Genomic DNA, 72,089 nt, shown 5'->3' on the forward strand with positions numbered 1-72,089 from the left:
AGGGAGTGCATTAAGCAGGTTTATGACTGGGTCTCCCTGTAATAAATGGAAACATAATGCCGAATGATAGTAAGGTGACAATATGTGCGACAAGATCAAGAAATAAGCAAAACATAAAATTTTGGAAATAAAACATTTTGAACATGCTAATTGCTGTGTATTTTCAAACCAGTCCTTAAGAGGAATCCTCAATAGAATTTGGCCAAAGCAGAAAATATTTTTGTAAAGCAAATGAATGACCCTTACCATTACAGGCTGCTCTCCAAGCTTTGAGTCCAGTGAAGCCATTTAATTCATCATATAGCCAGTCTTAATAAGGCCAACACAGTCTTAAAGGGCATATCTTGGGTATATTTAGGAGCAAGATCAATGTAATTCTCTTATTTTATATTAAACTTTGGTCAAATATCTGTCACATTTTGCATTTTGTGCAATTTTTTTATCTTGCACAATACCAGAAAAATTCAGTTGAAATCAAGCCATTTGAGGTGAATTGGTCCGCCTCTGAAAAAACTTGCCATTTGGATTTCCAGGCAAACATTGATTTTCGTGACGTCACGTATGGGACGCCTCCTTCTGAATCCTACGTCAGCGTTGGTTTGTTTATGAGAAAACGACCTGGTGGTTTTCTGCAAATTTCTTCAATGTTATCATGTAATTATTAAAATGGTTAATAGATGTATCATAGGAGGGTGTAGCAACACCAATCTTGATGGGATTAGTATTCATCGTTTTCCAAAAGACCGGACAATGAGAGAGAAATGGGAATGCTTCGTGCGAGGCACCCCAAAAACTGGCAACATGCAACAGACCACAGCATATGGGGCTCACTTCATAAAGCCCGACAACTTTGAGAACTATTTGCAGTGGGAAATGGGCTTCAAGAAGCAACTTGATCTGAAAAAAGACGCAGTTCCATCTGTTAGAACGCCCAAAGCAACACCGTCTCCGTCTGTGTCAGCATCATCAAAGGAGCCAGCCTTGTTCGTCTCCCCTGACAGAAGACGAAGTGCCGCATCCACTGAGGCCCTCGAAGCTGAGGACCAAGCAGAGTTGAGAAAAAGGCCAAGAAAATTGGCAATTCACAAGTTGATTGTTGCCAGCGTAAGAAATAAGAGAGACTATACTCTAAATTGGGTGTTCCTGTGTTTGTGTGGTATACGGATAATGTTATTTATTGACACATACAAAAGTAAACAACATGAAAGCGCTGGGCGATAATACACTTACTTCACATGTATCAAGGGATATGCGTGTCAGGGCTTGAGATCTTGGGACCTGTCAAACACATTAAATGTATATACAACCCTGATTAGCCGATTCCATCTGTGTAGCTTATGAAATCTTTCTCCTCCAGTAGCCAGTACTCTTCTAAATGAAGAAATATATGAATACATAATAGTAATTAGAAAAAAATATGATTTACAGTGGTGCTTGAAAGTTTGTGAACCCTTTAGAATGTTCTATATTTCTGCATAAATATGACCTAAAACGTCATCAGATTTTCACACAAGTCCTAAAAGTAGATAAAGAGAACCCAGTTAAACAAATGAGACAAAAATATTATACTTGGTCATTTATTTATTGAGGAAAATGATCCAATATTACATATCTGTGAGTGGCAAAAGTATGTGAACCTTTGCTTTCAGTATCTGGTGTGACCCCCTTGTGCAGCAATAACTGCAACTAAACGTTTGCGGTAACTGTTGATCAGTCCTGCACACCGGCTTGGAGGAATTTTAGCCCGTTCCTCCGTACAGAACAGCTTCAACTCTGGGATGTTGGTGGGTTTCCTCACATGAACTGCTCGCTTCAGGTCCTTCCACAACATTTCCATTGGATTAAGGTCAGGACTTTGACTTTGCCATTCCAAAACATTAACTTTATTCTTCTTTAACCATTCTTTGGTAGAAGAACTTGTGTGCTTAGGGTCGTTGTCTTGCTGCATGACCCACCTTCTCTTGAGATTCAGTTCATGGACAGATGTCCTGACAGTTTCCTTTAGAATTCGCTGGTATAATTCAGAATTCATTGTTCTATCAATGATGGCAAGCCGTCCTGGCCCAGATGCAGCAAAACGGGCCCAAACCATGATACTACCACCACCATGTTTCACAGATGGGATGAGGTTCTTATGCTGGAATGCAGTGTTTCCCTTTCTCCAAACATAATGCTTCTCATTTAAACCAAAAAGTTCTATTTTGGTCTCATCCGTCCACAAAACATTTTTCCCATAGCCTTCTGGCTTGTCCATATGATCTTTAGCAAACTGCAGATGAGCAGCAATGTTCTTTTTGGAGAGCAGCGGCTTTCTCCTTGCAACCCTGCCATACACACCATTGTTGTTCAGTGTTCTCCTGATGGTGGACTCATGAACATTAACATTAGCCAATGTGAGAGAGGCCTTCAGTTGCTTAGAAGTTACCCTGGGGTCATTTCTGACCTCGCCGACTATTACACGCCTTGCTCTTGGAGTGATCTTTGTTGGTTGACCACTCCTGGGGAGGGTAACAATGGTCATGAATTTCCTCCATTTGTACACAATCTGTCTGACTGTGGATTGGTGGAGTCCAAACTCTTTAGAGATGGTTTTTGTAACCTTTTCCAGCCTGATGAGCATCAACAATGCTTTTTCTGAGGTCCTCAGAAATCTCCTTTGTTCATGCCATGATACACTTCCACAAACATGTCTTGTGAAGATCAGACTTTGATAGATCCCTGTTCTTTAAATAAAACCAGGTGCCCACTCACACCTGATTGTCATCCCATTGATTGAAAACACCTGACTCTAATTTCACCTTCAAATTAACTGCTAATCCTAGAGGTTCACATACTTTTGCCACTCACAGATATGTAATATTGGATCATTTTCCTCAATAAATAAATGACCAAGTAAAATATTTTTGTCTCATTTGTTTAACTGGGTTCTCTTTATCTACTTTTAGGACTTGTGTGAAAATCTGATGATGTTTTAGGTCACATTTATGCAGAAATATAGAAAATTCTAAAGGGTTCACAAACTTTCAAGCACTACTGTATGTAACAATAGATAGATGAGCATTGATGCATGAATCCATGGGTTTAGAGGCTGAAGCTTTTAACTATCATTTCAATGCAAAATTGCTAGCTGCTAAACTTGGTCTACACAGACTGTGCACTGAACCCATGCAAGGTCTCTCTGCCTGCTGGCGGATCCGCACATGACGTCACAAATCTGGATCAATATGGCTCCAGACTCCCTTGGGATTTTTCCAGATGCATTTTGTTTTTTTTGTTTTTTTGCTGTAGACAGATGGCCTTGTGCAAAATTACCCTTCTGGATGAGTGTGTAAAGGGACACACTTTCATATAAAAAACCCCACTAAATTGGTCCAGGATATGTCCTTTATTCAGTAAAAGGCAGGGAGTGGTAGGAGATGGATGCAAGTGCAGAAGTAATGTTTATTAACAATTGTGAAAACACACAGGCAAACAATCCAAAACAGCAGGCAATCTCGTAAACGTGAAACTTGCAAAAGATTGGGCGAGGCGCAAACAGGCTAAATCAGGCAAAGACAAAAACAGAAACTAAGAACAGGAAACATGATCGAAGACACAGGAGCATAAGGCTCGGTAATGCACGCTGACATGGCGTGATAATTCACAGTGAACGTGTGTTTTCTCAATCTTTATATAGGTATGCTTATGCCTCTTGATCATGTGCAGGTGAGCATCATTAACAGCGCGTGTGCGAGAGTCCACTTGGCACGCGCACAATCCGGAGCACGCCTGAGAGTCCTTCAGGTGTATGCACCAAAGCAAGCAGGACTGACACCCACATAATAGTTGGGGCCCCAATAAAGGATATCTGGCAAGTGTGAGTATAAATTTTCTATGTAATTTGGTCGAATAAAAATTATATCTCCTCACAAGCGGCCTCAGCGGAATGCAACCGAAGTTGACACTTGCTGATTCCCGTCATTTCCGGTTTCATTTTCATTTTGCAATGGCGGCCCCCAACATACATAAGGAAGGAGATTTTGTCGAATATTTCTTGGATTGTACATGAACACTAGGTAGGAACCCATCATTTTGAACACACACACCAAGAAAGGCGAGTCTGGGGCGATCTTTACTCTCCATTAGATTTCACAACTCATGTTTGGCGAGTGGCGGGTGGTTAAACTACACACTGCAAAAATGTGTTTTGCTTCAGTCAAATTCCACTGAGAATTCCTCCTTTTTTTCAAACAAAAAAATACATGAAATATAAAATAACTGATAGTGCATATGAAAAAGGCTTTGGACGAAATGGCATTGGACAAAATGGTCGTTGGACGAAATGACCTGTATCCGAGACATTAGAAAAGTGTTTTAGCATAAATACACAGGTGATTCTTTAAAAAAAAAAATCACTATATAGTTTTTTTTTATTCTATTTTAATATAATCTACTTTATTTGTTAGTGTTCTTATTTATTAACTTAAAATTTTTTTAAAGGCTTCTTGCACTGAATTACCGACTGGTGGATGTGTGAAACACAATTTTGTTTTTATGTGCAGCATAAAAATGACAATAAAGGAAATCTGAATATTTTACTTTTTAATTCTGTTATTGTCCATTATATCAGGGTCTTCAACAAGCTGTCAGTGCTCTCCCTTGTGCTAAAAATTGCCCAGGACTGCACAGTGGTGCAGTCGTTTTGCCTCACACCAAAAAGGATCTGGATTCAAACCTCGTGGCCAACTGGTGCCATTCTGTTTGGAGTTTGCATGTTCTCCTTGTGCCTGCGTGGGTTTCCTCCCACAGTCCAAAGACATGCGGATTAGGTCAACTGGCTACTCTAAGGCTACATCCACATGACAACGGCAACGAGATGTTATTTAAAAATATATCGCGTCCAAATGGGCAACGATCAGTAAAATATCAGGTCCATATGGCAACGCAACGCTTGCTGAAAACGATGCAATACACATGCCACACCTCTAGGGGGCACTGTAAGACGGTCCCTTCGGAGACACCAGAACAATAGAAGAAGTAAGGACGCATGCGCATAAACTATTATGCACGAGACTTCATATTAGCCACAAAGTCAGGAAAATCTGTTCGTAAAATTACATTATAATGACCAAATACAATGAAAAGTATTTTTCCAGTCTCACCTGTGAAAGGTAATCCCATGTGATCTCGTTTGGACGGCAAACCTGTTGGTACAGTTAAACGCAGCTAATCTTTATTATCCGCTTTGACCTATCCAATATGGCGGCGAGGATGACGTATGATTCTATGCGAAAGGCGGCGTCTTTAATGGTCCGGAATAAATTGAATGCTACACGTTGATGGATTAATTTGTTGTTTCTCACCTGTGAAAGGTAATCCCATGTGATCTCGTTTGGACGGTAAACCTGTTGGTACAGTTAAACGCAGCACATGAATCTTTATTCTCCGCTTTGACCTATCCAATATGGCGGCGAGGATGACGTATGATTCTACGCGGAAGGCGGCGTCTTTAATGGTCCAGAATAAATTGAATGCTACACGTTGATGGATTAATTTGCTCTTCTATGCCCTTTTTGAGGAATGTATTGTAGGATTTAAACCAACATCGCTCCTTTTTTTCCCTATTTTTGCTGGCGGGATTGACTCTGCCCTAAGGGCAGAGTCTCTCTCTCTCTCTCTCTCTCTCTCTCACTTTGCACCATTACACAATAAATATTCACAGTGAAAATATTTTGTAAGCGCGTTTCATGAACCAAGTTATAGGATTTGTTGACAACTCGCATCGAGTTCGTTACACTTCTACCCGGCGTGAAGCACTCACAGTCATGTGGTTGTGACGTCATCGTAAACAAATCTGTTCTACTCATCCAGACGACTTCACAACGGCAACGTTGCCAGATCTTTCCACTCTGGAACCTGTTCTCAAAAAGATTGCATTTTGGGCACCCAAAATGCCGGTGCCGTGTGGACGCGAGGCCTAAACAATAAGCAATTGTATCGGAGTCACCTGAATCCGTTGCCGTGTGGACAGGGCCTAAATTGCCCATGAAAGTGAGAGTGAATGGTTGCTTGTTTATGTTAGCCCTGTGGTAGATTGGCAAACGGTCTAGGGTGTACCCTAACTCTTGTCTCAAATAAGCTAGGATTGGCTCCAGCTTCCCCTGACCCTGACAGATAAATAGTTTCAATAACGGATGGATGGATTGATAACTGGGCTCACCAGAGGTCAAAATTTGTGTTCTTCACTGTGCATCTTCATCTTTTTGAACACTCCTCCAACTTCTCACTTTTTTCCTGGTCACTTTCGATAGACTGGATTGTATGTTTCACAAGTGCACTCATCCACTCATATCACCAGGTATATCTTCAACAATTATACTCTCTGTGCTTCCATCAAAAGGTTCATTTTCCACTGTATTCATCAAAAGTGCAATAATCTTATGCAGTAATATCAACATTTACATTCTACATTTACACCACCCTTATCCAGAGTGATTTACAGTTCACTGTTCACACTTCTCAATCCTCTCAAAAAGTGTGTTTTCAACAAAATGTTATTTCCTCACTGGAAATGCAAACATTTACCTTTATCACTCTGTTTGTATTCCAGCATCATGAACACCCATGTTTTGAATAAATTACAAATTCTTGCCTGTTGCATTTTGGTGCACTCAAAAACTCTAAGAGGCGGCACGGTGGTGTAGTGGTTAGCGCTGTCGCCTCACAGCAAGAAGGTCCTGGGTTCGAGCCCCGGGGCCGGCGAGGGCCTTTCTGTGTGGAGTTTGCATGTTCTCCCCGTGTCTGCGTGGGTTTCCTCCGGGTGCTCCGGTTTCCCCCACAGTCCAAAGACATGCAGGTTAGGTTAACTGGTGACTCTAAATTGACCGTAGGTGTGAATGTGAGTGTGAATGGTTGTCTGTGTCTATGTGTCAGCCCTGTGATGACCTGGCGACGTGTCCAGGGTGTACCCCGCCTTTCGCCCGTAGTCAGCTGGGATAGGCTCCAGCTTGCCTGCGACCCTGTAGAAGGATAAAGCGGCTAGAGATGATGAGATGAGATGAAAAACTCTAAGAGCTGACACTGTTCATATACAAATGTCCACACTGAGACATTTGGAGTGTTACAGTCATTTGGTATGTAGTGTTATAAAGGGAGAGGGTGTGGTGTTCACAAACAGTGACATGGAAAATAATGTAAGAAACTAAGCTTCATATTTAAGGTATATTACATAATTCACAAATGCCGGAAACAGACTTAAATCAAACACATTTTCCTTGTGTCTGACATTACCACGCCTTGTGATTGCTGCTCTGCTTCTCTGGTTTGATGTGCTTTGTACTTTGGATTTTATCCTTTCGATATTCCCCCGGTATATTGTTTGTGCTTCACCGGTCCATTGGCTATTTTGTGATCCTGCCTTTTGCCTGACAATTTGGATTTGTCCGCCAGTTTGCCTGAATAAACTCTCTTCCAGCTTTATATCCGTCTGTCGCCTGCATTCTTGACAAGAGGTAAATACAGAGAATGATGAAAATCAATACTTCTGGAAATCAGCAAATGACGTCTCATCTCATCATCTCTAGCCGCTTTATCCTGTTCTACAGGGTCGCAGGCAAGCTGGAGCCTATCCCAGCTGACTACAGGCGAAAGGCAGGGTACACCCTGGACAAGTCACCAGGACATCACAGGGCTGACACATAGACACAGACAACCATTCACACTCACGGTCAATTTAGAGTCACCAGTTAACCTAACCTGCATGTCTTTGGACTGTGGGGGAAACCGGAGCACCCGGAGGAAACCCACGCAGACAACATACAAACTCCACACAGAAAGGCCCTCGCCGGCCCCGGGGCTCGAACCCAGGACCTTCTTGCTGTGAGGCGACAGCGCTAACCACTACACCACCGTGCCGCCCACAAATGATGTATTCTTGTAAACAATCTAATTGTTATGGGTTAAACTGGGAGCCCATCACAAGGAAAAGAGTGAATAAATTTAATCAAATAAACTGTCATGAGTAAGTGAAGTAAAGTGTAATGTCATTACAGAGGCTGTAAATAGCCCGATGTAAATAGGCTGTTACAGCTGAAATACTATGACTATAAAGCCTGACTTGATATTTGGAAAATCAGTGTGTTGTATTTATAACAATTATAATGTTGGGATAGATCTAATGGATGATGTTTATTCACTTCACAGGTTTTTTTCTGTTTGCTGGAATCATCAGAAACTTTCATTTCAATCTTTCACACATTATTATGGCTAGCAGGTGAGTGAACAGCTGCAAAATTATAATATGGTTAAAAATTTTCTTCATAATTATTACCTTTTAAAAATGTTTATTTCTGGGGGAAAGACAAAATAAAAAAAATATTTTATAACAAGATTTTTTATTCCAAATATAGTGGTTAAAATTGTATTAAATTGCCAGTAATCAAAACATAAAGCAGAAACTGTCATTATATTGAAGTGAATTTTCATGAATGTCCATTACATTTAACAGATCTCAAGAGGCATCGGAAGTTGTATGTGATGTAATCAAGAAGAGTCAATTAATAGCTTCATCTCCTGATGGTCCACCTGCACGATATCGTCTCCTCACAACCAGATGTAATCTTGATCAAGACCGCTCAGTGAGAAAATGGACATTTGGACAGCAAAACGTCAATATGCAAAACAAAATTGTACTGATGGTCGGAGAAACTGGAACAGGCAAAACTACTCTGATCAATGCCATGGTAAATTATATACTCGGGGTGAAGTTTACAGATGAAGTATGGTTTGAGATTACAGAAGAGGGAGAAAATAATCAAACCTCAGATCAGTCACAAAGTCAAACAACTCAAATCACTGTGTATGAGGTCTTTGCCCAGGACAACCCAATCTGTCTGACCATTATTGACACTCCAGGTTATGGAGACACCAGGGGAACAGATGTGGATAAACAGATTGCTGAGAATCTGTACAAACTGTTTCACAATGATAATGGAGTGAAAGAACTCGACGCAGTATGTCTGGTAGTGAAAGCAACTGAGAATAGACTCTCTGACAGACAGCATTACATCTCTGATGCAGTTTTGTCCTTATTTGGTAAAGACATAGAGAACAACATTGTCATTTTTGTCACTCATTCAGATGGAATGCCTCCAACAAATGTGATGAATGCAATTAAGAGAGCAGGGGTTCCCTACAGGAAAGATGAAGAAAATGAACCCGAGTGTTTCTTATTCAACAATCGTCAATCTGAGAAAAGGAGCAAAAAGTATAAGAAACCACTCCAGGCTGCTTGGGAAATGACAGAGGACACATTAAATGAGTTCTTTGCCTCCCTGAAAGAAGAGAACAGAAAAAGCTTAGAGCAGACTGATAAGGTTCTGGCTGAGTCCAAACGACTTGAAGCCTGTATTTCTAACCTGCAAAACCGTATTGACTTTGTAGAGTGCAAAAGTAAAGAACTAGCCCAGATTCAGGAAGCCCTTGAGGCAAACCGAGAAAAGATTGAGAGAAATGAAAACTTTACTTTTGAAGTCACCACAAATTACAAAGAAAAAGTACTCATTGAAAATGCTTCATGGTGGGACAGAAAGGCCACCAGTTGCTCTCAGTGTGAAGAGAACTGTCATGAGTATGACTGCTGGGCTGCCTGGAATGCTTCGCAGTGTGAAGTCATGAAAAATAACCACTGCACATCATGTAAAGGTAAATGTCACTACACTAAACATGTCAGAGAGAACAAGAAATATGTTAGACACAGCAGACAGACCACAATGACATATGATGAGCTCAAAAAACAATTTGAAACTAGCAATAATTCAGCATCAAATATCGAGTGTGATTTAAAGTCCTATGAAAATGTCAAAAATGAGTTAGAAAGCGACAAGAAACAGGAAGAGGAGATGACAAGCACAGAGAAGAGACTGAAAGAAGAGATAACCAAGAAAGAAAAGGAAAAAGCTGACCTGGTGGAAGAAGCCCACAACGCCATCATGAAACTGTCTGAGATAGCTTTAAAGCCAGACTCTGCTTTCATTGTTCAGGGTCTTGACTTCTTGATCCCTCGTGCTGAAGAAACTGGAAGAGACAGTCTTGCAAAGAATCTGAGAGATCTGAGAAAAATTAAACCTGAATCAGAGGAAAGAGTTAATGCTGCAGTGGGGTATGCAAGAGCAGGTCTCAATAAACTGAAAAATTTTTTCTGGTCAAAATGAATTAAATGTGGCTGTGTAACAGGTAATACAGAAGGAATTATAAACATATCAGAATCAAGCATGCAAGTTTTGTTCAGTTAATAAAATGTGTTGCATTTATTCATGCTGTCTGCCCAACGAGTTTATTGTCCTGGGAGACCTGAACTGGGACTGGCTATCGACTTCATCATCATTAAGTGACTTATGTGATGAGTTATGCCTGACGCAACTAGTACAGTCACCTACACGCCTCAATCCAAAACAAATGGACAAGTCTACATTAATTGACGTCATTCTGACTAATGCTCCACATAAGTACTCGGCTGATGGAGTTTTTTGTAATGATGTCAGTGATCGCTGTATGATTGCCTGTGTTAGAAATTGTAAATTGAAGAAAACCACGCCACGGTTTATTTTTAAACGAAATTACAAATGTTTTAATGAACAAGCTTTCCTTCTTGAAATCTATCAGAGTGATTTAAACTTAGTTTGTGACATGGATGATGTTGAGCTGGCTTAGAATTATTTTAAAAAGACCTTTTTAGCCATAGTTGACAAACATGCCCCTATTATTAGATATAGAGTGAGTGGCAGAGATAATCCTTGGTTGAATGACTCTATTGCAACTACTATTAGAGAACGGAATGAAGCATGGACTAAAGCAAAAATAAATAATAATGATAAGTGTTGGTTAAATTATAGGGTATTAAGAAACAAATGCACAAGACTAATAAAAAGTACAAAAAGTGATCATTATCTGAATTTAATAAATTAAAATCTTAATGATCCCAAAAAATTTTGGAAAGCAATTAAATCTTCTTCAGGTGATGTGCCATCCACCACTATCCCTGAAGTTATAATAACAAGCCAAGGTGAAGTCAGGGGTAAACAAAATATAGTAGCTATTTTCAATAAGCATTTTATTAATGCAGGAATGGACTAAAGCAAAAAAGAAATAATCAGTCAGTACTTCCAGCCAACCCCATAGATAGTGCAACCTCCATCACAGACTCGTCTAATGTAAGTTTGAATAATTTTAATTTTACTACTATATCTGCCTCTGAAGTACAAAAGGCACTGTTAGGCCTGGACTGTAAAAAGTCTGCTGGCCTAGACCAGATGGAGCCATATTTTTTTTAAAATTGCTGCAAACTTGTTTGCTGGTCCTATCTCTTCCATTTTCAATCTCAGTCTATACAGTGGTTCTATCCCTAAGTCATGGAAATCTGCATTTGTCTTCCCACTATTAAAAAGTGGAGACCCGTCAGTCTTAGATAATTACTGGCCAATCTCCAGACTCTCTGTCTTGGCTAAACTGTTTGAGTCTCTTATAAATGAGCAACTGAAACATTTTTTAGCTGATAATTGTATTTTAAGTCCCACTCAGTCTGGTTTCCGACAAGGACACAGTACAATTATGGTTGTAACCTCTGTTATAAATTATATTGTTAATGCTTTGGATAACAAAGTCTTGTGCTGCTCTATTCATTGACTTATCTAAAGCATTTGACACCATTGACCACCATCTTTTTCTGCAAAGATTGCAAAGCATAGGTTTTAGTAGCACTGTGTTAAATTGGTTTTCTAATTACCTGAGTGGTAGAATTCAGTGAGCGGTATTAGATAACTCTACCTCATCCTTGCTAGAAGTAAAAATGGGTGTCCCCCAAGGATCAGTTTTGGGTCCTATTTTATCTCATCTCATTATCTCTAGCCGCTTTATCCTGTTATACAGGGTCGCAGGCAAGCTGGAGCCTATGCCAGCTGACTATGACCATTAGATCAAAAGGTGCAGGCTATCTGCTGGTACCTCGTATAGTGAAGGCTACATCAGGGGGCAGAGCCTTTTCTTACAAAGCCCCACTGTTATGGAACAGCCTTCCAAGTAATGTTCGGGAATCAGACACAGTCTCAGCATTTAAGTCTAGGCTGAAAACATATCTGTTTAGTCAAGCCTTTTGTTAATGGTGTTTATGAGGTAAAGGAGTAGATCTGGAGGGTCCTCAGACATAGAGTGTTTTGGTAAACTGGGATGTATGGATGCTGTCAGTCCCCACTCACTTGCTCACTCGAGTTTGTTGACGGTGCAGTGGCTGGCTGCTTTATGTCCCGGGGCTCCCTCATGCCTGTGTTACCTTCTGGCTCTCTCCTTTTAGTTATGCTGTCATAGTTAGTTGCCGGAGTCCCTGCTTGTACTCGGTGCAATATGTATACTGTTCCTACTTATTCAGGTGACATTGGGCATACCTAACCACCTGTGTTTTCTTTCCCTCCCCCCCACCCCAAATCTGTCCCTCTGAGTTACATGGAGTCAACAGGAAATCTTTTGGTGGAGAGGGTGGAGACCTCGACTGGCTATCGTAGCCTGCAGGGAATCGGCCGTCAGACATTCTGTCGCATGTCCCAGACCCGGTGAAATGTAACTGAATTGTCTTGGCCAGCCCTAAGGGTCCCATCTGCATCTCATCATTGCTGAGGAGTGTGCTCCCATCACCCAATCAAGCATCCAGCCAGAGCAGGTCATGATATATTTTACCATATTAACATGCCATTGTTGTGTGTTATGCCTGATGTAAAGACTCTCATCTCTGCGAGCCTACCACACAGATTTAATACTAGTCATTTTTAAGGCATACCTAACAATGTGTTTTCTTTCTCTCTCCCCCCCCCCCCCCCCAATCTGTCCCTCTGAGTTACATGTTGATCCTGGGATTGAGATGCTGGCCTCTTCTGCCCCTCGGACCTGCTTGAGCCATCCTGGTGCCCTGTGTCTGGTCGGAGTTTTATCGCACCACTCCTGTGAAGGACAGCCCCATGAGGACAGTTGAGGGTTATACCTGTTAAAACTGTTAATATTATAGTCAGGCTGTCTGTTGTTGCCCAAATGAGGATGGGTTCCCTTTTGAGTCTGGTTCCTCTCGAGGTTTCTTCCTCATGTCGTCTGAGGGAGATTTTCCTTGCCACCGTCGCCACAGGCTTGCTCATTGGGGATAGATTAGGGATAAAATTAGCTCATGTTTTAAGTCGTTCAAATTCTGTAAAGCTGCTTTGCGACAAAGTTTATTGTTAAAAGCGCTATACAAATAAACTTGATTTGATTTGATTTGACTATGGGCAAAAGGCGGGGTACACCCTGGACAAGTCGCCAAGTCATCACAGGGCTGTTCCATTTTATTTTCTCATCTCTTCTCATCTCATCATCTCTAGCCGCTTTATCCTGTTCTACAGGGTCGCAGGCAAGCTGGAGCCTATCCCAGCTGACTATGGGCAAAAGGCAGGGTACACCCTGGACAAGTCGCCAGGTCATCACAGGGCTGTCCTATTTTATTTTCTATTTATATAAATAATTTAGGTATGGATCTGAAACAAAGATTCATCTTTTTGCAGATAATACTATTTTGTACACTTCTGCTACATCACTGAAGGAAGCAAATCATTATCTACAGTCTGCTTTTAGTCAGGTACAAAAATCTTTGGTAGGATTAAAGTTGGTATTAAATGTTAAAAAAAAACTAAATCAATGGTTTTTACATGTTTACATTCTCTTATAGATTTCAGATGGTACTCCGATAGAGAGAGTAACTTCCTACAAATACCTAGGTATTTGGTTGGATGATAAATTGTCTTTTGGTGTCCATATTGAGAGCCTTTTTTAAAAAAAAACCTCAGACCCAAGCAGGCTTGTGCAAAATTCAGAATTTCAGAATTTAATTCAATTCAGGAAGTGAATTTGAATTGAATTTGAATTGGCTCCACCCCCAGAGGATATGGAATTGAATGTGAATTGGAATTACAGGAAGTGGAATTTTAAATTCATTGCAATTCAGAGAAATTCATTCTAACCACATATCAGTGAGAATGTGATACTTAGCATGTGTTTTTCTTCCAGATTGGAATAATTATATCTGAAACACAATAAATGCAATACAGAGACTATTATTAAGCATACATTCTTATATTGAAAAGCAATATTTTCATTTTAAAGTAATCAAATAACACAAAGCTGTGGTGAATGCAATTATTATTTTATTTACTTCATGGGGTAACAGTGTTGCATTTAATGATCATCAGCTCTTCAAACGTTTTATCATTGAGGCGGCATCACTCTGGTCGGAATATCTTTCCACCAACACTAAATATCCTCTCAACAGGTGCAGAGGAAGCAGGTATGGCCAGATATTTACATGCAAGTAGAGCAAGGTTTGGGAAACGATTTTGGTTTTCTTTCCAGAACAACAAAGGGTTGGTACCCTCTGCCAAACATGCGGCACTCAAGTAAACTGGGAGCTCATGTGAGGATGCATCAATTGGCACAGAAGGTGTTTGGGTATCCATGTAGGAAAAGAGTCTGGGGCGTTTGCTTGGTTGGGTATTCATGTCAGAAGTGGCTTTTGAACGTACAGAATCAACTTTTGCAGCGAGGAGGTTTCTGATTGTGTTCTGTTCTTCACCGTTACACCAGTCTAGCTTGAATCTTGGATCAAGAGTTGCAGCCATCTGGAAGCACTCCATATCTTCATATTTTCCAAGTCGCCTCTCGAGCGCGGTTTGTATGGTGGACAGAAACTTCTTATTCCCAGTCATTTTGGCATCTTTAATGGCATGTCTCAGTCCTCTCACACAAGGAATAACATAGCTTGATGTTACAGCTTTCTCTGCCTGACAGCGGTCTGTGACCTCCTCAAAGGGTTCTAAAACCTCACAGAGTTCCTCAATGATTTTAAGTTCGTATGGTGATAGCTGAATTGGGCAGTGGAGCTCAGCAAGGGTTAGGGTTAGGGTTTTGAAGACTAGCTACCTCACCTCTGGCTGTGTTTTGTAGTTGAATGTATTTGTGCTTATTTATTTATGTGTATTGTATGTGTGTTTGTTGTATATGTTTTTAAGGTTGCTGAAACAATGGAATTTCCCTCTGGGATGATTAAAGTATATCTAATCTAATCTAAACAAAGTAAAACATTAAATCTTGAACAAAAGCATTAATTTATTTAATCTTTATCTAACCAGGAAAATCCCATTAAGTTACAATAACTCTTCTTCCAGGGAGTCCTGGCCAAGACTGGTGGCAAAAAGTTTCAAAATACATAAAAAACAAGACAAAGTTACATACTACACCACAAATCCCATACTATACATACTAAAACACAAACAAGACATTACACTTAATATGACAAATAACAAGCTAATACAGGCACACAACTTAAAGGGCACCTAGTTAAAAACAATTACACTGTTCAGTCAGAGTGACATTAAAAGGTTTTTCAAAGTATTGAAAGATGGAAGTGATTCTAGATTTAAAGTGTTTTGGAGTTCATTCCAGACATTTGGTGCATATGATGAGAAAGCTGTTTTACCAAGTTCTGTTCTTGCTGATGGAATAATTAGTAGTATTTCTTCTGATGACCTTGTCCTATAAACACTATTATGATAAGTAAGCAAGTTTGAAATATAGAAGGGTAATTTACCCATTAATGCTTTAACAATGAAAATCAATAAATGGAATTTCCTTCTGAGAGAGAGGGAGGTCCATTGTACAGTTTCATACAGAATGCAGTGGTGAGTCCTAGCTACTGCACCTGTAATGAAATACAAGGCTGGATGGTATAGTACAGACCTGGGCATTTTCCGGCCCGCGGGCCGCATCCGGCCCTTTTGTTCATTCTGACCGGCCCGCATAAGGTTAATTAGAAATGAGAAAATAAACGTATTTTCTAATTTTACCTCATGCATGGACTGAATGTGCATTGCTTTTATTTTGAAGTTGTGTTCAACAAAAACGCAATGTGTGCGACAGGAACATGACATGAAATCCCATGAAACCTAATCCCGCGATAACTACTTCCATAATTTGTCCAGACCAACCACAAACTTGTACGTCATCCTTCAAACGGTCCAGCGAATCACATAGTGTGACGTCACCAGCAGGCGCCGGAGCCCGAGCCAATCTGATACCTACACCGAATTGACACGGCATCATTATTATAATATGATGTATCTTGCTTGATATTTGGAGTAGAAAGACAATATTGTGATGCCTTTATTGTGTTTTGGGGTGAATGTGACTGAAAAAAAAATGGTACAAACGTTCACATTTTGTTAACCATTGTTTCGGGAAATTTGATTGAATAAATGACATTTTTGTAAGGCAACCTCGTTTTTTCCTTACTCTTACCAGTCTTAGCAGCTTGTAAAAACAATGATATTTATTGCTTTATATAAAGAAATACAATTAATATTATGCAGAATTTAGTTCAGTCTTATGGTCCGGCCCGCCACAAAATTTTCTGTTTCTCATGTGGCCCTATGGAAAAAATAATTGTCCACCACTGGTATAGTACATCTAGTTTTTTTTTTTTTAATAAAGATGAAGTAGAGTGCATATAAATTAGGTCACCGTAATCCAACAATGATAAGAATGTGCTCTGCACCAGCCTTTTCCTTGTTGAAAAAGGAAAGCACTTCTTTCATCTAAAGAAAAAAAACTAACTTGGGTCTGAGTTTTTTTTTTTTTTTAAAAGGCTCTCAATATGGACACCAAAAGACAATTTATCATCCAACCAAATACCTAGGTATTTGTAGGAAGTTACTCTCTCTATTGGAGTACCATCTTGTGTTAAAATAGTGAAATCTATAAGAGAATGTGAACATGTAAAAACCATTGATTTAGTTTTTTTTAACATTTAATACCAACTTTAATCCTACCAAAGATTTTTGTACCTGACTAAAAGCAGACTGTAGATAATGATTTGCTTCCTTCAATGATGTAGCAGAAGTGTACAAAATAGTATCATCTGCAAAAAGATGAATCTTTGTTTGTTTCAGATCCATACCTAAATTATTTATATAAATAGAAAATAAAATAGGACAGCCCTGTGATGACCTGGCGACTTGTCCAGGGTGTACCCTGCCTTTCACCCATAGTCAGCTGGGATAGGCTCCAGCTTGCCTGCGACCCTGTAGAACAGGATAAAGCGGCTAGAGATAATGAGATGAAATGAGATGAAAAAATAAAATGGGACAGCCCTGTGATGACCTGGCGACTTGTCCAGGGTGTACCCTGCCTTTCGCCCATAGTCAGCTGGGATAGGCTCCAGCTTGCCTGTGACCCTGTAGAACAGGATAAAGCGGCTAGAGATAATGAGACGAGATGAGATAAAATAGGGCCCAAAACTGATCCTTGGGGGACACCCATTTTTACTTCTAGCAAGGATGAGGTACAGTTATCTAATACCACTCACTGAATTCTACCACTCAGGTCATTAGAAAACCAATTTAACACAGTGCTACTAAAACCTATGCTTTGCAATCTTTGAAGAAAAAGATGGTGGTCAATGGTGTCGAATGCTTTAGATAAGTCAATGAATAGAGCAGCACAAGACTTTGTTATCCAAAGCATTAACAATATAATTTATAACAGAGGTTACAACCGTAATTGTACTGTGTCCTTGTCGGAAACCAGACTGAGTGGAACTTAAAATACAATTATCAGCTAAAAAATGTTTCAGTTGCTCATTTATAAGAGACTCAAACAGTTTAGCTAAGACAGAGAGTCTGGAGATTGGCCGGTAATTATCTAAGACTGACGGGTCTCCACTTTTTAATAGTGGGAAGACAAATGCAGATTTCCATGACTTAGGGATAGAACCACTGTATAGACTGAGATTGGAAATGGAAGAGATAGGACCAGCAAACAAGTTTGCAGCAAATTTAAAAAAAATATGGCTCAATCTGGTCTGGGCCAGCAGACTTTTTACAGTCCAGGCCTAACAGTGCCTTTTGTACTTCAGAGGCAGATATAGTAGTAAAATTAAAATTATTCAAACTTACATTAGACGAGTCTGTGATGGAGGTTGCACTATCCATGGGGTTGGCTGGAAGTATTGACTGAGTAGCTATTCCTGCATTAATAAAATGCTTATTGAAAATAGCTACTATATTTTGCTTATCCCTGACTTCACCTTGGCTTGTTATTATAACTTCAGGGATAGTGGTGGATGGCACATCACCTGAAGAAGATTTAATTGCTTTCCAAATTTTTTTGGGATCATTAAGGTTTTCATTTATTAAATTCAGATAATGCTCACTTTTTGTACTTTTTTATTAGTCTTGTGCATTTGTTTCTTAATACCCTATAATTTAACCAACACTTATCATTATTATTTATTTTTGCTTTAGTCCATGCTTCATTCCGTTCTCTAATAGTAGTTGCAATAGAGTCATTCAACCAAGGATTATCTCTGCCACTCACTCTATATCTAATAATAGGGGCATGTTTGTCAACTATGGCTAAAAAGGTCTTTTTAAAATAATTCTAAGCCAGCTCAACATCATCCATGTCACAAACTAAGTTTAAATCACTCTGATAGATTTCATGAAGGAAAGCTTGTTCATTAAAACATTTGTAATTTCGTTTAAAAATAAACCGTGGCGTGGTTTTCTTCAATTTACAATTTCTAACACAGGCAATCATACAGCGATCACTGACATCATTACAAAAAACTCCAGCAGCCGAGTACTTATGTGGAGCATTAGTCAGAATGACGTCAATTAATGTAGACTTGTCCATTTGTTTTGGATTGAGGCGTGTAGGTGACTGTACTAGTTGCGTCAGGCATAACTCATCACATAAAAGTCACTTAATGCTGATGAAGTCGATAGCCAGTCCCAGTTCAGGTCTCCCAGGACAATAAACTCGTTGGGCAGACAGCATGAATAAATGCAACACATTTTATTAACTGAACAAAACTTGCATGCTTGATTCTGATATGTTTATAATTCCTTCTGTATTACCTGTTACACAGCCACATTTAATTCATTTTGACCAGAAAAAAATTTTCAGTTTACTGAAACCTGCTCTTGCATACCCCACGGCAGCATTAACTCTTTCCTCTGATTCAGGTTTAATTTTTCTCAGCTCTCTCAGATTCTTTGCAAGACTGTCTCTTCCAGTTTCTTCAGCACGAGGGATCAAGAAGTCAAGACCCTGAACCATGAAAGCAGAGTCTGGCTTTAAAGCTATCTCAGACAGTTTCATGATGGCGTTGTGGGCTTCTTCCACCAGGTCAGCTTTTTCCTTTTCTTTCTTGGTTATCTCTTCTTTCAGTCTTACAGAAATATAGAAAATTCTAAAGGGTTCACAAACTTTAAAGCACCACTGTACATATACTGCTACATGTTAAACACATTATGGACATGGAGGAAAAAAATTTTTGTTTGAAACTTTGAAAAATTTGAAGGTTTGAAAATTTTCAAAACTTGGAAAAAATAAATAAATAATTTTTATTTAGGTCAACGTACTTCCAGTTCATCAAACTTGTGACGAGTGTGTCCCCTTACACTAAGTACTCTCTTCAGATTTCTCTCACTTATGTGAAAACCGTAGCACTGCCAAGCACTGATTTACTGTATTTATATTTGCGTCCAATTTCAAAGTAAAATCCGATGAAATTTATTTGAGCTCTCACACAGTTTTTCATTTTGGTCAATGTACTTCTCAGGTCAGTTTGGCAACATTGAAACAGGGCTGTCGTGGAGGCTAAACTTACATAAACTTTACGTCCATTTCTGAAATGGCATGTTATTTACGCAACTTTAAAAATTTATTGGGTAAGAGTTTCCTGTTGTTATAACAGCACAAGCCGTAATATATTCAAAATTGCGCTGCATAATCAGCATTTACGATATTTAAACTGTGTGACAAATCACATTGTCTCCTGCTAGAGGGATTGCACGTGATATCACTGTAACTGAAAGTCACTGCCACTGCCAGAATGCCTCACTTAGTGGCCGTGTTAGCATTAACATTAGTATTCAATTCGAATGCTGTGAAAACACACACACACACACACACACACACACACACACACACACACACACACACACACACACACACACACAAAGAAACAAAATCCATATCTACAAAATGGATTGAATATCTTCATATTTAAGGCCAATCTCAAAATTCTCTGAACCTTACCCACTGGTCTGTGCGCGCTCCATTGTTGTGGTTTTCATGTTGCCAAAATAATCTGGAAGTTCCTTGGCCTGCATAAAAAAATCAGATCTCACAAAAGTATTGAAGATCTTTTCCCCCCTCCATGTTTCTTCAGGGACTCCATAACACATTCATAATGAATCATCATGAAAGTTCTAAATGATTACCTAAACAAAGTAAAAGACTAAATCTTGAACAACAGCATTAATGAATAAACGCAACGCATTTCATTAACTGAACAAAACTTGCACGCTTGATTCTGATATGTTTATAATTCCTTCTGTATTACCTGTTACACAGCCACATTTAATTCATTTTGACCAGAAAAAATTTTTCCCTTTATTGAGACCTGGTCTTGCATACCCCACTGCAGCATTAACTCTTTCCTCTGATTCAGGTTTAATTTTTCTCAGCTCTCTCAGATTATTTGCAAGGACGTTTCTTCCAGTTTCTTCAGCACGAGGGATCAAGAAGTCAAGACCCTGAACAATGAAAGCAGAGTCTGGCTTTAAAGCTATCTCAGACAGTTTCATGATGGCGTTGTGGGCTTCTTCCACCAGGTCAGCTTTTTCCTTTTCTTTTTTGGTTATCTCTTCTTTCAGTCTCTTCTCTATGCTTGTCATCTTCTCTTCCTGTTTCTTGTCACTTTCGAATTCATTTTTGACATTTTCATAGGACTTTAAATCACACTCGATATTTGATGCTGAACTACGGCAAGTTTCATATTCTTTTTTGAGCTCATCATATGTCACTGTGGTCTTTCCGCTGCGTGTAACATATTTCTTGTTCTCTCTGACATGTTTAGTATAGTGACATTTACCTGTACATGATATGCAGTGGTTATTTTTCATGACTTCACACCACGAAGCATTCCAGGCAACCCAGCAGCCATACTCATGACAGTTCTCTTCACACTGAGAGCAACTGGTGGCCTTTCTGTCCCCCCATAAAGCATTTTCAATGAGTACTTTTTCTTTGTAATTTGTGGTGACTTCAAAAGTAAAGTTTTCATTTCTCTCAATCTTTTCTCGGTTTGCCTCAAGGGCTTTCTGAATCTGGGCTAGTTCTTTACTTTTGCACTCTACAAAGTCAATACGTTCTTGCAGGTTCGAAATACAGGCTTCAAGTCGTTTGGACTCAGCCAGAACCTTATCAGTCTGCTCTAAGCTTTTTCTGTTCTCTTCTTTCAGGGAGGCAAAGAACTCATTTAATGTGTCCTCTGTCGTTTCCCAAGCTGCCTGGAGCGGTTTCTTATACTTTTTGCTCCTTTTCTCAGATTGACGATTGTTGAATAAGAAACACTCGGGTTCATTTTCTTCATCTTTCCTGCAGGGAATCTCTGCTCTCTTAATTGCATTCATCACATTTGTTGGAGGCATTCCATCTGAATGAGTGACAAAAATGACAATGTTGTTCTCTATGTCTTTACCAAATAAGGACAAAACTGCATCAAAGATGTAATGCTGTCTGTCAGAGAGTCGATTCTCGGATGCCTTCACTACCAGACACACTGCGTCGATTTCTTTCACTCCATTGTCATTGCGAAACAGTTTGCACAGATTCTTAGCAATCTGTTTATCCATATCCGTTCCCCTGGTGTCTCCATAACCTGGAGTGTCAATAATGGTCAGACAGATTGGGTAGTCCTGGGCAAAGACCTCATACACAGTGATTTGAGTTGTTTGTGTTTCTGTCTGATCTGAGGTTTGATTATTTTTTCCCTCTTCTGTAATCTCAAACCATACTTCATCTGTAAACTTCACTCCAAGTATATAATTTACCACGGCATTGATCAGAGTAGTTTTGCCTGCTCCAGTTTCTCCAACCATCAGTAGGATTTTGTTTTGCATTTTGATGTTTTGCTGTCCAAATGTCCATTTTCTCACTGCACCATCTCGATCAAAATTACATCTGGTTGTGAGGAGACGATATCGTGCAGGTGGACCATCAGGATGAGAAGCTATTAATTGACTCTTCTTGATGACATCACGTAAAACCTCCGATGCCTCTTGAAATCTGTAAAATGCAATTGACATTCATGAAAATTCCCTTCTATATAAAGACAGATTATGCTTATATTAATCCAGTTTTTTATGCTGTCAAACATTATATCTTGATTTTCACCACTATATTAGGAACAAAAACATATTTAATGAGAGTAACAAGTCAGAATAAAAATATTGTTTTATTTTGTCTATGTCTGAGAAACAAATAAGATTTTTTAAAGATAATAATTGCAAATAAAATTTTTAACCATGTTATAGTTTTGCAGCTGTTCACTCACCTAGTAGCCATAATAATGTGAAATTCTGAAAAGAAAATTTCTGATGATTGCAGCAAACAGAAAAACCTGTGAAGTGAATAAACATTATCCATTAGATCTATCTCAAAATTCTAATTGTTATAAATACATCTAAGGATGCACTAATTTTCCAAATATCAAGCCAAGCTTTAGTCATAGTAATTAGGTTGTAAGAGCCAGTTTAATGCGGCTGCATGATCACAATTTATTTGATTAAAATTATTCACTTTTTTCTTGTGTTGGGCTCCCAGTTTAACCCGTAACAACTACATTGTTGACAAGCATACATTTGTTGATGACCAGAAGTATTGATTTTCATCATTCTCTGTATTTACCTCTTGTCAGGAATGCAGGCAAAAGACGGATATTAAAGCTGGAAGAGAGTTTATTCAGGCAAACAAATCCAAATTGTAAGGCAAAAGGCAGGATCACAAAATAGGCAGTGGTCAGACGAGGCACAAAAAATATCTGGGAGGGAATATGGAAAGGGCAAAATTCAAAGTAGAAAATAAGTCAAACCAGAGACGCAGAGCAATAATCACAAGGCGTGGTAATAGCAGATACAAGGAAGTAAGCATAATATTTTGCTCAGGGAACTGGAATGGCAGGTTTCAGGCATGATGTGTGGAATGTGTGTGTGTGAGTTTATTGTGTCTGGGAAAGTCCAGCTTGTAAGTAATGGCATTGCAGCATTTTAAAGGGGCCGATATACTTAGCACTGAGTGTTCTGTAAGCTGGTGGGTTCCTGATGTCTTTGGTTGATAGCCATACTCTGTCACCTGGGTTATATTAGGGGGTTTCCTCACTATGATCGTCAGCAAAGTGCTTGTACCTTTGCACCACCTGCTCTAAGCACTGGTGGACACTCTCCCACACCTGGTCATTAAACTGTGGGTGGTAACCGGACAATAAGCTTACTGAAACTCCCAGGCTGTCCATGAACTTAGACCACCATCAAGACACGAACTGCAAATAATGACCACTGACCATATGTTCTGGGATACAAAAATAATGAAATACATGGGTAAAAATGAGTTCAGCTGTTTCAGAGGCTATCAAGTCAAGTCAAGTTTATTTGTATAGCGCTTTTAACAATAAACATTGCCGCAAAGCAGCTTTATAGAATTTGAACAACTTAAAACATGAGCTAATTTTATCCCTAATCTATCCCCAATGAGCAAGCCTGAAGCCTATCAGAAGAACTGGTAGAGGCATGGGTCTTAAAGATTTTGAGAAACGATCAATGATGACTACGATTGCTGTATTGCATTGGGATTGGGGAAGATCTGTGATGAAGTGTCTGGCAATATGGGCTCAGGGATGCTGAGGTGTGGGCAGTGGCAAGACTTTTCTGACTGGAAGTGCCCAGGGAAATTTAGCCTGTGTACATGCTGAACATGAGGAAATGTAACAGTTGATATCCGTCAACATGTTGGGCCACCAGTAGCTTGTTCACAAAAGTTGTTACGTGTGCCGACTACCTGGATGCCCAGTGGTGGGAGTGGTGAGTGCCGAGGTGATCAGATGGCCTCTGAGGTGTGGATGAACATAGGTCTGATTGAAGAAGAAGAAAAACAGCTTTATTTATCACGTACACTTACGCACAGTGAAATTCCTCTCTGCATTTAACCCATCTGAAATAGTGAACACACACACAAACAATGAATACACACACATACCCAGAGCAGTAGGCAGCATTTTGAGCAATTGGGGGTTAGGTGCCTTGCTCAAGGGCACTTCAGCCCAAGGCTACTCCATGTTAACCTAACTGCATGTTTTTGGACTGTGGGAGAAACTGGAGCACCTGGAAGAAAACCCATATAGACACGGGGAGAAAATGCAAACTAAGGTTAAGGTTTTTTTATTTGCCATTTGTGCATAAACCAACAGTTCAGACACATTGGAATTTTTGTGCAGAGCTCTCTCAGTCAGCAGATTAGAAAATAAAAAAAAAACACAATAAAAATATAAAATATAGAAACACTATACAATACATTGGGGGGGAGAAAAAAGTTATATGCTCAAAATTTTAAATACAAGTATTAAACAGATGGAGAGGGCAAATGTTAAATAAACATTAATAAAATAAAAGGCTAGTCGTGAGTGCTGTTCCTGGATTTTTATTTTATTAATGTTGTTTAACATTTGCCCTCTCCTTCTGTTTAATACTTGTATTTAAAATTTTGAGCATATAACTTTTTTTTTAATTAAAAAAATAAAATAAAATAAAATAAAACTCCACACAGAACGGCCCCCATCAGCCACTAGGCTCGATCCCAGAACCCTCTTGCTGTGAGACGACACTACATCACCACTACATTACTATACTGCCCTGATTGGCTGGGCAGTTATCAGGGACATGATATGACATAGTTCGACTGAGTTCTTGGTCAATCTCCCGGGTCAAGGATCTCACAAAGCATGCTGGAGGGCTGTAATCTGGATCCTGGACTGGAGCTGTGGATGGGTAGATATGGGACAGAGAGTCAGCTTTTGTGTTCTTTGAGCGAGACCTGTAGGCTATGGTGAACTGAAAACGTGAAGAGGCCCCACTGGGCTTGACAAGGAGTCAATTGTGTAGCAGTCTTCAGGTACTCCAGATTTTTGTGATTGGTGAAGACAGTAAAAGTTGCTCCCTCCAGCCAGTGTCGCCACTCCTCCAGTGTCAGATTGACAGCCAAATGCTCCTGGTTACCAGTATCGGTGCAACCTGGGTTTCTTGCTGAAATGCTGATGCATTAACTTCTCCAATGAAGGGCTTATTGGGAGCAGAAATTTCAGAAATCATAACAATAAAAATAAAAAAATCGGAAAAAGTTGGGATGGTATGTTGGAATGGAAATGAAAACTGAAAAAAACTGCAAATGCTGATTTGTAAATAATCTTTGTTGTGAATTGCATTCAAAACAAAACATAGCAGCACATTATTTGATGTTTTACCTTATAAAGTTTTTTGGTTTTTTTTTTTTTCAAAATAAACACTATTTTAATTTTGATTCTTGCAACACATTTAAAATAAAGTTGAGACGGTAAAGCATTTACTACTTTCTAATGTTGCCATTCCCTCTCACAACACTCCAAAGATGTTTAGGGGCTGAAGACACCAAGTGATGAAGTGTTTCAGGTGTTATTTTGTCCCATTCTTCCTGTAAGCAGGTCTTAAGGTGTGTAACAGAATGGGATCATTGTTGTCATATTTTTCATTTCAAAACTCTCCACACATTCTCTACTGGGGACAGAGGGGACACGCCCTCTTCTTCCACAGCCACGCCTTTGTAATGTGTGCAGAATGTGGTTTTGCATCGTCTTGTTGAAATCTCCCTGGAAAAAATGTCATTTTGAAGGCACCATATGTTGCTCCAAAATCTCAATGTACTTTTCTGCATTAATGCTGCAATCACCAAAGTGTAAGTTACCTTTTGGACTTGTTCCTGGTAACATTCAAGATGATCCTTTTCATCTTTGGTCCGGAGCACACTGCGTCCATTTTGTCCAAAAAAGACCTGGAATACTGATTTGTCTGACCACAATACAAGTTTCCACTGTGTGATGGTCCATCCCAGATGCCTCCAAGACCAGAGAAGATGACGGTGCTTCTGAACACAGGAAACAAAAGGCTTCCTTTTTGCACAGTAAAGTTTTAAATGTTTGTGGATGTAACTCCATATTGTAGAGCTTGACAAAGGTTTGACAAAATAATCCCGAGCCCATGTCAGCTATCGACGAGAAACAGTTCTTGATGAAGATCAGGCCTTTCCTGGAAAATGAGTTTGGAGCAAATCATGATTACAATCACCTGTTGACATCACCTGTTTCAAATCACATCATTTATTTAATTATTTTACCTCATTACTAGCCATAAATTGGCCCTGGCCCCACTGTTTTTTGAATGTGTTGCAGGCCAGAAGTGCAGGAATGGGTGTATGATAACAAATGAAATGAAGTTGATCAGGCAAAACATGAAATATCTTGGGGTTCAATCTGTCTGTAATGAAATGCAAGTTAAAGCAAATATAGAAATCAAAGCTTTCTTTTTTTTAATTTGCATTTTCCATATTGTCCCAGCTTTTTCTGATTTGGGATTGTACTGTATTCACACACACACACACACACACACACACACACACACACACCAATCAGATCAGCCAAAATACTAAAACCACTGACAGGTGAAGTGAATAACGTTGATTATATAATTATATTGGCACCTGTCAAGGGGTGGGATATATTAGGCAGGAAAAGAATAGTTGGTTCTTGAAGTTAATGTGTTGAAAGCAGGAAACATGGGCAAGCGTAAGGATCTGAGCGACTTTCACAAGGTCCAAATTGTGATGGCTGGATGACTGTATAGGTGCAGTTGGTAATTATTAAGTGATCAATCTCATTAAATCAGTCTCATTAAATCTGAAGGTTAATAATTAAATTGAATCAGTCTCATTGAATCGTTTTCATTGAATCATACCATTAATTTTGGTGCTTAATAATAAATTACCAAACAGCTAAATTATAGCATATTCCAAATTATTATGATCACTTACCGTATTACATAACTCATGCACCTTTTAGAATTCTTTGGAGATTGGGCAACTTCGAGTATATTAAGCACAACAAATAAATACACACAGTTTCAATAATAAATTAATTTATTATCTCATCTCATTATCTCTAGCCGCTTTATCCTTCTACAGGGTCGCAGGCAAGCTGGAGCCTATCCCAGCTGACTACGGGCGAAAGGCGGGGTACACCCTGGACAAGTCGCCAGGTCATCACAGGGCTGACACATTGTTAGGTTTATATAAGTATTCTTATAAGTATTATTATTAAAATGGTGACAAAATTAAGAGTTAACTTAAGGTTCAGTTAAAAATGACCTTCTGTCTCGACTGGACATTGTTTGGGAACATTTTGTTTATGAAATGTGTATTTTTGATCAGAGATGTGTCTGAACGACGCCAAGGTCTGTTTTAGTGTCAGGTCGACCCACACACACTTTATTATTTTGGACTATTGCATATACTATGGCAGTGATTTTAAACTGCTCCTGTGTAGCCTGACCTTCGTCCAGTGGAGAAGAACACTTCTTTGTTAGACCAAACATAGTCTTTGTTTAAAACATTGTCGTAAAAACATCTCACGCGCTTTGACGTGCGTAAATGAAATCATTCACACACATACATATGGAATTAAGATGTGATTTGCTGACCTAGCACATAGACACAGATATCAAAATGATGTCACTCACTCACACCCTCCCATAGATACACACACACACACACACACACCCCTCTCTGAGGTCACATACAAACACACACACATTTGACAGACACAATAGCCGTTTGGAGAGATTATGATTTATTATAAAAGGTGTTTGTAATCTTTCATCTTTGACGAAGTGACTGTGCGAATAAACTGACATGTGAATCTCTGATTCTGTTGTCTGTTTTTTTTCGCACCTGATCATTATCGTCCTCGGATCCGAAAGGGGCTCATGAAGGAATCGGGGTCTCTTTCTGGGTGAACCCCAACACACATAGACACAGACAACCATTCACACTCACACCTACGGTCAATTTAGAGTCACCAGTTAACCTAACCTGCATGTCTTTGGACTGTGGGGGAAACCGGAGCACCCGGAGGAAACCCACGCGGACACGGGGAGAACATGCAAACTCCACACAGAAAGGCCCTCGACGGCCCTGGGGCTCGAACCCAGGACCTTCTTGCTGTGAGGCGACAGCGCTAACCACTACACCACCGTGCCGCCCTGAATTTATTATAACAAAGATAAAAATGGATAATAGCAGATGGAATCATTATATACAAATATGATATGGTGTGTGTGTGTGTGTGTGTATGTGGTGGAGGCCTAACTTGGTTGCTAGCTAAGACAAAGGAATGTTATCTAAGTAGAACAAAGGATTAGCTCTGTTGCTAGCTAAGGTGCGTTTGTGGGTGTGAGGCCTTGTGTAGCTAAGCTAAGACAAAGGAAAGCTAGCTAAGGTGTGTTTGTGTGTGAGGCCTTGTGGCTAGCTAAGGCCCAAGGATCCTACCTCGTGGAGTTAAAACAAAAGAGGTGTGTGTGAGTGTGGGGGGGAGGACCGCCATGTGTTGGAGACAAAAGACTAGCTCTGTGTAGCTAACCAAGGTGTGTTTGTGAGTGGCCATGTGGTGAAGGCCTAGATTAACTTTGTGTTGCTAAGTAGACAAAGGAATTAGCTGTAGGCTAATTTCACTAGCTTATAACAATACTGAATCCACTGAAATCTTGATGCGGTCAAGATGTGATAAGGAAATTAAGTATGTTAGTAAGGAATAAAGAGAAGCATGCACAGCCTATCTATTAAACAATTGAGAGATTAAAACAAAACAGAACAATCAACAATTCAACACGCTGCGTGTCGAACAGTGTAAACAATTAAACCATCCCTGAGTTTAAATTTACACTACTTCAATAAAAGCTAATTCCTAAGACTAGGTTTTGCCCAAAATTTGCCAGTCTTACTTAGTATCTCGCCCTTCTACGTGAGATTATGGAGAGATGTTCCAAGACTTTTGGAGTTTCACCGTTGTGAAGCACGTGAGTCGCTTCTGTGGAAAGCAGAGGATTTCTTAGAGAAGCTTCGTAGCTCGTGATGAAAAGAAAAGTCTCTGATTAAACAATGTGCACAGCTTTTGAGTTAAAAAGGATTCAGTCGCTTCTTAACTTTTAATTAACTGCCTGGGCTGCAGTCCGTACGTACTGATAATGAATAAAACCGGTTGTAACTCAAGCTGAGTTTAAAAATCACGCGATTCTGGATTTTTACCGTGGCCAGTGGTAAACAAAGAAATCGTGCTGAATCGTGGATCTTGCAAGAAAGAGAAGAAAAGACGTCTTATCTGGTTTTCTGGTGGAGGGTATCTCTTTGTGTGTCCAGATGGCTTGAAATCCGGACGAGAGAGAGAGAGGTCCTCCTTGTGTCCGTGTTGAAATCACGGCACCAAAAGAGGAGGAGCTAGGAGTTTCCAGGTTTCTTATGCTTTCATGGAGGATGTGACGTTGGTGATCCTGCCCCCGCGTGACGCAGGTCAACACGGAAGCTGGTGATGGGAGTTGTAGTCCTTAAAGGGACTGTGTTGTAGTTCTTAGACGGACTGTACCTACAACTGGGTCTGAGAATCTCCAAAATAGCACATCTTGTGGGGTGTTCCCGGTATGCGAAAGAGGTCCAAGGAAGGACCGATGAACATGGGCGGCCAAGGCTCACTGATTTGCATGAGTCAACTGGTGAAAAAGTTAATGCTGACACGTTTCTGTTTTACCCAGCATTAACTTTTTCAGCAGTTTGTGCTATAGTAGCTCTCCTGTGGGATTGGACCATTTGGGCTTTCTTTCATGCCCCATGCAGTATTATTTCATTCTTTAGGCTATATACATAATGTGCATATAATTCTTTGTCACTGAGTGTTTTTCTTTAATTTATTTACAGGCATCTATTTGTTTAGGTGTGTGTATATTCATCAGGCTTGTGCAAAATTCAGAATTTCAGAATTTAATTCAATTCAGGAAGTGAATTTGAATTAAATTTGAATTGGCTCCACCCCCAGAGGATATGGAATTGAATGTGAATTGGAATTACAGGAAGTGGAATTTTAAATTCATTGCAATTCAGAGAAATTCATTCTAACCACATATCAGTGAGAATGTGATACTTAGCATGTGTTTTTCTTCCAGATTGGAATAATTATATCTGAAACACAATAAATGCAATACAGAGACTATTATTAAGCATACATTCTTATATTGAAAAGCAATATTTTCATTTTAAAGTAATCAAATAACACAAAGCTGTGGTGAATGCAATTATTATTTTATTTACTTCATGGGGTAACAGTGTTGCATTTAATGATCATCAGCTCTTCAAACGTTTTATCATTGAGGCGGCATCGCTCTGGTCGGAATATCTTTCCACCAACACTAAATATCCTCTCAACAGGTGCAGAGGAAGCAGGTATGGCCAGATATTTGCATGCAAGTAGAGCAAGGTTTGGGAAACGATTTTGGTTTTCTTTCCAGAACAACAAAGGGTTGGTACCCTCTGCCAAACATGCGGCACTCAAGTAAACTGGGAGCTCATGTGAGGATGCATCAATTGGCACAGAAGGTGTTTGGGTATCCATGTAGGAAAAGAGTCTGGGGCGTTTGCGTGGTTGGGTATTCATGTCAGAAGTGGCTTTTGGATGTACAGAATCAACTTTTGCAGCGAGGAGGTTTCTGATTGTGTTCTGTTCTTCACTGTTACACCAGTCTAGCTTGAATCTTGGATCAAGAGTTGCAGCCATCTGGAAGCACTCCATATCTTCATATTTTCCAAGTCGCCTCTCGAGTGCGGTTTGTAAGGTGGACAGAAACTTCTTGTTCCCAGTCATTTTGGCATCTTTAATGGCATGTCTCAGTCCTCTCACACAAGGAATAACATAGCTTGATGTTACAGCTTTCTCTGCCTGACAGCGGTCTGTGACCTCCTCAAAGGGTTCTAAAACCTCACAGAGTTCCTCAATGATTTTAGGTTCGTATGGTGATAGCTGAATTGGGCAGTGGAGCTCAGCAAGGACATAATTTGGAACTTTAAGAACTGACCTAAGCATCTTCAACTGGCTATTCCAGCGTGTGGCACTGGCAAGTTGAAGTTTGTGCATTCCCTCCAGGGCCTCTGCAGCATGAGTGGATTTGTGGCAAAATGCAACAAACTTCTGAACCTTTCCTAGGAGGCTTTTTATGGAGGCAGCATCAGCCAAAGCATCGCGCAGTACCAATTGGAGAGTGTGGGTAAAACATGGTAGTCTCTCAGGTGGAAAGTACATCATTTCCTCTTCTACATTGATCACCTCTACACTGGCATCATCCTCCTCCTCATCTTCTCCATCACGCTCACTGTCACTCACATGCACTGGTGGAAAAAGACTGAAGGCCTTTATCATGTTGGACGCATTGTCCGTTATGATGAAAGACACTTTGCTCTGAATGTTGAAACTGCGCAGTACTTGATCATAAACCTGGCAAATATTTTCTGCAGTGTGCCTACCTTTAAATCGCTGACAGCTCAGCATCACACTTTGCAGGTTGTAATCATGAAAGAAATGGCCAGTCATTCCTAAAAATGACCTCATTGATCTGTTGGACCATAAATCAATTGTTAGGCAAATATATGGCCAGCATTTGTCATGGCATTTGTGAGATGGTCTTTCACAGATTGTGCACGCTGTGGTATGAGGCTGTCTCTGAGGCCAAGTTTACATTAGACCTTATCTGTCTCATTTTCTTCGCGGATGCACTGTCCGTTTACATTAAAACGCCTGGAAGTGCCGGGAAACGGGAATCCGCCAGGGTCCGCGTATTCAATCCAGATCGTGTCTGGTCCGGTGCTGTGTAAACATTGAGAATACGCGGATACGCTGTGCTGAGCTCTAGCTGGCGTCGTCATTGGACAACGTCACTGTGACATCCACCTTCCTGATTCGCTGGTGTTGGTCATGTGATGCGACTGCTGAAAAACGGCGCGGACTTCCGCCTTGTATCATCTTTCATTAAAGAGTATAAAAGTATGAAAATACTGCAAATACTGATGCAAATACTGCCCATTGTGTCATTATGATTGTCTTTAGGCTTGCCATCCTTCCACTTGCAAGTGGTAAGTGATGCGCATGCCCGATATGCACTGGGATCACACGCACAGCGGCTCAGTCCCGAATCACTGCTCGTGCGCTTCACTCGCGCGCTCTGTGAGCTGCGCAGGGCCGGACTGCACACCCTCCAGAGGGCACTCGCTGTTCAGGGCGAAGTGATTTGGAGCGCAGGATGCCTGCGGAGCCGAGCGTATCCGTGTATTGGTGCTGCTGTGTGCACGCGAATCGTTTTAAAAACGTTAATCTGATGATCCGCTGATATGGTCTAATGTAAACCCCACCTGAGAGCTCTTCGGGTAGGCACTGTAAATGCTGGTTGTGCAAGCTGGAACATGCCAATGAAGTCCTTATGCTCAACTGTAAAGAGGGGGAGGAGGCCATTGGAAATCAGACTAACAATGCTATCTGTCAGAGCCATTTGATTTGTGTTGGTTGAGGACCACTTGGTTGATGTTGATGGACGGTCTTGATCTTGGTGTGTTTGACTCATGCCACTGCTGGATGCAGACCCCATCTCCAAGACTGCAGGGTGTTTCTTCTGAAAGCAGAAAAGCCAATCAACGTTTAAATGTTTTTATTCTTTGGATCTGTATATTATGGTACAATTCTGTATATTTCGCATAATTGTATCTGTATATATTGTAATCTGTATGCTGATAATTCCATATGTATAGTGCCATCTGTTGATCATACTAATTTAAACTTCTTTCCCCCATTGTCCTGAGTGCATTCTGCTCACATAACTTATTTGTATATATGCTGCACACAATGACTTGCCATAATTATCCATACAAGCTGTAAAAATGTATCTATTCTGTAAATACTGCATTTGTTGGCAAATACTGTACATTCTGTACACATGCACTGTGACTTTTTGCACTTCTTATAAGATGGTTAACTGCATATACTCTTGCTCTGAATCCTTAAATGTGGAATGACAGTAAAGTTGAATCTAATCTGAAAAAATCCAGTCAGCAAAATTGCAATATAATACTGTTACATCTATGTATTCTCTGCTTCTCTATAATGATGTGCCCAGACCCTTATTATGTCATGGTCACAAAAAATACATTAAAAGATTACAAATCTGTTACTTTACCTGGAGGTGTCGTTTGAAATTTGAGGTTGCCTTTATGGAACCACAGACTGGAGTACTGCAGTGATTGCAGATTGCTCTGTGGTTTCCATTTGTTGTAGGAATTGGCTCGCCAAAATGAATGAGCACAGATGTCCTTTTAGTTGTGTTATCATTTTGCATGTTGCTGTCATCAGAAAACTCAAAAGTACAAACCAGCTATTGAGGTATTTCACTCACGTGACCAAGTCATGTGACGCTGCCATTTTGGACGGCACGGCTCGAATCCGTTTGAATGCGAGGAAGGTGACAAACGAAAAACATAAAAGAAAAAGGAGCGAGATGCAGAAAACACCTTCACTATCCAGCGACGTAGGGCATTTACAGGGCGAGCAGAGGGAGAGGTATTTGCAAAAATTGAGGTTAGCAGGCTTAGAGAACGACGTTTACCTGCTTCCACCAGGATTGTTCACTGACAGCTAAGATTTGTTCACATTTTCATTTACTTTCGGTCCTCAGGATAAACAAAATGTTATTAAATGTCATTGAAATAACTTCTTAGTCTGTTGAGACATGGCCCGTTACAAGTTTTTCCTTTACTGTATTTACTAGTTTACTGAGCGCGCTCCGGGGCCGGCCGGCTGGCTAGCTAGCGCTCCGGGGTCGGCCGGCTGGCTAGCTAGCGCTCCGGGGTCGGCCGGCTGGCTAGCTAGCGCTCCGGGGCCGGCCGGCTGGCTAGCTAGCGCTCCGGGGCCGGCCGGCTGGCTAGCTAGCGCTCCGGGGCCGGCCGGCTGGCTAGCTAGCGCTCCGGGCCCGACCGGCTGGCTAGCTAGCGCTCCGGAGCCGGCCGGCTGGCTAGCTAGCGCTCCGGGGCCGGCCGGCTGGCTAGCTAGCGCTCCGGGGCCGGCTGGCTCAGTAAACTAGTAAATCCAGTAAAGGAAAAACTTGAGACTGAAAGGTTTTAACAGTTATCCAAATGACTGAACGTAAACATTGCTACAGTAACATACCAGCTGCTGTTGTTGACATTAGCTAGCTTGCCGTCCAAAATGGCGGACACCGGGGCGTCACGTGACCCTGTGACGTCAGGTGAAATACCTCAATAGCCCTTAAATAGGGTAGTACACAACAGTCTACCCAAAACAAAATGTCCGAAATGTTTGGACAACCATTTTGAAGACTAGGATAAAGTAAAGCATTCTAGGAAATGAAGTCTTCATCTCATCTCATCTCATTATCTCTAGCCGCTTTATCCTGTTCTAGAGGGTCGCAGGCAAGCTGGAGCCTATCCCAGCTTACTACGGGCGAAAGGCAGGGTACACCCTGGACAAGTCGCCAGGTCATCACAGGGCTGACACATATCGCCCTTTTCCACTACCCTTTTTCAGCTCACTTCAGCTCGCTTCAGCTCACTTCAGCCCGACACGGCTCGCGTTTCGACTACCAAAAACCAGCACGACTCAGCTTGCTTCAGCCCTGCTTAGCCCCTAAAACTCGCACCGTTTTGGAGTGGGGCTGAAGCGAGCCAAACCGAGCTGAGTGAGGCTGGGGGCGTGAGCAGACACTCCCCTGTGCACTGATTGGTGAGGAGGAGTGTCCTCACATGCCCACACACGCCCCGCGAGCACACTGGGATCTGTAAACACCGTAAACCCGGAAGAAGAAGAATTACGAATTACGAGAATTATGAAGCCTTATGCGCCTCGCCTCATCTATATGCTCTTGCCAGTATCTGTTGGCGTTGTCAGTGACAACAAGCCACAGAACCAAGACCAGCAACACTAACGACTCCATGTCCTCCATGTTTATTGTTTACTATTCGGGTCATGAGACTACCGCTTAAAAGCTCACTGATGTCACTGTTTGCGCTGCTTAACGACATCATGTGACGTCCACCCACTTTCGCTAACTCCACCCAATGTGTCCACCCACTTCCAGCCAGCACGGTTCAGCGCAGTTGTAGTCGAAATGCAACTCCAACAGCCCCGCTCAGCTCGACTCAGCACGGCACGGCTCAGCCCGACTCAGCCGCGTTTGTAGTGGAAAAGCGGCAATAGACACAGACAACCATTCACATTCACACCTACGGTCAATTTAGAGTCACCAGTTAACCTAACCTGCATGTCTTTGGACTGTGGGGGAAACCGGAGCACCCGGACGAAACCCACGCGGACATGGGGAGAACATGCAAACTCCGCACAGAAAGGACCTCGCCGGCCACGGGGCTCGAACCCGGACCTTCTTGCTGTGAGGCGACAGCGCTAACCACTACACCACCATGCTGCCGGAAATGAAGTCTTGTCTTTTCTAATTTCACACCATTTCAATGTTTACAATTTTAAGGATCAGTTTTATGGAGTGGGGCGGCACGGTGGTGTAGTGGTTAGCGCTGTCGCCTCACAGCAAGAAGGTCCGGGTTCGAGCCCCGTGGCCGGCAAGGGCCTTTCTGTGCGGAGTTTGCATGTTCTCCCCGTGTCCGCATGGGTTTCCTCCGGGTGCTCCGGTTTCCCCCACAGTCCAAAGACATGCAGATTAGGTTAACTGGTGACTCTAAATTGACCGTAGGTGTGAATGTGAATGGTTGTCTGTGTCTATGTGTCAGCCCTGTGATACCTGGCGACTTGTCCAGGGTCTACCCTGCCTTTCACCCGTAGTCAGCTGGGATAGGCTCCAGCTTGCCTGCGACCCTGTAGAACAGGATAAAGCAGCTAGAGATAATGAGATGAGATGAGTTTTATGGAGTATATATTTGTAGTGACAAATTGTGGTACAAATGGGCCTATTTTCTGTTAAAAAATATAAAAAAATTGTGCTGTGGACATAAGGTAAGGCCCTATATTAATACACTGTATGTATTAAATACATGTTGCAATCATATAAGTCTGTCCAGAATCATTGTTCACTGTACTTTCATTATCATGAATTTCTTTGAATTTCATGGAATTCCAATTCTACTTCCTGCAATTCGAATTTGAATTGCAATTCCACTTCCTGTTTTGAATTTCAATTCAAATTCATATTGAAATTGAATTGGAATTTGGGGGTCATTCTCAATTCAATTCAGAATTTTGTACAAGCCTGACCCCTACTGAGCAGGGATGAAACGTTTTAAATCGTTACTAATTTTGCCTACATGGGTTTCACAGCCTAAATGATATGAGAACATGTTTTCTGGTAGCATAGTAAGACCATTCTCTTTCTGTCTAAAATTGCGCAAAACCCGCTATCTAGCCTCAACAACATTAAAAATTTTCTCGGGGGAGAAACCCCTGCTTATTCTTACATCACTTTAAAATTGGTTCCAGCACCAATGCTTCAGGATATGTTAAAATTATAGTTAGTCTTTATATCTTTCCATCACCATGTAGTTAAAACAATCTGTTAATGATGAAAAATATTCAGTTAATGTGCCTCAGGAATGGAGATTCTACGGAGTCTTCAGACATATCGGCCAAAATCACAGGTTGGTTCTGCTTACATGTGTTACATGTAGATTATGGAACGTTGGGTACCACGCTGCAGCGATGTCAAGGTATCAGTCTGAAAGTGCATTATAACGGCATATATAAACCCATGAGCCCCATTCACTAAGCTACTTAATCTTCACCTGTAGTAGACTCCAGTTTTCTGTTTTTCATCTTAATTATTGTTTGTGTCACAATAAACAATTTGCACCTTTAAAATTGTAGGCATTTTGTGTAAATCAAATGGTGCTAATCTGCCCAAAATCCATTTTTATTCCCACTTGTAATGCAACAAAACAAGACAAACACCAAGGGGGAGGAATACTTTTTGCAAGTATCTGGCTTTAATAGAATTAGTCTGGCTTTAATAGAATTAGTTGAAGAAATCACCAATTCCATAGAGCAGAAAAACATGCAGTTGGAATATTCACTGACTTCAAGAAAGTATTTGATACAATAAATATCAAATTTAGAGTGGACCGAGAGGTTGCGCGGGAACGGGCCGCGTAACAACAACCAACGCAATGCCCCCGAAGAAAGCTCCTACGGTCGAGGAGATAGATGATATTAAAAAAATCCCTTGACTTTCTGGGTGAGGAAATCTCTGCTGTCAGGATGCAGCAGAAGACCATCCTGGACCTGGTAGAAGAGGTCAAAGCTCTGAGGCTGCAGAACAAGGAGAAGGAAAAGAGGATCGCCATTTTCGAGAACCGAGTGGAGGAGCTGGAGCAGTACACCCGGATAAATGACATCATTGTGACCGGACTGCAAATTCAACCCCGCTCATATGCTGGAGCAGTGGCGAGAAGAGATGGAGAGGAACTGAACGAGGAGGATGCTAACTCTGTGGAGAAACAGGTGTTAGCATTCCTGCACTCCAAGGGGATTGAGGTAAAAAGCACTAACATTGAAGCATGTCACCCTCTCCCACGGAGAAGCAACACAGAAAAACCGGTGGTAATAATGAGATTTGCCAACAGAAAGCATAAGATGCAACTGTTAAAACAAGGGAAGAAACTGAAAGGCTCAGATGTTTTTTAAATGAGCACTTAACCAAAAAAAAAAATGCAGACATTGCAAAAAAGGCGAGACTCCTAAGAAAACAGGGGAAAATCCAAAACATTTGGACACAAAACTGCAAGATTTTCATCAAGCTGAAGGGATCTCCAGAAGAGGCCAAGATTTTGGTCATCCGAGATATTGGGGAACTGGACAAATTCTGAGGTAGCCAATCAAAGCAACTTACAATCATGACACAAGGACTGGACACTGGACACTGGACACAAGAACTGGACACTTTCCTTTATACTGAGCATAAAATACAAGATATGGAAAATAATATTGATCCGGAAAATAATCTTTTCAGCAACATCAATATCAGCTGCCGGTATTATACTGAAAATCAATACAATGCAAAGATCAGAGACGGAAATAAGATATCAATTATTCATTTCAATACCAGAAGTCTGTATGCCAGTTTCCATAAAATGAAGGAGTATCTCAGTCAGTTCAATACTCCATTCAATATAATAGCCATATCAGAAACTTGGATCAACGATGAGATGGGAGTAGATTTTGAGCTGAACGGGTATGAATTAAATTATATCAATAGAAAGAACAAAAGAGGAATGGGAGTGGCAATATATGTTGATAATAGTTTGGAATATAAAATTAATAATAAAATGACGGTAGCTGTTGATGATTGGATGGAGTGTATTACAATAGAAATATGTTGTGAAAAAATGAAAAATATAATGGTGAGCTGTATATACAGGTCTCCTGGATCAAGCATAGAAGTTTTTATAGATTGGATGGAAAGTATGTTTATAAAATCAACTCAGAAGGTCATGTACATCTGTGGTGATTTTAACATCGACTTCTTTAATCATAAGAAACACAAAATGACAGAAGAGTTCATTAACTCAATGTTCAGTATGGGACTGTACCCAACTATTACCAGACCAAGCAGGATCACTTCTCACAGCACCACTATAATAGATAATATATTTACTAATATCCTGGAAAATAATATAGAGAGTGGACTACTATTAACAGACATCAGTGACCACCTACCTATTTTTATGTATATTACTGTAATTATAGCAAGAAAAAGGGTACTAAAAATTATAAATATATAAGAGTGAAAACTGAAGAAACCATGATTGCACTAAAAAATGACTTAATGATACAGGACTGGAATGTAGTTTATAAAGAAAAAGATGTTGATAAAGCATATGAGGAATTTTTAATAATATTCAATGAACTATATAATAAAAATTGTCCTATAAAGAAACACAGTAATATACATAAATATACAAATAGTCCGTGGGTCACCAAGGGGCTACAAAATGCCTGCAAAAAGAAAAATATATTATACAGACAATTCTTAAAGCATTGAACTATAGAGGCAGAGGAAAAATATCTCATCTCATCTCATTATCTCTAGCCGCTTTATCCTGTTCTACAGGGTCGCAGGCAAGCTGGAGCCTATCCCAGCTGACTACGGGCGAGAGGCAGGGTACACCCTGGACAAGTCGCCAGGTCATCACAGGGCTGACACACAGACACAGACAACCATTCACACTCACATCTACGGTCAATTTAGAGTCACCAGTTAACCTAACCTGCATGTCTTTGGGGGAAACCGGAGCACCCGGAGGAAACCCACGCGGACACGGGGAGAACATGCAAACTCCACACAGAAAGGCCCTCGCCGGCCCCGGGGCTCGAACCCAGGACCTTCTTGCTGTGAGGCGACAGCGCTAACCACTACACCACCGTGCCGCCCAGGAAAAATATAAAAAATATAAAAATAAATTAACTAATATTATGAGGATATGTAAGAAAGACTATTATAATAAATTAGTGGAGAAAAATAAAAACAATATTAAAGGTATATGGACTGTACTAAATGGTATTGTGAGAAATGGATCCAAAACTACAAATTACCCGGAGTACTACACTGAAAATGACAAGACCATAAATAATATGGAGGATGTGGTGAATGGTTTTAACCAATTCTTTGTAAATGTGGGACCAAATTTAGCGGCAAAAATAAAGGAACCCGAGACAACACAATGTGGGGACATAGAAGATATGGGGGACAGAAATCCAAGTACAATTTTTCTAACTGCAACTGATGAGGAAGAAATTATCCAAATTGTAAGAAAATGTAAAAACAAAACCTCTGCAGACTGGAATGATATAGACATGTTAACAGTAAAGGCAGTTATTGAGGGAATTGTGAAACCACTCACCCACATCTGCAATTTATCTTTCCAATCAGGTACATTTCCAGACAAAATGAAAACTGCAAAAGTGATACCATTGTTTAAAACCGGAGATAGACACCATTTCACAAACTACAGGCCTGTTTCTTTACTCCCCCAATTCTCCAAAATACTCGAAAAACTTTTTTCAGATAGATTGGACAAATTCATTGAAAAACACAACCTTCTTACAGACAGTCAATATGGATTCAGAACGGACAGATCAACATCGGTGGCACTAATGGAACTAATAGAGGAAATCACAAAATGTATAGACAATAAAAAAATAGCAATTGGAGTATTTGTGGACCTAAAAAAAGCATTCGATACCATTGATCATAGTATATTATTAAGTAAACTAGAAAAGTGTGGTGTTAGGGGAGTTGGGTGGAGCTGGCTGTCGAGCTATCTAAGAAACAGGCAACAGTTTGTGCAGATAGGTGACCATAAATCTCATTTCATGAACATTACATGCGGGGTACCACAGGGGTCAATATTAGGTCCGAAATTATTCATAATATATATCAATGACATATGTACAATTTCGCAAGTACTGAAATTTCACACATGCAAACTCCTCACCTTTCGGCGAAATTCGCCGTTTTGGTCCCAAAATAGGTCACTTGTGTGAATCGTGTAGATCCGAAGAGTTTTTTTTTTTTGGGGGGGGGGGGGAGGGGGGAGGCAGGCTACAACGTTATTGTTGCCAAACATTTCACTTACAAGGTTTACAGCCAATCGAGATAAACAGTAACACGCGCTTCTTTTCCATTGGAGTTCTGATCAAGCTGGTGCGCAACCCACTGCTGGTTGCCAGTACTCGCTTACGAATATTCCACAGATTCAGACCGCAAAGTCACCTTTTTATAGAGAGAGCTGGCAACCTCACCTCGCGACTGGATCTGAACATACCAATGGGACAGTTTCCAGCGCGCTCGGGGGTGAATAACTGGAAAAGTCGTTGGATTTTGTTGCTGTTACGTGTTGAGGTAAGTCTTTTACAGTGCCAGAAAGGTGTACATAAATGTAACTATGTCTAATATGTTTTAACATACGTGCTGAAATCAAGTTTAAGGCATAACGTTAGCTTGCTCCATAAGACGGCTACAGATGTAAATACCAGCTGCTATAGCTTACTGTCGCCAGATATGAGAGATATGAAAACGAACACATGATCAGCTCAGTGGCGTGGTATAGAGAAATTCCCTCTTCACAATGGATGGTTTTCAAATAGGCTTTTTTTTTTTTCGAGAGCTAGAAAGCCGACAGGGTGTTTTTCTCCTAAAAATAAGCACCAAGCGTCTTTTCAAATCCCCATGACAACCGCTTGTTCTAGCTTGCTCTGGCTGTAGAGCGCAAGCAATGCAGGGTTTCCCATACACAGACCAGTGCGCTGCGCTGCGCCACACAATCAGACTCGCGATTTTAAAAAAAAATTCCCAATCGAAACATTAATGTCTGCCTCGCGCATATGACGGAGCGCGCGAGACAAAGAGCATCCTGATTGGGTTACTCAGCAAAATAAGCCAATCAGCCTTCAGTGTGGGCGGGCTTCTCTTTTCTCGAGGAGCGAAGTTTTCAGCTGAGTCAGTGCGGCCTACAGGATCGGCATGGCAGAGAGAGAGAGCACGCGTGCCCCAAAAAAACCAAAATACAAAACCCACTTCAGCTCAGATTACACAAAAGAATCTCCCTGCCTGATAATCTCCCTGCCTGATAATCTCCCTGCCTGATAATCTCCCTGCCTAATAATCTCCCTGCCTAATAATCTCCCTGCCTAATAATCTCCCTGCCTGATAATCTCCCTGCCTGATAATCTCCCTGCCTGATAATCTCCCTGTCTGATAATATCCCTAGCTGATAATCTCCCTGTCTGATAATCTCCCTGCCTGATAATCTCCCTGTCTAATAATCTCCCTGTCTAATACTCTCCCTGCCTGATAATCTCCCTGCCTGATAATCTCCCTGCCTGATAATCTCCCTGTCTAATAATCTCCCTGTCTAATACTCTCCCTGCCTGATAATCTCCCTGCCTGATAATCTCCCTGTCTAATAATCTCCCTGCCTGATAATCTCCCTGCCTAATAATATCCCTGCCTGATAATCTCCCTGCCTGATAATCTCCCTGTCTAATAATCTCCCTGCCTGATAATCTCCCTGTCTGATAATATCCCTGCCTGATAATCTCCATCTGATAATCTCCCTGTCTGATAATCTCCGTCTAATAATCTCCCTGTCTGATAATCTCCCTGTCTGATAATCTCCCTGCCTGATAATATCCCTGTCTAATAATCTCCCTGTCTAATAATATCCCTGCCTGATAATCTCCCTGTCTAATAATATCCCTAGCTGATAATCTCCCTGTCTAATAATCTCCCTGCCTAATAATCTCCCTGCCTAATAATATCCCTGCCTGATAATCTCCCTGTCTGATAATATCCCTAGCTGATAATCTCCCTGTCTAATAATCTCCCTGCCTAATAATCTCCCTGCCTAATAATATCCCTGCCTAATAATATCCCTGTCTAATAATCTCCCTGCCTAATAATCTCCCTGCCTAATAATAACCCTGCCTAATAATCTCCCTGTCTAATAATCTCCCTGCCTAATAATCTCCCTGTCTAATAATATCCCTGCCTGATAATCTCCCTGTCTAATAATATCCCTGCCTAATAATATCCCTGCATGATAATCTCCCTGTCTAATAATATCCCTGTCTAATAATATCCATCTGATAATATCCCTGCCTGATAATCTCCCTGTCTGATAATCTCCCTGTCTGATAATCTCCCTGCCTGATAATCTCCCTGTCTGATAATCTCCCTGCCTGATAATCTCCCTGCCTGATAATCTCCCTGTCTGATAATCTCCCTGCCTGATAATCTCCCTGCCTGATAATCTCCCTGTCTGATAATCTCCCTGTCTAATAATATCCCTGTTTGATAATATCCCTGTCTGATAATCTCCCTGTCTGATAATCTCCCTGCCTGATAATCTCCCTGTCTAATAATCTCCCTGCCTGATAATCTCCCTGTCTGATAATCTCAGTCTAATAATATCCCTGTCTGATAATCTCCCTGCCTGATAATCTCCCTGTCTGATAATATCCCTGCCTGATAATCTCCATCTGATAATCTCCCTGTCTGATAATCTCCGTCTAATAATCTCCCTGTCTGATAATCTCCCTGTCTGATAATCTCCCTGCCTGATAATATCCCTGTCTAATAATCTCCCTGTCTAATAATATCCCTGCCTGATAATCTCCCTGTCTAATAATATCCCTAGCTGATAATCTCCCTGTCTAATAATCTCCCTGCCTAATAATCTCCCTGCCTAATAATATCCCTGCCTGATAATCTCCCTGTCTGATAATATCCCTAGCTGATAATCTCCCTGTCTAATAATCTCCCTGCCTAATAATCTCCCTGCCTAATAATATCCCTGCCTAATAATATCCCTGCCTAATAATATCCCTGTCTAATAATCTCCCTGCCTAATAATCTCCCTGCCTAATAATATCCCTGCCTAATAATCTCCCTGTCTAATAATCTCCCTGCCTAATAATCTCCCTGTCTAATAATATCCCTGCCTGATAATCTCCCTGTCTAATAATATCCCTGCCTAATAATATCCCTGCATGATAATCTCCCTGTCTAATAATCTCCCTGTCTAATAATATCCCTGTCTAATAATATCCATCTGATAATATCCCTGCCTGATAATCTCCCTGTCTGATAATCTCCCTGTCTGATAATCTCCCTGCCTGATAATCTCCCTGCCTGATAATCTCCCTGCCTGATAATCTCCCTGTCTGATAATCTCCCTGCCTGATAATTTCCCTGCCTGATAATCTCCCTGTCTGATAATCTCCCTGCCTGATAATCTCCCTGTCTAATAATATCCCTGTTTGATAATATCCCTGTCTGATAATCTCCCTGTCTGATAATCTCCCTGCCTGATAATCTCCCTGTCTAATAATCTCCCTGCCTGATAATCTCCCTGTCTGATAATCTCAGTCTAATAATATCCCTGTCTGATAATCTCCCTGCCTGATAATCTCCCTGTCTGATAATATCCCTGCCTGATAATCTCCGTCTGATAATCTCCCTGTCTGATAATCTCCGTCTAATAATCTCCCTGTCTGATAATCTCCCTGTATAATAATCTCCCTGTATAATAATCTCCCTGTCTGATAATCTCCCTGTCTGATAATCTCCCTGTCTAATAATATCCCTGCCTAATAATATCCCTGCCTGATAATCTCCCTGTCTGATAATCTCCCTGTCTAATAATCTCCCTGTCTAATAATCTTCCTGCCTAATAATCTCCCTGTCTAATAATCTTCCTGCCTAATAATCTCCCTGTCTAATAAGGGTCAACAATAATGACAGTTTCGCACGATGTACTGTTTGCAGCAGTGGTTTCAGCATTGCCCATGGTGGCTTAAATGATTGTAAAGGTCATGTTGAGGTGAGGAGTGTCATTTCATGTGCATTATAGGTCTACAACAGGCTGGCATGAAAAGACCAAACTTACTGAAGATTTCCATAAAGTAACAATGTATGAATATACATCATATATATCACATATACGTCATATACAAGTGTGTATCTTTTATAAATGAGGTTAGCTTATCTAATGTAGTATGTTGGGGAGAATCATAGTATCATATCTATATTTCTGATAAAATTTTAGGTATGATACCGTGTATAATTCTCCTACTTGTTGCTCATTTCATAGGGGGACGGGGGGAATTGCTGGCATGTGCCGTGCGGGAGCGTCTGCCCAAATTTTTTAGGCCGAGATGAATTTATAGTTTTTTATTTAAAAAAAAAAATCCAATATGTAATGCCCATTGTACACGCCTGTTCTTTAATTCAAAATCACCATCTCGATCTTCAAATTGACCGTATGGTATATGTGGTATGGTATATTACACAACATCCTGTCCAGATAAAACCTAGTTAGTACACAACAGTTGAAAGGGAAGTGATGAGTGATGTTGAATGTTGCCTGCTTAATACTGGTTGCAATTTTTTTTGTAACGTAGACTACGAAATGTACTTTTGCGCGCGTGCCGTGTGTCCGTGCGCCCTTCTCACCTTTTTCACCCCTGACCAGTTTGCATGCCTGAATTTGTTTTGTTTGCAGATGACACCAATATTTTTTGTTCCAGTGAGAATTTGCAGCAGACTTTAGAGATAATCACAACTGAAATAAATAAACTAAAACTATGGTTTGACAAAAATAAATTATCATTAAATCTAAGCAAAACAAAGATTATGTTGTTTGGGAGACACAAAATAGATTGTAATGTAGAACTGATAATAGACAATACTATATAGAAATATAGACAATACTATATAGAAATATAGACAATACTATATAGAAATGGTACAGGAAATTAAATTTCTTGGTGTGATTTTGGATCATAAAGTCTGCTGGAAACCCCATGTAGGATATGTACGAGCAAAACTGGCAAAGTGCTCGGCAATTCTGTGGAAAACAAAATATATTCTTGATTGTAAATCTTTGCGTACTCTATATTACTCGTTATTTTTGCCATATCTGACTTACTGTATCGAAGTCTGGGGAAACACCTACAAAACCACTCTGCAGCCGATATGTACAATACAGAAAAGAGCAATAAGGACAATAAACAAAACAGGATACAGAGATCACACAAACCCACTATTCATAAAATCACACATGTTGAAATTTATGGATCTGATCAAATTCAGAACAGCACAAATAATGTACAAAGTGAGAAATAATCTATTGCCAAAAAATATACAAGGAATGTTTAGTGAGAGAGAGGGGGGATATAATCTAAGGGGAGACCTAAATTTTAAAAAACCAAAGGTTCGAACAAATATGAAAAGCATGTGCGTATCGAGCTGTGGGGTGATTTTATGGAACAGACTGGAGACAAAAATAAAACAAAGTGCAAATATAAATCTGTTTAAAAAAAGGTACAAAAAATATTTTTAAACAAGTATATTGAAGAGGAAGTATGTTAATGGAGGATGATGAGGGATAAATAGAATAGGGTTGATTGTTATATTAGAACTAACTTAGTATATGGTATATATTTATTTATGGGGATAGATATCTTCATATTTACAGGGATAGGTATGTAGTAGATGGGCGGCACGGTGGTGTAGTGGTTAGCGCTGTCGCCTCACAGCAAGAAGGTCCTGGGTTCGAGCCCCGGGGCCGGCGAGGGCCTTTCTGTGTGGAGTTTGCATGTTCTCCCCGTGTCCGCGTGGGTTTCCTCCGGGTGCTCTGGTTTCCCCCACAGTCCAAAGACATGCAGGTTAGGTTAACTGGTGACTCTAAATTGACCGTAGGTGTGAATGTGAGTGTGAATGGTTGTCTGTGTCTGTGTGTCAGCCCTGTGATGACCTGGCAACTTGTCCAGGGTGTACCCCGCCTTTCACCTGTAGTCAGCTGGGATAGGCTCCAGCTTGCCTGCGACCCTGTAGAACAGGATAAAGCGGCTACAGATAATGAGATGAGTCAGAAATACTGAAATTTGCAGATCTGGTGGACTTTCAAATGGCACAAATATTCAAAGCAAACAATAATCAACTACCACATAATATTCAAAAACTGTTCACTGAAAGAGAAGGGAGTTATAATTTAAGGGGTTTATTTAAATTAAAAAATTATAGGGTGCGCACAACCAAGAAAAGTTTTTGTATTTCTGTTTGTGGGGTGAAGCGGTGGAACAGTTTAAATGAAGAGCTCAAGGAATGTCCAGACATGAAGCAGTTTAAAAAGATGTACAAAAATGTGATTTTCACAAGGTATAAGGATGAAGGGGATTAATCATAACTGGCTGTTTACTGTGTATTTTTTATTTTGTTCTTTTTTGAGTCATCATCTATTTGTTTTGTTTTTATTTTGTTCTTCTCCATTGTGAGCATGGTATTATTATTATTAGTAAACTTATGTGTAGACATAAGGAAGCTAGATAATCAATTTAAATTGACTTATGAAGAGGCGTGGGATTAAATAAGTTTTTACTTCAGCCCACTCCTTTTCGGACATGTAAACTCAAAACTGCTTAGTGCATCCTTGTTTGTATTTTGTTTTGTTTTGTTTTGATTTTGATATTATATTATTATTACCTATATTATTTATGGTTTATTTTCTAATTTAGTGGCTTTTTATGTGTTCTTGTTGCAAATGCTGTTTTGTTTTTCTTGTTTTCTGTTTATTTATTCATTGTTTGTTTACATGTCAACAAACTATCAAACAACAAAACAAACAGGACACTGTATATCTTTCCTTCAAAGTGCAAATAATGCTCCTTTTCGTTGTTGCATTTTCATATGACTCCAGGTGGAGCTGTTGTCACACTTTAGGTCTGAGCACTTCTCTCCCCTCAGCCTGCTCAGGTGAGGGGAAAAATGCCTTTCTCCAAAATTTTTCAATACTCTATATCTTACTCTGAAGCTTTAAAGTCTGTGCCCATGAATGTTTTTTTGTGTTCGGGTTTTTGGGACAAGTACGATAGAGTATGAGCTGAATTCTGAGCCCTCTGAGAGACTTAACTCCCAGGATGAGGACGATGGTGAGGACCAAATTTTGACATAATTAGGAGACCATTTCTCTCTATATCTTGTATTTTTACTGGCATTTTACAGTAATGCTATTCTGCAGTTTGTATTCTTCTCTTAAACTTGTAGATTATCCTCCTGGATATGTTCCATCAGACGACAAATCTTCAAAGAATCTGATTGGGTCTGCCAAAGGTGAATTCCAGTTGTAGTATTTCTTTCATGCATTCATTCGTTCATTTTCAGTGAGCATTTTACTGAGGGTCAGGGTTGTGGTGAACACTGGACATGAGGCAGGAATAGACTCTGAATTGGACGGCATCTATTGTAGTCCACCACACACATTCACAACTCGGGGCAATTTTTATCGTAGCAAAGCCACCAGCATGTTTTTGGCAAGGTGGGGGGGAAATATGGAGAATGTGAAAATTCACACACCGTAACCCAGGTTCAGGATTGATAGCTGCGTGCTGCCTCATAGTATTTCAGCTTTTTTAACAAAGGGTTTTAACAGAAAACTGAATACATTATGTCTCCTCTATGATGAGGTTAATCGACATGAGGTATGGTCAGGTTTATCCACAAAAGTATGTTTAGTATGAACCACTGTAGGCGTCTTACTACAATCATATGATTGCTACAGCTGTTGAGCACTATATTGTCATTTATTAATTTACAGATGTTATTCTTAACATGGTGAATAACATTGCTGCTAACGTGCTAGGTGGAAATCCAGAAGATGGAGCTCAGAGTGAAGTTAATTCTATATACACACAATCCTATACCTATAGATGCTTGAAAAATTATCCACACCATGGCATTTTTATCTACAAAAAATGGTGTGGCTGCAGATTTACATTCCAGCCAAAAATAGTGTAAGCACAAGTGCAGTGAAATTAGGTTCGCATCTTCCATTTGTTTAGAGAATGGGGGTGGGGGTAACAGACTAAATCTACTGTCATGTGTTTTTTCATGTAAGGTGAGAATATGTTTGCCAAAAGTGTAAAGTATGAGCTGTACCCATTGGTACTTTGAAGACTGTTAGTTAAAGTGGAATCAGGTGTGGCTCCAGCTTGGTTGTGGGGGGGACCTTGCAATCTTACCAGCCCTTTACAGATAAGATTAAAAACTTTTAAATGTACAGGTTGCACAATGAATAAATGATTTGAGAAGGAATTGGTTGTTAGCTTAATTTTTCCATTTTTCCACAGGCGATTATTCCTCCCTGGATTTAAATTTGACTGAGACATCAGGAACTCCAGTACAAACAGTTTCCCCAACCTCATCCAAGATTATGTAAGTATTTGAGAAGATTTATTTAAAACATTTTACAACCCCAATTCCAAAAAAGTTGGGACACTGTATAAACGGAAAATAAAAACAGAATGTGATCATTTGCAAATCATGGAAACCCTATATTTCATTGAAAATAGTACAAAGACAACATATCAAATGTTGAAAGTGAGAAATTGTATTGTTTTTTGATAAATATATGCTCCTTTTGAATTTGATGTCAGCAACACATTTCAAAAAAGTTGGGACGGGCATGTTTACTACTGTGATGCATCATCTCTACTTTAACAACACTGTAAATGTTTGGAAAGGTGAGGAGACCAATTGCTGTAGTTTTGAAAGAGAAATGATGCCTGATTGTTGCCTGATACAGTGGGGAAAACAAGTATTTGATCCCTTGCTGATTTTGTTGGTTTACCCACTAAGAAAGACTTGATCAGTCTGTAATTTTAATGGTAGGTGTATTCTAACATGTGGAGACAGAATATCAAAAAGAAAATCCAGAAAATAACTTTTAAATATCTATATTAATTTATTTGTATTTTATTGAGAAAAAGAAGTATTTGATCCCCTAGTAACCATCAAGAGTTCTTGTTAATACAGACAAGTTAGACTCTCCAAATTACCTTGTCACCTAAATTGAAGACACCTGATATCACTAATGACTTGTATAAAAGCCACCTGGCCACAGAATCAATCAGTTTGTCAGACTCCAAACTCTCCAACATGGGAAAGACTAAAGAGCTTTCTGTGGATTTAAGGGAGAAGATTGTAGACCTGCACAAGACCGGTATGGGCTACAAAACCATTAGCAAGAAGCTGGGCGTTAAGGTGACAACTGTTGGTGCAATTGTGCGCAAGTACAAGACTCACAACATGATCATCAATCGACCTAGGTCTGGGGCTCCAAACAAGATCTCACCTCGTGGGGTTTCCAGGATCATGAGAACGGTGAGAAATAGACCTAATACAACACGGGCAGAGTTAGTGGATGATCTTAAAGCAGCTGGGATCACAGTCACCAAGCAAACAGTTGGTAACACTTTACACCGCAATGGTCTAACATCTTGCAGTGCTCGCAAAGTACCCCTGCTTAAGAAAGCACATGTGCAGGCCCGCCTGAACTTTGCCAATGAACATCTGAATGACTTGGAGAGTGACTGGGAGAAGGTGTTATGGTCAGATGAGACCAAAATTGAGCTCGTTGGCATCAATTCAACCCGTCGTGTCTGGAGGGAGAGACATGCTGCTTATGACCCCAAGAACACCGTCCCCACTGTCAAGCATGGAGGTGGTAACATTATGCTTTGGGGGTGTTTTTCTGCACAGGGCACAGGGCTACTTCACCGTATCAATGGGAGGATGGACGGAGCCATGTACCATAAAATCCTAAGTGAAAACCTCCTTCCCTCTGCCAGGAAGCTTAAAATGGGTCGTGGATGGGTCTTCCAGCAGGATAATGACCCAAAGCATACAGCCAAGGCAACCAAGGAATGGCTGAAGAAGAAACATATCAAGGTCATGGAGTGGCCCAGCCAGTCTCCAGACCTGAATCCTATAGAAAATCTATGGAGAGAGCTGAAGCTCAGAGTTGCCAAGCGACAGCCATGGAATCTTGATGATTTAGAGGTCATTTGCAAAGAAGAGTGGACCAAAAGTCCTCCTAATATGTGCAGAAACCTGGTCATCAACTACAAAAAACGTCTGACCTTTGTGCTTGCTAATAAGGGGTTTGCCACAAAGTACTAAGTCCTTTTGGCAAGAGGGTTCAAATACTTATTTTCCTCAATAAAATGCAAATAAATTAATACAAATTCTTTAAAGTCGATTTCTTGATTTTCTTTGTGATATTCTGTCTCAGCATGTTAGACTACACCTACCATTAATATTACAGACTGATCGAGTCTTTCTTGGTGGGTAAACCAACAAAATCAGCAAACTGCCTTCAAACACATAACTACATATTTACTTACAACATAAAAACAATGACATATTTCATCTTGGACATAATCATTTGTGAAATTTGTGTAGTGTAACACTTAAAGGTAGTAAAAGTCCGGCATCTTCATGATTGCAGTTATTTCCATAACATTTATTAGAATACTGAACTATCTAATTTTATATAAGGGTTTGGCCTTTAAACAAGCAAAAACATGGAGTGGTTCTCAAAAATGTTCCATGCCGCAACCACAATCTGCATCCTGTTTTTCATCGGACACTGGCTGATCATCAGCTGTGACGTTTCAGTGGGCTTGACGACAAAGCCAGAACAGCATATTATTAATCTGACTTTTTCTTTCCTCCCTGTAGGATCAGAAACAGACCGAGTCTATACAGGTACTGCAAAGGCAGCTGGAGAATGTGACCCTGCTTGTTCTTAAAGGTCCCCTTGCATCGTTTTTTTTCATTAATTTTGCAGTGGTCTCTAGTATGAATGAATACCCTGTGAGCTGGTTTTGGTGAAAAAAATGTTGTGGTTCTCCTGTTTCAGGCTGTTCTAGTTTGGTGGAGGAGTGGGTGGCGGGAGAACGACAGGATTTCAGCTCTTACTCATTAATATTCATGACATGTAAATGTGTTACATTGGCTAACAGCACTGTGACGCTACCTCCAGTGGGTCAGAACAAGCGGATGTCTTACTACGGCGAGAGAGAAGGAACAAACCATGAAAGGAAAAATACCACGTGCTGATGTCATTGATGTGCGACGCGAGAAAATAAGAAAATAAATTCAACAAATGTTTGGGTTTTTACTGAACAAACAAATGAATAAAATGAATGAGTGACTTAAAAAAAAAGGATGTGGGTGTCTTTGTAAAAACTGTTTTGATTGGCTATTATGGTCTCGACATTGATGTTTTGACCAATAGCAATGTAGATAACATGAATTTTATATCACATTCAATGAGATTTAAACGAGACTAAAGATGGTGACTTACAAATAATGTGTAAACATCGTTGGAGTTAATAAAGTTTGAACAGCATGAAGGAACATACCCCAACCCCCCGAAATTAATAAAAAAAAAAAAAAAATTCTCAACGGATTTGGCATAATGTAAAAAGGTCGTTTTTTACACAGAAAAAGCGGAAAACTCTCATCCCTGCCTAGCTTGTGACCATGTCATGCATGCTAACGTGGAGTATATGAACCTGCTATTTTGTAACAAAAACCTTCGAACAAAAAGTTCATGTTTTACTTACAGCTTGTGAGCTGGTGGTCGATCATCTTGACTACAGATCCAGATATTAAAAACAACCTTGAAGCCAAACCACTACTGAAGGCACCGAAGTTTGAAAAGTCACTGTGGTTCAAATGATCAGATCACAGTACTAACGTTGCATTAAACTTCGCTTGTGGTGTTCCAAAGATAAATTCCAACCATTTCTTCACCTCTTCTATCTTGGGCAAGAAATGCAACGTTGATGTGTTACTGCCACAAATAACACAGGCACGAACTTGTTCGGACATGTTTTCAACTTGCTGTCAGGTCCTCTTTGTTAGCTACTGACGAGATGGGCTCTGCTATCTGTCCTCGCGCTTAAATCTGAACTTTCTTCCTGTGGACGGTTGCAAGCCAAGGTGGGCGAGGCCATGAATACTAATTTTCGAAGTGACGTCACTTGGTATGGCTTTTTCTGATCCACTCGTTTTCCCGACTATTTTCTTTCATAAGCTAATACAGGGAATGGGAGTAGAATTACGTTTTCACATGCAGCATGCATATGCAACTTGGAGTGAACTATGGCATTTCAAAAAGAGCCAGTATTAAACCTTTTTGGTGGAAGGGCACCTTTAACCTGTCGCTGCAAGTGAGCCAGCTACAAAGAGAGGTATGAACTCTCTGCCCTTACCACAACTACTGTATATGTGCAAGTGTTTTGAATGGTATAGATTGCATTTTATGTTGATCATTAAACTGTTGTTGGGTGAATGGTGTTGTGTTGTGTTGTGCAGGTCTCTGACAGGCACAGTTACCTGCTGCTGTCTGTGGTCCTTGGCTTGCTCATCTGCATCGTCATCTGTGTTAATTACTGTCGCATGTCAGCTCCGTCTGCAGAACCTGACACATCCATACCAAACCCCTGCTGCCTTGACAAGTGAGCATCAGCACTCACTCAGATTTGCTAGAGGTTTTGATGGGTTTTATTTGAGGTGGATTTGATTTTATCTAATCCAGACATTGACTTTCAGAGATTCCCCTGGTTATGAGGATGTGAACCCAAAGCGGAGAGCGTCCTATCCATTTTCACAGTCATCCCTGCAAATTGCAACTGCTGAAGATAGAACTGCAGTACACTTTCAAGAAAGATAGCATTACTAATGCCAAAAGGGTTATGCTGCAATTCTACAGTAAGAATGGTGTACCCAGGAGCTGCTGTGTGAGATGGCTGCCTCTCTAGTAGCTCTGTAGTTTTTAGCTCTTTTAACCACTTTTTTCTGCCTTTTTACTTTCTGCTCTTCTTACGAAGACAGTGTGCTTTTCTTCATATCCCATGGCTATTTTTAACTTTAACACGCAACCAGGAGCCAGTTTTCTCTCTTATTCGAGAGAGGAGCTGCTGGCCCTGAAAACAATGGGACGAGCCGGGATATGACACCCCATCCCGGCAGAGCTGACAAGGAAACCCAGGGGCTGCAAAGCCGGGGCTAAGTTAAAGGCTAGGCTAGCGGACAATGGCCGGCGCTACAAACCATCCATTCCCTCCGTTATCATGGGGAATGTGAACTCGCTGCTGAATAAAGTCGACGAGCTATCCACACTGAACAACCAGCGGATTTACCAGGAGAGCAGTTTTTTTTTTTTTACGGAGATATGGCTAACACACCTTGTACCGGATGCTAACGTGGACCTGCGGGGATTCACTGCTGTGAGAGCCGACAGAGACACTAAAGCATGCGGGAAAGGCAAAGGCGGGGGACTCATCATTTATGTGAACAACTGCTGGTGTAACCCTGGACATATCTCCATAAAGACAGTCTTATGTTGCCTGGACTTGGAGCTGCTAGCCGTTAGCCTGAAGTCATATTATCTGCCGAGGGAGTTCAGTCATGTGATCACCATCTGTGTTTACATCCCTCTGAGGGCAGATGCAGCCGCTGCATGTGAGAGGATTCACTCTGTCACAGCAAGGCTGCAGACACAGCACCCTGAGGCATTTATGATCATTTCTGGGGACTTTAATCATGCTACTTTGGACTCTACTTTGGCTGTTTTTTACCAGGCTGTGGACTGTCCAACTAGGAACAACAGGACAATTGACTTGCTGAATGCTAATATGAGGGATGCATACAGAGTCACACCCCTCCCCCCACTAGGGAAGTCTGACCACAACCTGGTTCATCTACAGCCAAAGTACACCCCCCCACCCCCCCACCCCCGGTTCAAAGGCAGCTTGCAACAACTAGCTCCATCAGGAGGTGGTCCCTTGAAATGGAAGATGCCCTCAGAGACTGCTGTGACACCACAGACTGGGATGTGCTGCTTAGCCCACACTGTGAGGACATAGAGGAGCTGACACACTCGGTGTGTTTACATGCACATAGAGAAAATAGAATTTCTGCCGTTGCTCGACTGAAATCGAAGTTCTAAATGGCATGGAAACACCTTAGCTAGGCTGAAATTGAGCCGAACTTGATTTCTCGTAATTGAGCTACACGACCTAGATAATGCGATTTTTGCCAAGCTACTTCGTGCATGTATACCCTATCGAGCTATGTAGTCGAGCTACTTACTTCAGCACTGCCCTTTCCGGAAGTGACGAGTGACGAGACCACAAGTGGGAGAAACAACAGCCTTGGTCGGCATGACAACAGCAGTAGTAGCGAGCAGCAGAAGAGGTCAGGAGGAAGAGAAAATGGCGAGCAGAAGCATGCACTTCTGGAGCATTGAGGAGACAGGCAGAGGTGGGACAAAGTCACTAATGTGCAAGTCACAAGTAAGTCTCAAGTCCTACCACTCAAGTCCGAGTCAAGTCACAAGTCAAGGCACTTTTGACCAAGTCAAGTCCAAGTCCAAGTCCTACCCAAGCCAAGTCGAGTCCAAGTCTCATTTTTTTCCAAGTCCCTAACAAGTCACCATTTATTCTACAGGCAATCAACACATTTTTGATCACAAATGTATTACCTCTCCACACTGCAGTGTATGTCCTCCTTTTCCAGTCACCTTGGATAAAAATGTCTGCTAAATGTAATGTAATGTCAATGATTCATAGAGTCAGCACAAGTAACTACAGTACACCCATTCTTTTCCATTTTAAAATGTTTTAGAGCTTGTGCCCCAAGACAATCAAAGAATCTCAGAGGAGACAATGATTAGTTAGTTAACGTTAGTAAAGCATCCTAAATTTTCAGTGAGTTTAGTTTGAGTGAGTCAGTGTACATCTGAGGCTAAGGGTGTGAGAATAAGTGAAAGTATGACCATTTCCTTAAATTTTTTATTGGAAAATTAGTGAGAAATTAAAACAAAATTCTAAACAAAACTAGTACTGGTACTGTGTAACAAAAATCATTTTCTTTTCATTTCATTCATGTCATTTTTCACATAAAAATGCTTTTCATGTGCATTTTAAGACATGAAACTCAAAGTCCAAGCTAACAGATGATCTGTGTACTTTTAGAATCAAAGAATGGTTTTCCTTCTGAAGTTAGGCACTGTCCCAACATACAACATGACATGCCTTTAACACAATACAACGTGACTTGAGTACGTTTGTGTGTGTGAGAGAGACCAACTAACTGACAAAAAATTCCGGAAATATCTGTTCTCCACTACTGAGAGAGGGATGTTGCATCCAATGACCAAATCTGTTAGTATTGAATTTGTGATGGCTTTTTGTTGTGGGTGGGTAGCATTGTACTGTGTATCTTTTGCAGTAAGGAATCCAGAAATGGACGGCTGCTCTGTCTCACTTGGGATGATCTTGTTCTTCAGATATTCTGCAAATCTAAACAAGAAAAAAAAATGTAAAATTAGTAGGCCTACTTGTTTTCTGTTTTTAATCATGTAGACATTAACATGTTTTTATCATTTTCAATATCAAAGTCTGAGTTCATTTAATCTGAACATATTTGTTTATACACAGTATAATGTTTAACACAAGCCAGCCAGGATGTTCCCTTAAGCAGTTTAGGTAGACCACAATGCATTCACTAAACACTCGCTAAAATACCGGTAGCCTCAGTAAACACAGAACGTTGTGACGATGTAGCCAGAATCAGAGTCCTCTAGGGCTCTGGCCAGAATGTGAGAATGAAGCCCTGGCAACATTCTAGAGAGCCGTATAATAAAGTAGAATAAACAGTTGTTGTGAATTTCAGAATGTTCAGCGGAATCCTCCAGATCCAAGTTGCGTGCTTTTGGCGAATTTGGTTTCTCGCCAGAGACTAATAAATGCACTGGTAAAGCCACGCTATGTAGAGGCATTGTGTGCCCTGTCGTTTGGGTAAGACTGTGGGATAATGCTTCGCGTTGGAGTAGGCTCCAATCTGTCGGGATGTACTGCGCTATAAAACGTCAGCTGAGCTTACATTTTACATAGCCCAAATGGCCCATTATTCACATTGCCTACATGACACCAGAGAGAGGAAGAGAATAGAATTGAATGTCTCTGATGACACGTAATCCCAGCACTAATAACACACATCGCACAGCGTCCACGACTTGGTGCAGTACATAGCAAACAGTTAAACGCCTGGTTTAACTTGCATTGCTAGTCATCTCGTCTCAGTGGTTTAAATGCCTTTCATGACAAGCACTGACTTTCCCATTGCAAAGAGCGAACTTCTGTTTTACATACTTAGTTTGCAGCCTGGGTAACTGTTTATTTGATTCACGTTTTATCCTTTGCTGTCCGGTTCTTATCATAAGTCTGTGTCGTTCTGACCAGAGCCTTTATAACAATCTAGTAAACGTTCTCTGCTCTGACCAAATCACCACCTTCTGGCTATGCCTTCCCAATGTGTGTTAACTGGTAGCCTAGCCCACATAATCTAACACTAGACTGAACACAAAAGCAATCCAATAAAAAAATCTACTTCACTATTTTATATTCAGCAAAGCAAAACAAATCCTTGACAGCGTTAATACATTAACACATTCCACTTCTAGCCACCAACTAGCCTGTACAGATTCTTGCTAGCTGTAGCCTAGCTTTGTTACTTACTTGTCCTTATGCAGCCTCAGGTGACGAGCGAAGTTTGATGTGGTTGACTGGCTGTCCGAAATTGTGGCTCCACATGTTCTGCACGTAGCAATGCGTTTGCCATCTGTATTGGAGTATTCTTTAAATCCAAAGGAAATTATGCGGGTAATCATGTTTTTATCCGTTCGTTCATCATTCAGCGTCATCAATGTTCAGCGTCCTCATTGCCCATCACCGTTTGGTTTTTCATTTGAACCAGTTGAAGTGCTTGAGTGACACCTAGTGCTAGTGGATTGAGCTGCCGTAGCCTAGAACAAGGAGCTACACCGCATTCAAATAATAACGAGTGTACTTGGATTCAAAATCGAGGGGGGAAAAAAAGAATATTTATACCTGATACGCCAAGTCATTGCAAGCTAAAACTGTCAAGTCCAAGTCAAGTCTCGAGTCAACAGCGTGCAAGTCCGAGTCGAGTTGCAAGTCATTCCTCATCTAGGAATTTCAAGTCTCAAGTCATCAAAATGGTGACTCGAGTCTGACTCGAGTCCAAGTCACATGACTCGAGTCCACATGTCTGGAGACAGGGTTCATGCTCATTCAGCTTCATGCTCATCAGCTCGTTCTTCTTGTGAACACGGAACTGATAACTTTGTTTATACTCTTGAATAGCTCTTCTTCATGACGACAACTGGAAGTGTACCAACACGATGGGGCGTGTAGCGCCACCTGTGGCTCGGGTGCACAATGTACCTCACACAATAGCTCGATTTCCTCGTGTGCATGTAGGATTGGATTTCTCTGGCACCCCTGCTGGGACCCTTTGCTCGATTACTGACAGCAGCTCGATTTGGATGTGCATGTAAACATACTGACTGTCTGACAGATTACCTCAACTTCTGTGCAGACATGGTTTCCCCCGCTAATACTGTACGGTGTTACCCTAATAACAAACCATGCGTAACACAGGAAGTCAAAGCTGTCCTCAACAGGAAGAAGGCCACCTTCAGGAACAGGGACAGGGAGGCAATGAAAGCAGCACAGCAGGAGGTGAAAAGCTGCATGAGGGAAGTTAAGGACAGCTACAGGAGAAAGGTGGAGCAGAAGCTGAAGGAGAACAGCATGAGGGAGGGCAGGGAAGGTGTGACAACCATCACAGGCCACAACACAAAGACCAGAGTCATTGAGGGGACAGTGGAGAGGGCGAACGAGTTGAATGACTTATTTAATCGGTTCAACCAGCCCACGTACCCCCCACCCTCCCCCTCACTGCAGCCATCTCTCCTTCTTCCCTCAACACCCCTCCCCCCAGTTATTGCAGCAGCCCCCTCCTCACCCACCTCAACACAGACTCCTCCATGCATCACTGAAGACCAGGTCAGAGGTTAACTGAGGAAGCTTCACCCCAGGAAAGCAGTAGGCCCGGACAAGGTGTGTCCCCGACTACTGAAGACCTGCACTGCCAAACTGGGTGAACCACTCCAACGCATGTTCAACCTCAACCTGCAGCTGGGGAGAGTGCCCACCCTCTGGAAGACATCATGCATCGTTTCAGTTCCCAAAAAGAATCGGCTCAGCGAGCTGAATGACTTCTGACCGGTGGCACTCACTTCACATCTGATGAAGACGTTGGAGCGGCTCTTCCTCAGCCTCCTCAGACCCCAGGTTCAACATGCCCAGGATTGTCTGCAGTTTGCATACCGGGCAGGTGTTGGTGTGGAAGACGCCATCCTCTACCTGCTACACCGAGCCCACTCGCATCTGGATAAGGGAAATGGCACAGTGAGGATCCTCTTCTTGGACTTCTCGAGTGCCTTCAACACCATCCAGCCCCTTATGCTTCAGGACAAACTGAACAGGATGCGAGTGGACCCCTGCCTGGTCACCTGGATCTCCAGCTACCTCACTGACAGGCCGCAGTACGTCAGGCTGAAGGACATCATGTCTGATACTGTGATTAGCAGCACTGGAGCATCCCAGGGCATGGTGCTGGCCCCTCTTCTTTTCACCCTGTACACTGCAGACTTCTGCTACAACTCAGAGCTCTGTCACATTCAGAAGTTCGCCGATGACACAGCCATCATGGGGTGTATCAGAGATGACAGAAGGAGGAGTATAGGAGCCTGGTGAGGGACTTTGCTGCTTGGTGCAACAGGAACCATCTGCAGCTCAACACCTCAAAGACCAAGGAGCTGGTCATTGACTTTGGGAGGTCCAGACCAAGGTAACAACCAGTTCTGATTGAGGGAGTTGAGGTGGAGTCTGTGGATTCTTACAAGTATTCGAGCTGTGGCAGCTGGACTGGACTTACAACACCAACCACCTGTACAGGAAGGGACAGAGCAGGCTCTACTTCCTGAAGAGGCTGCGGTCCTTTAACATCTGCAGGAAACTCCTCCAGATGTTCTATCAGTCCATGGTCGCCAGTGTCCTGTTTTACACCGTGGTGTGCTGGGGGGGGCAGCACATCTAAGAAGGACACATCCAGGCTGGACAAACTGATCAGGCGGGCTGGCTCTGTGGTCGGCATGAAGCTGGACTCTCTGGTGACGGTGGCTGAGAAGACGACTATGGACAAAATACAAACTATTGAATATCATGGATGATGCCAGTCACCCTCTGCACACCGTCATCAGCAACCAGAGGAGCATGTTCAGTGACAGAATGCTCCTTCTCAAGTGCAGGACTAACAGACTTAAAAACTCCTTTGTCCCTCATGCCATCAGACTGTACAACTCCTCTCTGGGGGGTAGGAGGGGTAACAGGAGGACAGAGGATGGGAAGGAGCAGTAGCCTAGCCTGACAATAAACAATACTGGACAATGTGCAATACCTCTTCCGTTGGCCCTTTTTTCTTTTTTTCCCCCTCTTCCCCATATCTTATTCTTTTTTTATATTTGTAGATGCAAATACCTAATTTAATTTAATTTAATTTAATTTATCTAGAAGTTTTTTCTCAATTTCTATTCTCTGTTTATCCTGTAATGATGCTACTGGAGTTTTAATTTCCCTGAGGGAACCCGCCCAAAGGGATCAATAAATTTCTATCTAATCTAATCTAATCTAATCTAATCTAATCTAATCTAATCTAATCTAATCTAATCTAATCTAATCTAATCTAATCTAATGTCCTGGCTATTCAGGGCTTTTTTTTTAATCTTTTTTTTAAGTTGATTAGAGAAAAACAAAATGGTGGAGCCTGTTGCTGAACCAACCGAGGATGAAATAAAAACTCTACTCAAAAACAAAGTCCCCCAAAATTAAAAAAGCAATAAAATATGGAATAAAAGTATTTGATACTAAGAATGTATCTTTTTTTAAGAATTATTATTGTAGCATTTTCACAAATTGCTCCTGTCATTTCGCCAGTTTGTTTACATTCTAAGCGGAAATTATTTTGTCAGACGTTTTGTATATAGTTTTTAATTTACCAAATTTGCAAAAAATAAAAATAATGCCTTGTTTCTCAAAATCCAGTGAATGTGGAAAGAATAAAACAGTTATTCTACTCAATCTTGTCGTACATGGCTTATAGGCAACTCGGTGATACGCAGGCAAAGTCAGCTGGAATACCTGGTGCACTGGGAGAACTACGGCCCAGAAGAACGTAGTTGGGTAAACCATAAGGACATACTAGACCCACTACTCACAGAGGAATTCCACAGCCTACACCCAGACAAGCCAGCACCCAGAGTAAGAGATCGACCCAGAAAATCAAAAGTTCCCAGAGGGAGTGCCTTGGAGGGGTTCTGTCAGTAACGGCTCAGAGAACTCTCAGTTAGAACAGCATTCAAACACGGCCACCCTGAACTACAACACCCAAGAACCACAACTGCCTCAATCACCTGACTATTGATCACCCTACCTGCAGGTCATCACAACAATTACCACTCACCTATTTAAGCCCCACTCTCCAACCAGCCCGGTGCGAAGTATCATTTGGTATTCTCTCCCACTCATATTGAACCATTTGTTTTCTGATAGCCTTTCCAGTGTATTGACCTTGTTTCTGTATCTTCCTGACTTCACTTTATCGCTTGCTCTGTTGTTCTGTTTATTGATCGCCCGACCCTCGCTAGTTTACTGACTTCACTTCCTGAATGCCGATTTGGACACTTCTGACAGTTTGCATGACCCCAGTCTATAGCATGAAACGGGCCTGAAAAGTCAGACCCGAACCGGCCGGGGCCCGACAGAACTCGACCCGAGCCCAGCCCGGCCCGTTGTGATTGACAGCTTTGTAGAGCCCGTACCCGTTGCAGCCCGATTGTTTCTTTCAGGGAAACCAGGCGGAAATAAAGAACACTGTAACGACCCTACGTGTGGGTGGAGCACAGAGGACGGCAGGACAGAGATCAGGTTTTATCAACTGGCTTTATTGCCACACTTTTCAGTCTAGCAATACTTTTTACAGAGACACACACACAACTGGCGTCTGGTTCAGGGTTGCGCCCCTCTGCTCTCGCTCTCCCTCCTGATATAGGGCGCAGTCACTGGGAAGACACACAAACAGGTTAATTGCTCTCAGGTGACGTGATTCTGCCACTTACCTTCCCTGACTCCGCCCTCCTGTCACAGACCGGCGCTTGACCACGCCCCCGCTGCCACATACCCCCACCGCCCGACTCAGGCCGGGCGGCCGTCCGGCCTGCAGCCGACTCCCCCCCCCCTTGACGGGAGAGGAAGTCCGCCACGACCATCTGCGCCCCCGGCCTGTGGACCACCTTGAAATTAAAGGGTTGGAGCGCCAGATACCAACGGGTGATCCGCGCGTTGGCATCCTTCATGCGGTGGAGCCACTGGAGGGGCGCGTGGTCCGAACAGAGGGTGAAAGGGCGCCCCAGCAGGTAGTACCGGAGGGCGAGAACCGCCCACTTGATGGCCAGACACTCTTTCTCTATGGTGCTGTAGCGCCCCTCACGCACCGACAGCTTCCTGCTGATATACAGGACAGGGCGGTCCTCCCCCTCCACCTCCTGGGACAAAACCGCCCCCAGCCCTCTGTCCGACGCATCGGTCTGCAACATAAAAGGGAGAGAAAAGTCAGGGGAGTGTAGAAGTGGCCCCCCACACAGTGCAGCCTTTACCTCTGAGAAAGCCCGCTGGCACTGCTCCGTCCACTGGACCGGATCTGGTGCCCCCTTTTTAGTGAGATCAGTCAGCGGGCTGGTGACGTCCGAATAATTAGGTATAAACCTGCGATAATAGCCAGCCAGCCCCAGGAACTGTCTCACCCCCTTTTTGGTCTTGGGCCTCGGGCAGGCCGCAATTGCTGCCGTCTTATTAATTTGGGGACGCACCTGCCCGTTGCCCAAGTGGAAGCCCAGATACCGTACTTCCACCCGCCCAATCGCACACTTCTTTGGGTTGGCTGTGAGCCCCGCTCGCCTCAGTGACCTAAGGACAGCCCTCAGATGTTCGAGGTGCCGCTGCCAGTCATTACTATAGATGATTATGTCATCTAAATATGCTGCTGCATACGTGGCGTGAGGGCGGAGGACTCTGTCCATCAGCCGCTGAAACGTCGCGGGCGCCCCAAACAGCCCAAACGGAAGGGTGACGAATTGGTGTAAACCAAACGGTGTGGAAAAGGCCGTTTTTTCTCGGGATAGTGGAGTCAAGGGGATCTGCCAATATCCCTTCGTCAAATCCAGTGTCGAATAAAAGCGAGCAGTGCCGAGTCGATCGAGCAACTCATCAATACGAGGCATTGGGTACGCGTCAAATTTAGACACCGCGTTGACTTTCCTATAGTCCACACAGAACCGGACCGACCCGTCGGCCTTGGGTACCAAGACCACCGGGCTGCTCCAGTCACTGTAGGACTCCTCGACGATGCCCATTTCGAGCATGGTCTGAAGTTCTTCCCGAACCACCTTTTTTTTGTGTTCGGGTAGCCTGTAAGGGCGGCTACGCACTACCACCCCCGGGGGGGGTCTCTATGTGGTGCTCTATGAGGTTAGTGCGACCGGGCAGGGGCGAGAACACATCCGAAAACTCGGTCTGCAACTGGGCGACCTCCGTGAGTTGGGTCGGGGAGAGGTGGTCTCCACAGGGGACCGGAGAGGTACGCGATGCCAATGTCCCTTTTTGAACCTCCGGCCCCAGCTCCGCCTTCTCTGGAACTACCGACACCAATGCCACGGGGACCTCCTCGTTCCAGAGTTTAAGCAGGTTGAGGTGGTAAATCTGTAGCGCCCCACCCCTGTCCGTTCGCCTCACCTCATAGTCGACGTCCCCGACTCGCCGTGTGACCTCAAAGGGTCCTTGCCACTTGGCGATCAATTTGGAGCTCGACGTGGGCAACAGTACGAGTACCTTATCTCCCGGAGTGAACTCTCTAAGGCGCGTACCCTTGTTGTACAGGCGGGCTTGCCGTTCCTGGGCCTGCCGCAAATTCTCCTGAGTTAGGTGCGTGAGTGTGTGGAGTTTTGCGCGCAGGTCCATAACGTACTGAATTTCGTTCTTACTTTGTGAAGGTCCCTCCTCCCAATTTTCCCGCAGCACGTCCAGGATGCCGCGCGGCTTACGCCCATATAATAATTCAAACGGGGAGAACCCCGTGGAGGCTTGGGGGACCTCTCGCACTGAGAACAGCAAGGGTTCGAGCCACTTATCCCAGTTACGTCCGTCCTCACTTACGAATTTTTTAATAATATTTTTGAGGGTGCGGTTGAATCGTTCCACTAAACCGTCCGTTTGTGGGTGATACACGCTGGTGCAGATCGGCTTAATCCCCAATAACCCATACAGTTCGCGCAGTGTTCGTGACATAAACGTAGTGCCTTGATCAGTCAGAATCTCTTTCGGGATTCCAACTCGGGAGATGACGCGGAAGAGTGCCTCGGCAATACTGCATGCTGAGATATTGCGCAGAGGCACTGCTTCCGGGTATCGCGTTGCATAGTCCACCAGAACTAATATAAAGCGGTACCCTCGTGCTGACCGATCTAATGGCCCGACGAGATCCATCCCAATTCTCTCGAACGGGGTCTCGATTAACGGTAGAGGGCGCAAAGGCGCTTTTGGAATGGCCGCTGGGTTTACTAACTGGCATTCGCGGCATGCCGTACACCACCTACGGACATCGCCGCGAATCCCCGGCCAATAGAAACGGGCCATTATTCGGGCTAGTGTTTTATCCTGCCCCAAGTGTCCGGCCATGGGATTAAAGTGAGCCGCCTGGAATACCAATTCCCGGCGGCTCTTCGGAATTAAAAGCTGCGTGACTCGCTCTTTAGTTTGAGTGTCCTGCGTCACTCGGTATAATCTATCCTTCATAATCGCGAAGTAGGGGAAGGACGGGGTGGCGTTCGGCGGGAGCGTTTGACCATCGATTACTCTCACTTGGTCAAACGCATGCCGCAGAGTCTCGTCTCGCGACTGCTCTAATGGGAAATCCGCGAGGGATTCCCCAAGAGAGAGAGGAGGAGCCGGCGGCTCCTCACTCTGACGCGGAGATGACGTAGACGGCTCTGTGACAGCTGCTCCCGCCAAAGCGACACCGGGACCTCCCCCTGTCAAATGGCAGGACCCACTCTCGACTAGGCGTGTCATTAAACCCCGAAATCCCGGCCAATCAGTCCCCAAAATTAGAGAGTGGGTAAGGCGAGGATTAACCGCCGCCTTTACTATGAATTTTTCCCCTCTGAAAATAATGTGGACCGACACCAAAGGGTAGCTGTGAACATCCCCGTGCACACATAACACCTTCACCCCTTGTGCTCCCCCCAATGCCTCGTTTTGAACCAGGCTTTGGCGAATTGAGGTCTGATTACAACCAGAATCCACCAACGCCTGATATGTAGCCCCTTGGATACTCACCGGTATGCGATACGCTCCGGCCCGATCGAGGGCGGCCTCTGGCGCGTCGGGGATCCGAACCACCGCGCCCACTTCCGTTGCCGTGCACTGCTGTTGAAGGTGGCCCGGCTCCCCGCAGCGCCAGCAAACCGGCCCGGGCCTTCCCTCTGCACCGGTGATCTGGGGCTCACTCACCTGAGGTGGGGGAGAGACAGACACAGAAGGGAGAAACGGGAGGGCACCGCGGGTGCGGCGGGCCGGCTGGGGGGGTGCCGGCCCCCGCCTCCGCGGAGGGGGAATGGGGCGAGGACAGGACACAGGAGGAGGGGGAGAGAGAGAGAGAGAAGAGGAGAGAAGAGAAGATGCCATCTGCTGTCCTGCCGCCGGGACAGCCGCCAGATGATCCTCCGCCAGCTCGACTGCCTGATCCAGCGACGCCGGGCGGTGGCACTGGACCCACTCCGCGGTTCCGGCTGGTAAGCGGGCGATGAACTGTTCCAGTACCACCTGGTCGACGATTCCCTCGGCGTCGCGATCGTTGGCCCTCAGCCACCGCCAGCAGGCGTCCCGGAGCTGCTGGCCGAACGCGAACGGCCGGCCGACTTCCTCCAGTCGCAGCACGCGGAAGCGCTGGCGCTGTTGCTCCGGTGTGCGCCCCACGCGCTGGAGGACGGCCCGGCGAAGGTCCGCGTAGGCCAGCCGGCGGTCGGCGGGGAGCTGTAGCGCGGCCAGCTGTGCCTCTCCCGTGAGCAGGGGGAGGAGGCGCGCCGCGCGCTGCTCCATCGGCCACCCCGAGGCTTCGGCGACCTGTTCAAACAACGTGATGAAAGCCTCGGGGTCGTCCTGCGGGCCCATCTTGGTGACAATGAGGGGAGACGGGCCCGCGGCCGGAGCGCTGGTGGACCCCGCCGACGCGAGGAGATGCCGGAACGCCTCGCGATCTTCCTGCTGGGCCAGCACCAGGGCTTTGAAGCGCTGCTCCTGCTCCTTTCGGAGCGTGACGAGTGCCTGGTGCTGGCTTTGCTGAGCCGTGGCGAGGGCGTGGATCAGATCGGCGAACGGGGAGGATTCCATGGGGCTGCGGGTTTGGTGCTCCACTGTCCCGGGTTTCAGCACCACTGTAACGACCCTACGTGTGGGTGGAGCACAGAGGACGGCAGGACAGAGATCAGGTTTTATCAACTGGCTTTATTGCCACACTTTTCAGTCTAGCAATACTTTTTACAGAGACACACACACAACTGGCGTCTGGTTCAGGGTTGCGCCCCTCTGCTCTCGCTCTCCCTCCTGATATAGGGCGCAGTCACTGGGAAGACACACAAACAGGTTAATTGCTCTCAGGTGACGTGATTCTGCCACTTACCTTCCCTGACTCCGCCCTCCTGTCACAGACCGGCGCTTGACCACGCCCCCGCTGCCACAAACACATTTTTATCCATTCATTTATTTTATTATTTTCTTAATGTCAACTTTTTTTAGGCTACCTCAAAACATTCATAGGTCAAACGAATGCATCGTAACTTTTAACAAAATAGCTAAGATGTCCACCTTACTCAGAATCGAAGAGGGGCGCATAACAAACACAAATGCGCACATAAAAGAAAATATAGGCCAAGCCATTAAAAAAACAGAACGTGTCTTTTATGGAGAAAATATGGAGAAAAAAAACGCTATCCATGTCTTTATATATTTGAAAATGATGCAATCAGCGGCGGCTCGTTGAAAAATGAAAACTGTTTAACTGAAGTCTCTCCTCAACCCTCCACGTTGTTCAGCAGCTGAAAATTAATAAAAGAATAGCATTAGCCCACGAGCAGGCATTTTGCACAACACAATGACCGCTCACTATAATTAAGCATTGGATTTCAAAAATATTTACTCACCAAGATCACATGCTTTTGTGGAGGAAGATGATTGCATCCACAGTAGACGGCTTCAGCGCAGTTCTGCGCTGACTGATGGTGCGTCCAGCAGCGCTGAAAACCCTTTCGCTGCTGCTGCTACTGGCAGGGATGCAGAGCACTGATCTCGCTAACTTTGCAAGTTTGGGGAATGATGTTTTGTTGATCTTCCACCAGTCGAGAATTTCCACTTCGTTATCCATGACAGCCATTTCAGTGTAGCGCGTGACCTCGTCATCTTCCCAGCCAGCTTGCGGTTCATTTTCCCATTCAGCAAAAAGCGCTCTTTTCGCTGGAAGAGGGGCTTCAATCTGGGGGTGTTCCACATCTGGGCCTTCAGCTGCAGAATGCAGAAGGGTGCGGACATGGGCATACACGGCGTTTCTGTCTGATGATGACATCATTCTCAGTTGATTGAATTTTGGCCAGAGGAACAATGCGATCTTAAGCATGTCATGTATGCACACTTTCCGTATGAGCCAGTCTCCGTGTCGCTTACGTAGGACAGCTTGCTGTGGGGTGTCGAGGGCATTGGGCTGACAGTGGCGTTTAAGTTTCTCGACCCAGAGGCACACATGATGAAGTGTCGGGTATTTGTCTCCCTCAAGCTCCCGTTGAGCTTCACAGAATGGCTTCAAAAAGTCTATCAGAAAGCTCAATGTGTCAGGTGCTACGTTGTCAATGCGAGCGCTCTCCCCGCGTTCAGCCAGCTTCTCGTAGAGCTCCTGAAAAACGGACTGAATGGATGTCAATGTTAGGTACACCAAACTGAATCGTGTGTCTACCATTTGCCGCAACGTCGTGGACAGGTGTGCAGCCAAGCCTGACTGTTTCACGTACTTCACTAATGCTTTAGCAGCACAAATTGTGTCTGCTATGTCTGGAGCGCCGTCTGGTTTTGACAGCTCTGTGATATCTAGACCATGGCGAAGTACTGTGTTGAGGACATGATCAATGCAGTCCAATCTCTGATATGGCCGCAGAGCTAGTTTAATATTCGCCCCCTCATCAGTCACCCACACAATTTTGTTGAGAGCGGAGGCGTTAAGGCCAAACTTCGTCACCAGCAGTCGCAGTACCTCCCGTCTGATGTTCTCTCCCGTTTTTGCCTCATCCAACGGGAACATCGCAGTCGTCAGGGTTCTGTTGACCAGTTCCATGTCAGTGGTTATGAAATGGCAGGTGATTGTCAAGTAGCTAACTTTACGGTAATCATCTGTCCACATATCCGTAGTCATTGCTACGGTAGAGTCGTTCAGCACATCATTAAGTGTCTTCACTAAAGCATCCCTCTTCTCCTCTGCCATGTCAATGCACCGGCTCGCAATCGTCTTGGGGGTGGGGATAACGGAGTCTGCGGGAACCCTCCCGTATGCAGCCCCAACATTAATTAGCTCTTGAGCCAACTCTGCAAATCCCTCTCCATTTACGACATTAAAAGGTCTAATGTCTGTGTTGTGAGGCACTAGTTCTTTAAGTGCGCAGGGATACGTTACGTTAAGTAGGCCCGTTTGCGGCAAGTTCAGGCATGACAACTAGGTTACAGCTTGTGTGTGTAACTTGACATAAAGGTCACTCAATAAAGTGCCTATCTTTATATGAAGCATCCCGCTCGATTCTTTTACATGGTGTCAGAAGTGGGATCGAAGTGAAACCCGAAGATGGCGAAGTTTCCACCCCCTGAGAACTTTGATTTTACTCGTCCTGAACTGTGGCCAGAATGGCGCCAGCGCTTCAAACGATTCAGGATAGCAACGAAACTGCACAAGGAAACAGAAGAGGTACAGGTCTGTACACTGCTCTATTCACTCGGAAAAGAAGCTGAACATGTTTTCAAGACATTTAGTTTTGCTGAGGAGGGAGACGAGAATAAGTACGAGGCTGTCTTAGAAAAGCTGGACAATTACTTTGTCCCTAAAGTGAACGTCATTCACGAACGAGCTCGTTTTCACCAGAGAATACAGAAGCATGGGGAGAGCGCAGAGGAGTACATTAGGAGCTTGCATGAAATGGCGGAAACCTGCTCGTTTGGAGGAAACAAGAACGAAAATATCCGCGACCGGTTAGTAGTCGGCATATTGGATAAAGAACTCTCTGAAAAGTTACAGTTGACATCTGACTTGACACTCGACAAAGCTGTTGAATTAGTGTGTCATTCTGAACAAGTAAAAGGGCATGTTAGTGAGCAAGGCGCCTGTGCTAGCTGTAGCACACAGTTAGATGAAGTGGCTAAGAGGGGGCAACGACCGGCAGCAAACACAGAGCGCCGCTATGATCAGCAACAAAAAGTAGGCGCGAAACTGACACATGAACGGAGAGGAAGAACGTGCTACAGGTGCGGAAAATTTCATGCTAGAGAAGACAGATGCCCAGCGAGAAATGCCGAATGCCACTCCTGCAAAAAGTGGGGACATTTCGCTGCTGTCTGCCGTTCCTACATTGTCAACGAGGTCAGCACACATGCAGAGGGCAACGAGCAGACCCCAACAGAATACTACTTGGGCGCAATCACACAGGTGACTGATTCAAATGATGCTTGGACTGTAAAATTACCCATTCTTGGAGTTCTTGTGAACTTTAAAATTGATACTGGAGCAGATACGAGTGTCATATCAGAAAAGACTTTCAGCCTTATGAACAACAAGCCAAAGCTTAGGAAAGTTGAAACCGTACTGGATAGCCCAGGGGGCAGGCTGAGCTGTTTAGGCTATTTCATAGCAAATACCAAGCAAAAGCAGAAGCGGTTCAGGTTTAAAGTGCATGTGCTTAGTGGAGATGGTAGCCATCTTCTGGGGAGGAATGTAGCAGAGGCAATGGGTCTAGTTAAGCGCATTGCAGAAATAAAACAGCGGAAAACCTTCCAACCTACAGAGGTTGGAACCCTGAATGTAAAACCAGTTAAGATTACGCTGAAGGAAGGGGCGGCTCCATATAGCGTGACAACAGCAAGGCGTGTGTCTGTGCCAATGCTCTCTAAAGTCAAGGATGAACTAGACCGCATGGTAGTTAGTGGGGTTATCACAGAAATTAAAGAACCAACTGAGTGGTGCGCAGCAATGGTACCAGTACCGAAGAAAAACAAAGAACAGATTCGAATATGCGTGGACTTAAAGAAATTGAATAAAGCCGTGAAGAGAGAAAAGTTCATCCTGCCCACCATTGATGACATCCTGCCTAAGCTAGCCCATGCTAAAGTGTTCTCGCTGCTTGATGCGGCAAGCGGTTTCTGGCAAATACCATTAGAGCCTGAGAGTGCCAAATTGACCACGTTTATCACCCCATTCGGGAGGTACTTTTTTAATAGACTCCCTTTTGGGATCACCAGTGCCCCCGAAATTTTCCAGCGTGAAATGACTGAACTCTTGAAAGACATAGAGGGCGTAGTAGCGTACATGGACGACATCCTAGTCTTTGCAGAGACGGCTGAGCTACATGAGGAGAGACTGCAGAACACCCTCGATACATTAAGGAAAGCAGGACTGAAGCTGAATCACGATAAGTGCCTCCTTCGCCAGCGGCGGCTCAACTACTTGGGTCACTGCATTGATGAGCATGGAATCCAGCCGGATGAATCTAAAGTTCAAGCCATTACCCAATTGCAACCACCTAACAACGTCCACGAGCTCAGGAGGATCTTGGGAATGATTCATTATCTTGGCAGGTACCTCCCACACCTGTCAGACATCACTAAGCCGTTGACTGACTTGTTAAAGACTGAGGTAATATGGGGGTGGGGCACAGCACAACAGGAGGCCTTCAAAAGAGTGAAACAGCTTGTTACAGAGGCCCCTGTGTTAGCATTCTATGATGTGAAACGCGACACTGTAGTTAGTGCTGATGCAAGTAGCTATGGACTGGGCGCAGTCCTACTGCAGTCACATGATGGACAATTAAAGCCTGTAGCTTACTGCTCCAGAACAATGACTGATACTGAAAAGCGCTATGCGCAAATTGAAAAAGAATGTCTCGCTGCAGTCTGGGCATGTGAAAAGTTTTCCAAGTACTTGTATGGCCTTGACACATTCACACTACAGAGTGACCATAAACCACTCATTCCACTGATTAACAGTAAAGACATAGACTCTGTGCCCATGCGGTGTCAGAGACTGCTGCTGCACATGCTTAGGTATAACCCAACAGCTGAGTACGTACCTGGGAAGCAGTTGGTCATCGCAGACACCCTCTCTAGACATCCTCAGCTGGAGATGACTCGGGACGTCGCGGAGTTGACCAGCGAGCTGGAGGCGTATGAGGAGGCCGTTCGAGACGCATGGCCCGTATCCCCCAGCAAACTCGACATGATCAGACAGAACACACTCAAGGATGATGAGCTGAAGTCGGTGGAACATTACGTGCTTGGAGGATGGCCGCAGTATTCTTCTGAAGTGCCTTTAAAGGTAAAAGCCTTCTACTCACACCGTGACCAGTTGACAGTCTCACAAGGCCTAGTATTGTACAACAACAGGATAGTGATACCTAAGAGCATGAGAATGGAGATCTTAGAACGCATACACGATGGCCACCAAGGAATTGTGAAGTGTCGTGAACGAGCTCAGTGCAGTGTGTGGTGGCCGGGTATAAGCAAGAACATCCAGGAGAGAGTGAGCACCTGCAACGTCTGCCAAGAGATCAAGCCCACTCAGAGGAGGGAACCCCTTCTTTGCACACCACTTCCAAGCCGCCCATGGGAGAAGGTGGCAGCCGACATTTGCCACTTCAATAATAAGAACTTTCTAGTAGTGGTAGATTACTTTTCAAGGTACATTGAAATCGCTCACCTCAACAACATGTCAACAGAGACAACAGTAGCCAGTTTGAAAAACATCTTTGCCAGATGGGGCTGCCCAGTTGAACTAATTACTGACAATGGCCCCCAATTTACGGGAACTGTTTTTGCCCACTTTGCTAAAGCATTTGATTTCAGGCACACCACCACAAGTCCCCACTATGCACAGGCCAATGGGGAAGCAGAAAGAGCCGTGCAGACAGCTAAATGGATCCTCAGACAAGCCGACCCTGCTCTAGCGCTGCTGTCCTACAGGGCAACGCCATTGCAGGCAACAGGAGCAAGCCCTTCACAGCTGATGCTGGGCAGACAAATCCGTTCTACGCTTCCTACGCTGGAGGCTAACCTACAACCTGCGTGGCCGGACTTCCAGAAGGTGCGGCAGCGAGATGACCTTGCCAAGCTGCGCTACAGTCATGCCTATGACTCCAGGTACAAGGCGAGGCCGTTGCCTGAGCTTCAGCCTGGCACCCGTGTTTCAGTAAAGCTGGACAACGAGAGGGGATGGACCAAATCAGCTTCTGTGGTGCGGCAGCACCACACGCCACGGTCGTACATCGTTCAGACGGGGAATGGTGAGTTGCGGAGGAACAGACACCACCTCAGACCAATTCTGCCAGCCACGACAGCCCTTCAACAAGAACAGGGGCCGGTAGGTCCAAGC

The 72,089-nt window shown here is 42.8% G+C and overlaps 2 protein-coding genes across 2 annotated transcripts; one reads left to right on the forward strand and one right to left on the reverse strand.

Annotated features, from left to right (window-relative positions):
• Positions 1-8,465: 8,465 nt before the first annotated feature.
• On the forward strand, positions 8,466-10,191 carry LOC132885881 (uncharacterized). The gene has a single exon (XM_060920410.1). The coding sequence runs from the start codon at positions 8,466-8,468 to the stop codon at positions 10,188-10,190; it is 1,725 nt and encodes a 574-aa protein (XP_060776393.1). The 3' UTR covers position 10,191.
• Positions 10,192-19,994: 9,803 nt separating this feature from the next.
• On the reverse strand, positions 19,995-23,033 carry LOC132881753 (uncharacterized). The gene is made up of 3 exons (XM_060914591.1): positions 22,801-23,033; positions 22,448-22,513; positions 19,995-22,179 (listed from the first exon to the last, which is right to left on the reverse strand). Exons 2-3 carry the CDS (start codon positions 22,456-22,458, stop codon positions 20,475-20,477), a joined length of 1,716 nt encoding a protein of 571 aa, XP_060770574.1. The 5' UTR covers positions 22,459-22,513; positions 22,801-23,033; the 3' UTR covers positions 19,995-20,474.
• Positions 23,034-72,089: the final 49,056 nt, after the last annotated feature.

Source organism: Neoarius graeffei, chromosome 1, assembly GCF_027579695.1.
Source record: "Neoarius graeffei isolate fNeoGra1 chromosome 1, fNeoGra1.pri, whole genome shotgun sequence".
Lineage (NCBI taxonomy): Eukaryota > Metazoa > Chordata > Actinopteri > Siluriformes > Ariidae > Neoarius > Neoarius graeffei.

Coding starts and splice junctions, on each gene's coding strand:
- LOC132885881 (XM_060920410.1), top strand. CDS start 8,466: ATGTCCATTACATTTAACAGATCTCAAGAGGCATCGGAAGTTGTATGT.